We start from the raw sequence: 68,805 nt of genomic DNA on the forward strand, positions 1-68,805 counted from the left end.
GGTATTGTTATACATGGAGAAATTGTTGGGGTTTTGCCCCTTGGTTTGGACAAGGAGGGACTTCTTTCTCAGGAAGAAAATGAAGATGGCAAAGTGAGAGTGTTGGCTGGTTTTGCTGGAGTGACCTTTGCTGTCTTTAGAAGCAACTGAATACTATCTTCATCCATCGGTTAAAGTTGAACTCTGATTATGGATTTACTTCCAGTTATCAGCTAAAACACTGTGAAATGAATGGCTGGAGAAAGTCCAGGCCACATGTCCTATATATCAGTTCACAGTTGTCTCACAAACAATTACCAAGAACTGCAAAGATAACAACTCATGTGACTAGTATTTTTAGGAGAGTAGCCCTGAAGCTAGAAGGCATGTTTCTCTTAAAGGAGACATCCCAGAAATCCATTATTTTATCATCTGGTAATACTGAAAATCAGAAATCCATCTATACCTGGTTTCCCAGGAGAGGCTTAGCTTGTGGCTCTCTCCTGTTTTGCCACCGAGGTGCCCAGATCCCCAACTCAACAGGACTCAACACCCATTTGAGCCTCCAGCTACTAGGGAACACGTAACTTTGCCTTTACATCCCTGTTCCTACTTCTGCCTCATGCATGTATGGTCACTGCAGGTGACCACGTGTTTTTTGCATGTGATAGTGTCTGTCTGACTGATTCTAGGTGTAGGGTTTTTCTTTTTTTTTTTTTGTGAGTTTGTAAGATTTGGGAGCCTTTATTTGTGTCTGTGTGATGGGGAAGGGAGCTGTGGGCAGGCAGGTTAAACTGTCCTTCTCAAAGCAAAGAATCACTGGAAGCGATGGTGGTTGCTGGGTCTGAACTGCTACAAAATCCAACAAACTTCTTTGAAAGAGGAAAAAGAAAAAAGGAGGGGAAAAAGGGAGAAGATAAAAGAAGTCTCTTTGCTGTTACACACACCAGCGAGCTGATGGAGGAGAGTTTCCCTAAAGAGACTCAGTTCCCAGGCCAGTGGAATACCTGGAACTTATTCTGTGGACCTGCACCAGGGACATTTCCCACACAGTGGTTTTCTGGCTAAACCAGCATTTTTTAGGAGGTATTGGCACTGCTGAGCACTTGCATTTTTCATATTTTCATTACATAGCAGGCCACATCTTTCTGGTTTTAGGCAACCTCTTCATCCTTTTGGAGAAGAGAAAGTACAGATCTGAGCAGCGTTTGAGCTCCTGGCGTGATTGTACTGACTGGCCGGGGAACAGCGGCTCGTTGTGATGTTAATTAGTATCTATTGACCCGCTCCCTGTTCCGATGCAGTGGGGCGAGCAAGGGCTCTCAAACATGAGCTTACATAAGGAGCAGCCCAAGCGATGTCTGGCTCCTGCCAATAAACTAATTGCTTTTGTCGGGACTGTATCTCGGCTGGAAGAGGAGCTGAAATCAATTTCTGGCTTCCAGTGAGGATCATGTGTTCCTGATAACCAGGCTCAGTCTCTGCATCTATAATCATCGCTTTTTCTGCACAAAATTCAGCCAAGTTTGGATTCAAAATGCTCTGTTCATAGAGTTTAATCTTTGTTTCAAGTGAGTTACCAGGGTGGATAATTAATTTCGTGTACCCCGGGCGAGTAGAGTGGGCGGGAGCAAGGATCTTAGTCCCGCCATGCAGAATAGTTTTCCTCTGTGGTCTCGCCCCCTCGTTCCCTGTTTACATTCCTGTCAGGGAGAAAAAAAGGTGTGAATTGCATCAATATTTGCTGTGATGAAGATGAGAAATGGGTTTATTTTAATATCCTGGGTCCTGCTTAGACACAGAGAGCGAGAGAACAGCCCTGGTAGTCAGATTATTGCAATACATATCTCTTTGGCTGTGTGATGTGTTTAGCATTTTTTCTTAAAATCCTGTTAAACTGTCTTTTCTTGCTCACGGTAAACGAGGGGAGCGCTGTGTCCTAATTAAGCTGTTTGCCACAAGCAAAGCTCAGCTTCCCAAATTGCTGTGAGAGCAACGCCGGAAGCCAGGCTCCGGTGCGGGGTAAAGGCATTTAAGTTTTCCTTTCTGGACTTGTTAGTGGAGAGAAAATTGCTGTAGTGAGATCAGACATAGAAGAGCGAGCTAGGGAGCAGAGGGTCGTGGTGGGGTGGAATTCCCCGCGATGGAGCCGGTCCCCGCGGGCATGCAGGGGAACAGCTCCTCCCGGGAACGCTCAGCTCCCTCCCAAACCCCGCGGCCTGCCTTCCCCGGGGAGGCGTTCGTTTGAAGGCTTCATTTCACTCGCACACCCTGCCTTAAAGCAGGCAGAGAGTAAACATCTCGTGTAGCCCCAGCCAGGCGGACGAGGTCTGAGCCGTCTGCAGCTCTGGGCAGGACCCTGGGGGAAGGCAGGGCTGCCCGCCCGGGTGGCGGGGAGTCCCCGCAGCCGATAGGCACCGTGCCAGCCCTGCTCGCCGGCCGTCTCCGCGGGCAGGCTCGCCCGGCAGAGCGGCTGCGGCGCTGCCAGGAGCCGGCTGGCCTGCCCGCAGCTCTGCCTCTGCCCCTTTATACGGGGCAGCCGCGGAGGTGGGGCTGAGCTCTTCCCGCTCCGTCAGCAGGGTGCGGGACGGCCAGCGCGCAGGGGAGCGAGTAACGGGATCGGCTTCGAGATGGGGAGGAAGCTGGACCTCTCCAAGCTAACCGACGAAGAAGCAAAACATGTTTGGGAAGTCGTTCAGCGGGACTTTGATCTGCGGAAAAAGGAGGAGGAACGGCTGGAGTGAGTATCGGCTCTCGGCCCCGTGCGGTCCCGGGCCAGCCGCGGGTCCCCGTGCTGCCTGCGGGATGCGGGGATAAAGCAACGTGCCGAGGCTGTGGGCGAGTAGGAACAGCCGGCACCTGCCTGTGCAAGTCAAACGCGGTTGATAGATTACGTTATCAGCGGCAAGGTGACGCGTTCGGGTGGCAAAGGTGCGAACTGGCACCGCGCCATCGGCGGCGATGCGGGTCGGTGACGCCGCGGCAGTTTGTGGGGACAAACACCAGGAAATGCCTTTGTGGGGCTTGGGGCTGGCGGGCCTCCAGAGGGGAGACCTTATTGTGCAGCAGAGGATGGGATTTGGCTCCCCTGCTTTTGCTCCGTGCGATAGGTCTTGTGCTTTTAGGGCAGGAGAGGTGTTCAATGAGTCCTGGGTGGCAACAGGCTCCTGAAGGATCCTGGAAAAATAACTGGGAGGAGTAGTAAAACCTACCGTATGCTATACAGGGGGCTGTGCCATCCCGGGAAAGTTTTAGGGGCTCACAGATTGGGAAAAGATTGCAAATCACAGGAACAGCAAATTCCAAGAACTTTTAAGTTCTTACAAACAGGGCACTTGACCAGAAGTGCTGTTTAAAAAACGTTCTGTCAGATGAGATTAAATTCTGAGCATGAGAAATTGTAGGGGTTTAGGTCTTGTTCATTAGCTATGTCAGGCATTGAACCTAACAAAGTCTTAACACATTTCAAGGAGCTGCAGTGACCCTCTTCAGGGTCTGGCCAAGTTCTTATTATTTTCCCAAGGGAATGATCCATGCTCCCAGGCTGGGTTTGGGCAGTGCTGCCCTCCCACTGAGCCCTTGGATGCTCCCAGCCCTGAATTTTTTGAGCCGGGGCTGATGCTGATACCATGACAATGCCTGGGGACCAGGAGCTCATTAGTTCCCCTGTCAGATCCAAACGGAAAGGTGAGGAATCGTCCTTCTTCATTTGGGATATCTGCATCCCCCAAAAGCTTGCTGTCCCGCGAGCCTCTCCATTTACACCACTAGCCAACGAGAAGCTCTCAGACATATATTTTTCAATGCCCTGATTACTTTTTTTGCCTAAAAAACCTCAGCCTGTGTGGGAGGCAGAGATAATTCAATATCATCATCTACTGCCTTCCTCTGCTGGTAGCTCTGAAATGCAGGAAGCTGATTAGACAGGGGTATTTAAAAAAAAATTATCATCCTGGAAAGGGTGAATGTCTCCCTTGTGATGGATCTGAGCTCTGCCTTGAGGGAGGAGGTGGGGACCCATATTGCTGTGCCCTGCAGCAAAGAATTGGGCGAGGTGAATTCCTTCCCTACTTGACCTTGGCGCCAGACTGGCTTATATGGGTCCTCTCTGATGCCCAGGAACCTTCCAAATGGAGTGTCACGCTATGGGAGATGAAAGATGGGGGAAGATCTCAGGTCTCAGAATGCTTCTACTCAGCTGTCCTCCTAAGTTTCATTTCCTCTGTTTATTTTTATTTTCCTGTTTAATCCTGCCCTGTGGAGGGTTGGCATTAACCACTCTGAATTACAGAAATTTCTCTAATTGCTGAAAAATTTCTGCCATAGACCAGACTATCAGTTTGGGAAAGTCTGCCACATTCCTGCATGCTGGACACGGAGCTACAGGAGCATTTTCTGCCAGTAGCAAGCTGGGACATGATGTGATGCTCTGGGAGACCCTGCATCCATTCACCCTTCTCTCTGTGCTCTGACCAGCCCCATTTGCTTTTCTATTCATTTGCTTTTCTATTCACTGGACTTGTCTCAACCTGCAAGCCTCAAAGAAATGTCTCCCCCTTCCCAACCTTCCCCCCCCACCCTGCCCAGCCTGACCATTTTCTTTCCTTTCTGCTGCTTCTCTGTATTTTGTTTTTGGCAGAAACCACTCACCAACAACGGACAAAAGCTTCTGCTGGCCAGAAACTGCACAGGCATGTGAGGGTAGTGCTTTGCCCAAAAAATTAAACAATGGCCATTTTGTGGGGGCTCTCCCTGATTCTTTCCACGAGCATCCCTTCCCACAACCCTGGTTTTGGAGGATGGCTCCCTGTGTCTCTCCTGGAGCTCAGTGGGACCAACCCTGCTGCAGTTGGCATCTCATTGCCATGGATTTATTTATTCTGCCGTGAGCAGAGAGCAGGGAAGGGGCTGGCTTGTGCTCCTGCCAGCAAGAGGAGACAAGAGGCATGCAGTTCCTGCGGCTTTTAAACTGGTTTGGCTGAGACTTGTCCTTCCTTTGGCAGGTCTGGTGGGTGAGGGAGGAGAGGTGTAGGGATCCAACCGGTCTCTGGGAACCAGAAAAAGCAGTTCCAGCAAAAGACTGGATCCTGCTGGCAACTGCCTTAGCATGGAAAAAGAGCACTGAGTCCAACCCAAGGGTTCTCTATTTGTGGGTTTGCTTTTCGTAGCCACATTTAACTTTATTGCTGGACATTTGCACCTGCAAGGATGGTGAATGGCTGATTATAAAAACCCACGTGCCCAGTTCAGTCTTTATGCTGTTTTTTACATCTCTCAGTTAATGCAAGTTGGTGTCACTGCTGTGTGACAGCGAACACAGCCTGGTGCGCTGGCAGTAAGCTGGCCAGAAAAGTCTTCCTTGGAAAACAAAAGAAGAGCTGCTCCCTAATGTGCAAACTGATTTGGTTAAACAGAGATTAGCTTGACTGACATGCCTGTCATTCCCAGTGCCGGTCACACCACTGCTCCCGTGGCCAGCGAGGCTCCTGCTGTGGTCACCCCGGCGTCAGTCCGGCAGCCGGCACGGGGAGCATCACCAGAGCCTCGTGGTCCACGCTGTGATCATGAAACATCCTCCAGGTCTGATGGTTTGAGGTTTTTGGGCAAAGCTGATTTCTCCTCTGGAAAATACAGCTTCCTGGTCCTGCCCAGAGAGAAAACAACCTTCTAGAACCTTCCCTACAAGACAAACATTTTCCTCTCAGCCATGGCCCCAAAGGCAAACATACCTGAGGTGATGCGTGGTGCGGGGAGCAAACAGAAAGCCTTTGGGCAGCACAGTGGGCCCCCAGCAGCTTGGCAGGCATTTCTGGCCTGGGCTGTTGCTGGGGGTTCAGCCTCATGCAGACACTCTCTTGCATGGGGACCTGCTTTAGCAGCCAGGTTCGGATAACAAAGGAAGCCTGCAGTGATGGATTGCCAGGAGAAGGTGCTCTTGGAAAATGCTCCTCTGAACAGTAAGAGCCTCATTGCACATCACTTAATAAAATTCTCTGCTGAATTTAGCACTGAAGAACTATATCAAAACCCCTTTTAATCCTTTTTAATCCCAGAATTCTTTTTTTTTTTTTTTTAACTGAGAATTCCAGAAAGATTTTAATTCCCTGCTGGACTCCAGACCCAAAGATTGTGTCAAGTTGGGATGCAGCCAGAGTGTTCGAGAAGATCCACTCTCCTGAGATTTCTGGGATTTACGATCCACACCCCGTGAAACAAACAGGACAGGTTTTGGCACAACCAAATCTAACATTAAACTTAACAGTGGCAAATCCTAATGTATCTGATGATACCTGCCCTGAACCTGGAGCCCACTTCTTTGTTCAGCTTATTTAACTCGTGATGTTGTTTATTAGCTTTGCCCTACAGCTGTTTCCACAAGCTGCAGGACTCGGAACGTTCCCTGGAAAATCATTTCTGAAATGATTGAGGCGTAACAGGGTTTGCCATGTGAGACTTTGCAGTGAGATGATAACAAAAACTATTCCTGTGTTTTGGGGTGTTTTCTGCAGGGAGCTGAAATGCAAGATTGACCAGGAGAGCAGCAAGAGAGAGTTCTTGACAAATCAGTCCCACCTCAATGAAACTCACTGTGTCCACTGCCTCCAGCCCTTCAAATTCCTGCTGAACAGCAAGAGGCAGTGCCTGGACTGCCACTTCTACACCTGCAAGAACTGCAGCCGCTACAACAAGAAGGAGCAAGGCTGGGTCTGCGATCCCTGCCGCCTCTCCAGGTGCTGCTCCTCCTGAAATCATGGAATGGTTTGGGTTGGAAGGGACTTTAAAGACCAACTAGTTCTGCCCCCCTGCCATGGGCAGGGACACCTTCCACCCTCCCACGTTGCTCCAAGCCCCGTCCAACCTGGCCTTGGACACTGCCAGGGATGGGGCAACCACAGCTTCTCTAGGCAACCTGTGAGGGCCTCACCACCCTCATAGGGAAGAGTTTCTTCCTACTATCCCACCTAACCCTGCCATCTGGCAGTGGGAAGCCATTCCCTCTTGTCCAGACCCTTGTCCAAAATCCCTCTCCAGCATTTTTGGGAGCACCTTTAGGTACTGGAAGATGCTCTAAGGTCTCTCCAGCACCTTCTCTCCTCCAAGCTGAACAGCCCCAGCTCTCTCAGCCTGTCTCCATAGGAGAGATGTCCCAGCCTGTATTTGTGCTTGGGATTGCCCCAGTCCAGGTGCAAGGACTGTGCACTTGGCCTTGTTGATCTTGCTGAGGTCCACACCAGGCTGTGCAGGTCACTCTGGATGGCATCCCTTCCCTCCAGCGTGTCCACTGCACCACACCCTTGGACTGAGGGCACACTCAATCCCACTGTCCATGTCACCAATATACATGTTAAACAGTGCCACTCCCAATATCAACCCCTGAGGAATGCCACTCGTCACCGGCCTGCTGTGATGGAGGCTGTGAGGGACGAGGCGACCCTCGGGGACGGGGCTCAACAAGAGTTGCCCAAATTCAGCATCCTTTTATGCTGGTTAGAAAACACTCTGTGTTGTTGCTAAGAGGCGGTTCCTGGGGGAGGGTCTGCTCACTGTGGGCGTGGCTGGACCGGCTCACGTACGTTCATCCTCTCTTTGGGCAGGATCGTGAAGGTCGGGTCCCTGGAGTGGTACTACGAACACGTGCGGTCCCGTTTCAAGAGGTTTGGAAGTGCCAAAGTGCTGCAGTCCCTCTATGGCAGGCTGCAGCCGGGGCAGGGGCTCAACTCTGCGTTTCTAGGTGAGGAGGGGCACTGGGGTTTGCCCCGCCCTGCTGCTCGTGGGGCGTCTGTGCTGCACCACATCGGGATGCACCAAGGGAGGAGCATCAGTGGTGACGCTGCTCTGAGCGCCAAGGGGTATCGGGGCTGTTCAAAACATCCTGGGGAGGAAGCAGAGCTTCAGACTTGCGCGTTCACAAGAGCAGATGTTGTTCAGTCTTAGGTGTTTACCAGAGACTTAAGAAACAGGAACACTAAGGCTGGAAAAGACCTTTAGATCATCCCAACCATTAACCCGGCACTGACAAGCCTGCCACTAAACCATGTCCCCAAAGATAGTGATTCCACCACTTCCCTGGACAGCCTGTTCCAGTGTTTGACTACCCTTTCAACGAAAAAGAGTTCCTAATACCTCATGTTTATTTTTAAAAGTCCCATGTCCTGCAGTTTGCAGCTCTTGTTTTTCTTTATTTTTGCTCTTTTCATCACAGAGTTTGTGAAATTAACACTAGTTTAACTGCAGGATAAAGCCACCACCCATGATCTAATGATTTTTACAGCCTATCTGATGATCCCCTGGCAGTGACAAAACTTATAAAAATGAATGAGTTACCTGTCATCAGTATTTCTGATATTGGTTCAACAGTGCATAAATGGATGATGAAGTTAATACAGAATTATTTACTGACCAGTTGCCATACATGCAGCTCCTGCACTCCTTTGCTTATTGCCTTTGTAAGCCAGTGTGGATTTTGTTCCCATCTTGAGAAGCCACAGAAAAGTTTGCACAAATACCATTTACATACTCTATTCAATCAGTCTTTTATCCAGACCACTCTCAGCAGAAATAGCAGAAAAAGCGTGGAGGGTCATGGCATGGAATATAAAATTGATGGACTGAGAGACAATTCATGCAGCATTTGATAAAAAAAATGCATCAGACCACAAAGGAAGGACAATCTGAGAGAAAATCAGAGCAAGCATGAGATTAACAGTGTTTTAGGCCACTTTAAATTGAGATTATGATGCCTTTTTGAAAAATAAATTATTTTGTTGTTTATTACTTCATGAACACCAGTGAACTGGAAGTAAGTGGGGTAATCAGCTCTTTGACTTTTAAAAGTCAAGCCCTGTCTCCAAGTGCCTGTTTTGTTCTCTCTAAGTCATGTTTTTCATGATTGTTTCTTGTGATGGCTAGAGAATGAGAAGTCCAGTTATCCATGGCTCTGAGGCTTGTTCTCTACCCTGAGAAAACGTGATTATTTATTTTTATTTTATCTTTTCATTTAGGTCTTCATGACAGAGTTTACAGCCTGCCAGACATTAACAGTAAGTAAAGAAGAGAACTGCAGCATGGGGGTGGCAGCTCAAGCAAGGTTTCCAGTGTCTTTCTTTTTCTCTTCACACTCCCTGGCTATGGGCACACTGGAGAGATTTGGCGTGGCCAGACCAGAGAGAACATTCTTCCATTGCATTGGACTGAAGTGGTCAGCTCTTGCACTGTGGTACATCTGGGATGTCCAAGGCTAGACTAGGATACAACAGGACTTTTGGTTACATACCAAACTCAAAGTTTGCAGGCACTCCCCATCTCAGTGTACGCCTACGTCGTACGCTTAAAGCTGCCCACATTCTTAAGGAATCCACGGAATTTGGGATTTCATGTTGTGTTCCTTAGGAGCCCTGGCAGGAAAGATTCACTGCGTCTTGCCATTTGATGTAGGAAACCTTGACTTTGGACTTGGTCTGGCATTTGGGCTGTTCACAATGTGCTGCTGGGCTTGGCAGTGACCTGGGTATGGAGATGGGCATCCAGAAAGCCATGGGTCACTGATAAATAGCGGAGCTGGCTGATGGGAATCAGAAACAGCAGGTACACTGGTGTGACCACCACAGTGGGGACTTACCTGCTGCTGTTGTCTCCCCTCCAGGTGAGTGCCAGCTGCTCACCAGCTGTGATGCTGGGGATGACAGTGATGATGAAGACAACGTCCTTCGTGGAGCTGAAGCAGAGCGCTACAGCAGAGTAAGTGTTTCATTCTGGAGCTCTACTGCCTCACTCTGTGTCCTTGGCCTGCCTGGGTGGTGTGGTGGTGGTGGCACTGGTGGTGGTTTTCTGTGCCACTTTCAAAACTGGACCTTTGTTTCTGTTTTCCTTCCCCGAGACAAGATCTTTCCCCAGTTTGTGTAAAAGTAACCATGTCAGTAACATCACAAATACTTGTGCTCTGGAAAAAAAGACCCACTCCTAACACTAAGGATGTCCCCAATTAGTATAAAATTCCTAGCTCCTCTATAATGAGACTCATCTGTTTTTTTTTTTTACTGATGACCTCCCAAATATCCAGAGAAATCTGCCTGCAGCATCCTTTCTCTGAAGATAGGGAGATGCTTCAGGACTGAAAAGAATCACCTGGCTCTCTCTCTCAGCTGTAACCTGGCTCAGCTTTCCCATAGTGCCTTTATAAAGCAGGACAGAGCTTCTCACTCTGCTTATGGCCTGAGCTAGAGGCAGTGGAGGTCAGGAACCCACTTTTCCTTGCCTTCACTGTAAGTGTTTTCTGTACCTGGCTCCCTTCAAGCAGGACAGTGCCAGACCCAAATTCTCGCTGCAAAAATCAGAGCAAGCTCAGGCAAACTAAGGAGACAAGGGCCCTCCCTCCCCCTTTCCTCAAGGTCAACTGTGGTTTATGCTGAATTTTTCCTTTCTTGCACTTTCTACGCTAAGATGTGCAAGACAAAGCGCCTGCTGTCTGTCCACCCCTTTGACTTTGAACTGGACTCGGATTACTCTGCTCAGTCTCGCCGTCAGTCTGTGCAGCTCTCTCCGGCAGCCAGCAGCCCAGATGCTTTCCAGGTACTGGGAGGGTCCTGGGGGGTTCCTTTCCTTTCTTCCTCCTGCTCCTTGCTACCTCTGCTACCTCCTCCTTCAGCTGGTGTTGGGAGGCAATGGTGCCAATCTCAGTTCCCCATCTCCCGCTTCCTATCTGTTCCTCCGTGTGAAGTCCTTTGCCTCAGGCTAAGTCAGGAGTAGGGCATCTGATCCCAGCGAGGATGAGTGGTAAGATGAGACAGCAAGAGGTTTTCAGGCCTTTTTCCTGCAGATTTCCTTTCTCTCTGCAGACAACAGTTTTCTTTTGTTGTCCCAAGGCTATGGGACACCCTAGTTTCCAGCGAGCCCTTGAAGGTTCAGTGCTCAAGGGAATAAATGAGATCTGTAACAAAGGCTTAGAAAACATAAATCTGCACAATTCCACATAAATTGATTTGAACTTGGCAAAAATGAGTAGATTCCTCCTTTCTTTATCTGAATCCATCTTTATGAAGCAGAATGTTGAGATCACCCAAATTGGATTCACTGACTGCAGATCATTTGAGGTCGTAGTTGTTTGAATAAGAGGAAGAGGATGCTGTTTGAAAAGATCAGAGGGTTTTGCAGCCTGCCTAAAGGGACTCTGTGCTTGTAAAAATTAACAGTGCTTGCAAAAATTACCAGTGCCCCCTGGCCGTGATGGGAAGTATTGCTCAGGGTTCAGCAGCCAGGCAAAGTCTTTAAATTGAATTGTTAGGAATTCTTATATTTTATACAAATATAATTGACATTATAAAAGATCAATCCATGCATGTCATGAAGGATAAAGAGAGGAGATGTTACTGAAGGTCAGGAGAGACAAGGAGTCATAGAATGATAGAACAGTTTGTATTTGAGGGACCTTAAAGCTCATCTAGTTCTACCCCCCTGCCATGGCCAGGAACATCTTCCACTAGACCAGGTCCCTCCAAACCCTGTCCAAACTGGCCTTGAACATTTCCAGGGGTGAGGCAGCCAGAGGTTCTCTGAGCGATCTGTGCCAGGGCCTCACCGCCCTCACAGGGAAGAGTTTTTTCCCAATATCCCACCTAACCCTGCCCTCTGGCAGTGGGAAGCCATTCCCCCTTTTCCTGTCCCTCCAGGCCCTTGTCCAAAGTCCCTCTCCAGCTCTCCTGGAGCCCCTTTAGGCACTGGAAGATGCTCTAAGGTCTCCCTGGAGCCTTCTCTTTCCCAGCTCTCCCAGCCGGGCTCCAGACCTTGGAGCATCCTCTGGGCTCACTCCAGCAGCTCCATGTCCTTCTGGTGTTGGGAACCCCAGAGCTCTGCAGGTGGGGTCTCTCAAGAGGAGTCTTCCCAGGCAGCTGCTCAGCAGCATCCTCATCTCTCAGTCCTTCACAGACTTCCCCAACTCAGCCGAAGGTGCCTCCCAGGAATCCAGGATCACAGATGCAGATCTAGTCTTCCATCATGTCCTGCAGGAGCAGGGACCGGGCATGAGCCCTCCGGAGCAGCACTTCAGCACACAGGTTCGGCTCACCCTCAATTCACGGAGAAGGAGCCTGGAAAGAAATCCAAAACCTGGTAGGTGTCCCTGTCCAGATTCCTCTTGAATCCTTTTGGAACAAGTGGCTGCAAGAGTTGGACCAAATGAAAATGTCTTTGTTGTTTTTTGGTGTTTTTTTGTTTGTTTGTTTGTTTTGTTTTTTTTTTTCTGAACAACCTCGAAGACTCTTTTTGTCTTGAGGGTCAAGACAAAATATCCATCTGCAAAAGTGATTTTTCTCATGAAACAGTGTGCTCATGTTAGTTAGTTGTAAAGAGCTGGTCTTGCTCCCAAGAAAGCCAAGGGGTTGTTCTTAGCATGTCGATCCCTTTCACACCTACTGATCTTTTCCAGAGTGGAGACTAGATACAATCAAATGGACACTACTAGAAACAATAGGATGTGTTTCCTGCTGCAGGCAGAGGTAGAGGAGTTCAACCTCTTGGCAAAAGATCTTGTGGGTGCAGAAAGTTTTGAGTTTTAAGGAGACTTGGACTAGAACTGGAGGCAGGAACTGGGGATTACTAATTAACATCATTTTAGTTGGGCAGGGTGCATGTGTAGGCCAAATGATCTGTGGTTTTGCGAGTCTATAAATACCCTGTAAGAGGCAGAATTTGCCTTTTACTACTTCTGTTTTCCCTGCAGTGACAGCAGAGCCAGGAGGGTTGGATACTGGCTTGTACCCATGCAGATGTAGAATGTGCCCTTTTGTGTATTCTCCAGCAGCTGGGCTGTGTTTTCAGGGCATTAAGGAACACTGGGTAGACCCTACCCTGTGCTGTTTAAATTCCTACTCCAAGCCCTGCTGGAAAAACATAGTAGCAGTCTCCTCTGGCTTGTTAATTCCACTTTCTGTCATTGTTTTTGTCTCTTCTGAAATTCTCCTTTGCGAAGGAGCCCCTCCACTCCTTTTAAATGCTCTGCCCTAAAGTGGTACCTCTCTAGCCTGAGCCTAAACATCTTCCAGCAGCTCACGAAGGGCAGTGTCCCAACCTGGGCTCCCACGAAATTGGGAAGGCAATAGTGATTTTTGGTGAGGGGCCTGGCTGTTCAGGGCATGGGAGCAGTGATGATGCTCCTTGTGCCCAACACTGTCTCAGCAGGCTGTAGGGCCCTGCTGAGCCTGGAACTGTGCAGCCACAGCGTGTGGAGCTGCAGCCTGGTCCAGTGCAGCCATCTGGAATCTTGGTATCCCTTGCAGAAACATCTCCTGACAAAGAATAGAAAGTGTGATCTGGAGAAGTGCCTCCATATTTGCTTGTCTTAGGAGGAGGGGGGGTGGGCAATGTCCAGGAAGGAGCTCAAGGGTGTGAATCTCTTGTACTTTTGTGCTGAAGCCTTCTCTGTCCAAAGGCGGCCCCTGGAACGAGCCGTCCCAGTCCCGGTACTCCGCAGACATGGACACCTCCGATGAGGATGTGAAGGGAGCCCAGTTCCCTGCCTACCCACCCCACCACGTGAAACGCCGGAACAGAGCCTCCTCCCAGGAGAACATCAGCCACTCTGGCAATCAGGTACCAAACAGCTTTTGAACCTCTTGGGAGACCAGGTCTTGTGGCCGAGTCCCTCTTGTTTCCCCTGAGGTGCAGGGTGGTTCACAGGAGAAGAGAAGCAGCAAACTGGGGTGCAACCACAGCAGTCTCCTGGACAGGACGGACATGGAGCATGAGCAGAAAAGCTGGTGTGCCCTAAATATCCTCACAACTCCTGCCCCTTCTGTGCAGGGTGGCTTGGTGCCCTTTTTCCCAACCTGTGGGTCCAGAGGAGCAGACCTCTGTTGGCTTGAGATACCTCCTCCTGTTCAGCTCAGGAAGCGTAGCCACTTGACACTGCCAGAACAATACAGAGGGGCTGTGGGATGACCTAGAAACTGGCTCATTGAGGTGTCACATCACAATTTTGTTGCACCAGCAAGATGAATGCCCAGGACATTTCCTGCCTTCTGTGCTGTGATGGACTTGCCAAGGTGGCTGTGAAATGGAAGCAGGACTGAGACCTGGGAAGGTGCATTCAAGCCTCCTTCCTTCACTGAGGGAGAACAGACATTTCACTGCCATTTTAGGATGATGTAGAAGTATGCTGGAACTTTGTGCTTCCTCTCCCAGGTCCTCCTTCCAGCCCTTTCAATTTTTTGGTCACAGCAAAGAGAAAATCGGGCACTGGTTGGTGCTTCCCTCTGCCCATGCTGCCAGCCCAGTAACAAACCTGCCTTCATTGCTGTTCATTTTCCAGTTTGTCCTTATTAATATGCGAGTTGCCTGTGTTCTTCTGTGTCCCCAAGAAGGCTTTCTTCAATTGAATGTGCCAGTGCTTTATGATCAGACAGAGGTTTGGAGGGGGTTATTTAATAAGCACCAAGATCCTTCTCTTCCTTCGCAGTGTGTTCCTGCCCCGGCAGGACTGGGTCAGGACAACCTGCCATGTCCCTCTCCTGAATGATCACAACGGGGGGAACAGCCTAAAGAAGGTGTCAAACAGGCTGTGAGCTTGTGTTTTAATTGCCAAGCAAGGACCTGCTGTTCCTGATGCTGCCTTTGCCAATGGGTGGTGGTGAGCGTTCCTCAGATCTCACGAGCAGCAAAATGCAGGGTGGTGTTTGGCTGCAGATGCACGGGGAAAGCCAGCTGGCACTCTCACAGCTGGTAATGTTGTGTGTCCTGGACCCCTTTTTTGGGTATCCACTGGGGGGATCTGTGATCCCAACTATCCCTCAGCACCACACTTAACGTGCCTGTGTAGGGAAATCTTCCCTTGCTTTTTTACTTCTCTGGGTACGTGCTTTAATTAGCAAATGCCATTCCTTTTTCAGTCAGCAGTAAATAGGAGAACCCTGGACTGGGTGTCCTTAATGAGGCCACGCTACGTTAGGCATGAAATGTGCACCAGGCTTTGCAGGGGGGAAATGGGGCCGAATTCCTACCACTGCCTCAGATGACTTCCTCCAGGAGCTGGGCAAGCTCTTCCTTCTGGCCTGTTGTGGTTTGCTCTGTCACACCAGTAGGAAGGCTGGTGTGGAGCCTTCTCACCCTAATGGTTAGGAAACTTCTTCTCACTCCCAATTTAACCCCATTTGCTCTTATGTTAGTGTTGTTCATTAGCTTAAACAGCTCCTCATCCTCCCTGCCCTTTGTGCTGCTGATGTGTTTACAGCTAGCAACCATCCTCCCACCCAGCCTGCTCCTCTCCCAGCAGGAAGAGACCCGGCTCTGTGCTGGACCATTAACTTCACGATGATGCTCACATGTCACTTTGGGCCAAGGAGAGGCCAGGTACAAGCCCAAAGAAGACAGAAGGCACGAACCCCCAGGTTTGGGTGTTCGATTTTGGGTGTTAGACAGCTCTGTTCCATTGGCAGAGCTGGAAGAGGTTGGGAAAAGGTGTCCGTCCCCTTGTCCTGACATTGGAGCGGTGAAGCGTTGGCTGTGGAGTTGCTTACAGGCACTTCCAGGGTATGTCATGTACCCATCCTCAGAGCTTCTGGGGTAACCCAGGTCCTGATGGGACATCCCTGGGAGCAGGGAGGATGGCTGAGTATAGCTGGTCCCCCTCGTGCTGCAGCTCGCAGGGGCTGTGCCCTTTGCAGGTGTACAGTCCACAGTCATGTTTGTTAACCCTGTGTTGCATCCCATAGCCTGGCTTTAAATGCTGCCTTTTCCTGCTAGACACCTTGTTGGCATCTGAAGGTTTCAAAAGCTGGAGAGCTCAGCTCTGTGACCATACAGAATGAAAACTCTCTTTTTCTAAAACTACCTTAAGGGCAAGTTTGTTAAAAATATGGTTGATCTGAAAAGCACTTTTGCATTAATTCTGGAGAGGATATACTGTTCGGTCCCAAACACAAGAAACTTAACTTTTCCAGTAACAAAGGGCAGAATCTGTTCCCTAGACCTGTGACTTCCAGGAACTGAAGGTCCTAGAACAAAACTTAGAAAAAAAACCCCAAAACCTATTTAGAAAAGCTCTTAAACCTGACGAGACATGAAAAGAATCCCTGAGTTGGTAACGGTGCAGGTCTTTGCCTTTAGGTTTTTAGAAGTCAGAAGACAGGACCAATTCACAAAGAATAGCTGCAATTTACCAAGTTTCTCCCCAAAAGCCATCCTGCTGTACCTCAAGGTTCTGGATTTCCAGAGCTTTGATGCTGTCTGGCTCCTCTTTACACAGAGCTTCTGTTAGAGGTCTTGGGTATTTGAGAGACTGGAGGCAGCACCTCTGCAAGAGTAACCTGTCCTCTCTCTCCAGCAGCAAGGGATTGTTTCCCCTGCCTGATGTTTCAGGTTTCTGTTTCTCTCTAGTTTCAGGTTATTAAGCAGAAATTTCCTGATGCCCACCTTATGGGCTGTGGTTTAAGTTTATTCACATTAAATGTCTTAATACAGAGCAGTTTGCCAGCCTTTGTCATGCAGAGAGCGGTGCAGGATGATGCAGTCCGTGAGGGGGACCAGTCCTAATGGGTTCCCACCCTGCATTAAAGCCAGCTTTGATTGGGAAGGAGAATGAAGGCACTTAAGTTCCTGCCCTGGTAGATATCCATCAACATCAACAGCAGTCCCTGCATTATGCTCTGATCTCTCCCAACCTCTGCCTCATGGAGACAGGGCAGTGCTGGTGCTCAGTTCCTCACCATCTCTGAGGCTGATGGCCCATCACAGGCTTCTCATTGTCACCGGGAGCAGGCCCTCAGCAGTCCTGAGAAACCACTTAGCAAAGGATTGAATTGTTTCCTGCCCGTGGGTTTAATGCTGCTCGGAGACGCTTTCAGTTCGGGGTGGTAATGACAGCGCTCTGCTCTCCACAGTGCCAGGCTTTTTGTATTCATCTTCCCTTAAGCAGAATCTATCACTCCAAGCTGTTGTGAAGATCTAATTAATAAAAACACTAGCAAGCACAAAAACTAAGAGAGAGGTAGGAAGTGTTATAGAAACAAAGCCAAGCCCTCGCATCTCTTTGTTCCCACATTTATTTACTGCATTTGCTGCTTGTTTCCCTTTGAATGGGCAGCAGCCACTCAGAACAGCAGTGATGCACTGGTAGTGTCATAAAATGGGAAATATTTCTCATCATTTGTGTTTTATTTGTTTGGATCAAAGGAGAGGCACCTTTTTTTCTCCAAAGAAAACAGAACTTCGATTTCCAAAGGGAAAGAAAAGCACTTCCTTTAATGTTTTCAGTGATCATAGATTGTAGAATTGTTTTGGTTTAAATAGATCTTAAAAATGTCTCAGTCCATCCCCCTGCCATGGGCAGGAACACCTTCCACTAGACCAGGTTGCTCCAAGCCCTGTCCAACCTGGCCTTGAACACTTCCAGGGATGGGGCAGCCACAGCTTCTCTGGGCAACCTGTGCCAGGGCCTCATCACCCTCACAGGGAAGAATTTCTTCCTAATATCTAATCCAAATCTACCCTCATCACAAAGGTTTGTCGTGGTTCTTGAGCAGAGAATGTAACTTCTCTTTGATTTTCAGGACTTCATCTGTCTTTTTCTTCTCTGCTCTTCTCTCCATGTCCCTTTTAATAGTCAGAAGAGTAAGGGAGAAGAGACCATCTGGGTAAACTGATGCACTGGGAAGTCAGAAAATTTCAAAGCGATGGGGAAAACTTTCAGGTTTAGTTTTTCTACCTGGAATTTTTCATGGGAAATTTTTGCCCTCTTCCTTTCCAGCACTGTGTTGGCAGGTGGCTGATGGGGTAGTAACAGCTTGAAAAACGTGCTAGTAGGAGGTAAAAACAGATGTTGACTTGAATTTGGGGCAGTTTGGGAATGATGGAGAGATAGGTGGCTTTATCACAGCCTGATGCTTTTGTTGGTGATGGGGTTTTATAGTCACTGCATCAAAGCTTTGCTGATAATTGTGATGTGCTGGGTACTCACCATTGCTTTGAGTTTTCCGGATTTGAGGAAAGGTTGCTCTCCTGGAATTATTACTGGCATTTTTTAAGACATTATTTAAAAGATATTATTTTTTAAGGCATTGTTTTTTAATGTCTTTTAACTCTGTCCACGGTGGCAGTGTCTTGCTGCTTGCTTTCCTCTGCTGGTTACACTGTTTTCTCACTGTCCTGGCAGTGGTGGCTGGTCTGTTCTCTATTCCTTTTCTCTCTCCTTCTCTCTCTTTCTCTTCTTTCCTTTAGATTCATGAGCTCAACACTCGCATGTCTGCAATCGAGCGCATTCTGAACCGCTTGGAGGAAAAAATCCTGGTGCACTCTCACAAGGTAACCGGGCAAAGCCAAGGTGCTCTGCGAGGAGAGAGCTTGGGTTGTGCTGGGCCCCTCCCCTGGTCATTGGAGAGGCTCCTCTGGAGTAGCCAGCACTGCAGGGAGAAAGCTGGATAGACAAAATCATAGAAATATTTAGGTTGGAAAACACCTCTAAGATCGCTGAGTCCAACCATTAACCTACCACTGCCAAGTCCACCACTGAACCATGTCTCTAAGTGCTACAGTGACTTGGATTGTGTGAGTTTAATCCTCTGTTTTGGCCTCAGAGGCTGTTCTCTATTTCCAGGTGATGGAGTGCCTCACAAAACACTGCATGGCAGGACAAATTTAACCCATTTAGGCCCCCTTGCAAGCCAGGGCCATCCTTGCTCCTTCTGCACGAGGAAAATTGGGTTTCAGGCTGATGCTTTATGAAATGCTGATTTCAGGAGTTTTGTTAAGTGGGTGTCTGTACATCCACAGAGCTGTGACAGCTCATTTGAAATCACGGGCCACTTGATTAGTCCCTATGAGGAAATCACCTGGTTATTGTGTCTATGAGATCTGAGTCAAGGAGGATTTCTGCATCCTTTCTGAGCTGCCCTCGTCTTACCATGCCATAAAACTTGGAAGAAAACATCTAAATTAAGTTAAAGCTGAGCAACAATGTAGAATCTGTGAATACTCAGGCCACTTAACATTGATTTTTGGGTTTCTAATTTGAGACTAAGCGCTCTTTTTCCTTTGTGTGAACCCATCACCGCTCTGGTGGCTGACAGCTCAGTAGAATGGACGGTGATAATTACAGGGAGGTCCCCTCTAGGCATGGATGAAATGATGCAATTTCTCCTTTTTTTTTCCAAAATTCTTAACAGGGGATGGCCAAGTTTGTGATCATTCAGTGTTTCTGTTAGTAAGCCTGACCAAGGGAACAAGAGATGCACACAGTGGCAGGTTCCCATGCTTTATTCCCATATCTAGGGCAAAGGAAAGCAGAGGCAATGGGTCTAGACTGCTGTGGGACAGGTTGGAGTTAAGTATTAAGCAAAGCTTTCCAGTAGAAAGGACAGCAGAGCCCTGGAATAGGTTGCCTGGGAGAAAGATTGCCTGCTGCAGATGCTGTTGTTCGAGGTTGTTAAAAACAGCTTAGACAAAAACCCACCAGGTATGACGCAGGTAATTGTATTCCCATCTTAATGCGAGGGACAGTGAGTTCAGGAACTTCTGGAGATCTCTTCCAGTGCCTGGGAGTTTAATAGGATTCTTCTCCAGGTACTATGAATTGCACCCAATAACGGGGCCAGGTGGAAATAAGCCATCTGTCCTACAGGAAAATTTGCTTCATGGTTTCTCGTCGCAAATAAGATTATCTAGAGGCTCCAAAAGCTACCTCGGGGAGTAGCAACTCCCACGGCTGCTTCCCTCACGCTGGTGGGCCATGTCTTTGGGTCACTGTAATCTCTGCCCTCAGAACTACCAGCCACACCATGGTTCCTAACAAAAATATGGTGATTTTTGCCCCAAATCCCCCATGTGTACCTTTTTAAGGGTGAGGGAAAGGCAGTTTTCCACAGGGCAAAACAAAGATGCTTTGTGTGGGGGGAAAATGGGAATGAAGGATCTTTGGATCAAGGGTTTGTATTCCTCAGTGTGGAGCTGGGCTCTGCTGCTCCCCTGGGCAGTGTGACTGCTCCTCTGGAATGCGGGTGTGGAGAGGGGGCTCGAAGTTCTTGTTGCAAAGTCCATCTGTCCCCTCCTCCATCTCCTCTCCTTGATGAGTGTGTCTGCACCCAGGCAGTGCCCTGTTGAGACTGTCACACAACTCCATTCTTCTGCTCCTTCAGTCTCCAGCCCCAGAGTCCCAAACTGATCCCGATGTGGAGGAGGAGGAGTTGAAGAGGAAGCTGGAGGAGTTAGCCAGCAACATCAGCGACAAAGAAGTCTCTTCTGAAGAAGAGGAGCGTGAAGAAAAGAAGAGAGCAAAGAAACTAGAGATGAATTCCTCCAGTGAAGACATGGCCAGAGATGCTCAAAAGGTAATCTGTGTCCTCCCACCCATATCATTCCAGGCTGCATCCGTGATTGCTTCTGCTCTCGGATGTTTATGGTTTTACACCATGATAATGGAACTCTTCTTTTGTCCCACACCTCCACTTTGATGCCTTCCAGGGCCATGGTGTGTGTGACTCAGCTGTCTGCTTGAACAGAGTGTCAAGGGATCAGGAAGTCCCAGGGTATTGGATCTGGACCTTTCTCCTTGTAGGCTCTCCCAGTCTCATCCAAGAGTCAAAAGTAAAGCCTCTTACAGGCTACTGCCTGTCACGAAGAGGTGCACAACCTCTATGTCTACTTAGAGTTGTCCCAGGACCTGGATGTCATTATGGAGTAGAGTCCTTGGGTGGGAAAAGAGATTGGTAATGATTTAGCACCAGCAGCCTTTGTCAGGAACCTGCTACAGACTGAAATGTCTTCAACACCTATCAGTGCCCCTGAGTCCCTAAATCTCTGATCCCTCTTCCACTCTGCTAGACCAGTATTTACAGCGCTGTGCTGGCTCCTATCCCCTACTATGTGGTGAGTGACCTTTGGGTGAGGAGGAGGGATCACAGCATCTATGCAGTGTGTCTCCAGTTGTGCAGAGCCTCCCAAGATGATCCCTTAGCACAAATGGAGAGGTCAGCATTCCCTGTTGGGTCTGTAGTGGCTGGTTGTTCATCCCCTCCCTTCTGCCTTGCCTGTGGAAGGGGTACACGTGCGTTGTTCTGACACATCGGTCAGTGGCGAGCACAGCAAAGGAGGCGAGTTGGCACTATGCTGCTCCTCTCCTCTCCTGTAAAGCTCCTTTCATCTGGGGTTGCAATGATTTTTACGGTGCCACAAGACCTCCTTTCAGTGTGCATTTGTTCCTCAGCCTCACAAGGCAAAACCTGGTGGTTTTGGGTACCATTTGCTGTGCCACTGGCTCAGCTGTGTGCTGCATCCTTACCAGACAGCATCCTTCACTGCCTCCTTTTTTCTGACAGCTTCTTTAAGATGATTGTTGCTGCTCTTCATGGATTGAAGGACGTACATCATCTTAATAATCATTTGCATTTAAGTGCAGATAAATGGTAACTTAAATCCTGTGTGAGCTGCTGACATGCAGCAGACAGAGGCTCAAACCCTGAACAGGGAGTTGCTTGTATGGTATCAGTGTAAGATTCGTGATTCTCATAAAATGAAGCCTGGATCCTTCAGATTTTCTACTTTCTTTGCACCCAAACCCAGCTATGAAGTAGGGAGGAGTACTGAGTTAGAAATGTCTGCAGTGATGCAGCTGGACCAGCCTTGATTAAAGGCTGTGTCAGCGTGGATGTCTTTTAGCATCTTCCCTTATACCAGATCCAGGTTTGGTTTTTGAGGGTTTTTTGTTGAAGTCTCCTCCAGCCAGGAGGAAATCTTCTAACTGGAGAACACTGTGATGAAAGCACACAATCCTAATGGAAAATGTGGAAAAAAAACTCCATTGTACCGTGAAGGCACCATAAAATTGTAAAAATATCATCTGGGCTGAGTTCCCTGGTTCTCTGCAGGACAGCTTGCCCGGAAATAAGGTGCAGTTGTAAACACAGCTGTTTTGTCACCAGCGCATATATCACCCCCATCTCCTTGGTTTCTAGGGAATTATCAGTTGAGACAGAGATGATGAGTTTCTTCAGTCCATTTTTACATGTGCTTAGCACCTCATCAAGCCAACGGCACACTGGAGCATTACTGCCATCAGTGCTCCTTGGGTAGGGAAGAGAGGACTTTAGTCCCAAGTTCTGGCAGTGTGGCCATACAACCATTTTATGGGGTTTGGTTTATTTTTATTCTTTTGCCACAAACTCAAGGAGTTATTTGCATCCCTGCTCGGGCCCGCTGAAGTGTAAAGCAATAGGCTGCAATTAGATCTCAACTGCTGAGTAACCAAGAGGCCTTCAGGTGGCCGGGTGCTGTCAGACAGCTCTGGTGGCACCGTTTCCAGCGAGCAAAACATCCCTCCACAACCTTTTTTTCCGAGCCTTTCGAGATGACTCCTTTTGTCCCAGCCATCCTCCAGAAAGCACGGGCTGAGATAAAAGCTCTGCTTTAGCCACGCATCCGTCTCCACTGGAGAGAGCCCTTCAGGAACAGCGTAAGCCCGTTAATTACCTCTTCTCCATCCTTTTACAGCTCCTGGAGGTCTGACGCCCCTTTCACCCCCCAAGCTGTGCGGTTTTGTACACCACGTTAAAATAACGTCCTTATTTTTTCCCCGCCCCCCCCCCAACCTCCGCTTTGGCTGCGCTGGGCGTTCGCAGAGGTCGTCGGCTCAGGCTTTGAGCGAAATCACGGCCAAAGTGCTGAGAGCCATAAACGCCACGGAGGAAGCGGTGTGGGAGTCGTTGCACGGAGAGAGCCGGTGCGAGGGCGGCTGTGCCCTCCCCGCGGGGCAGCTTCCCAGCCCGGCAGATGGGAGAGAGGTGGCCGAAGCGTATCGTGAGCTTGAGGAAAATGTAAGGTTCACGGGAGCTTTCTGCGAGCAGTGTGGGCACTGGGAGGGGGTGGGAATGAACAGGAATCCCCCCCCCCTCCCCCCCACACACAGATTTTTGGTTATTGGGTAGGTCAGCACTGAGAGATTAAAGACTCCGGTCTTGTCTGATGGTGATACAACAGCAAGAGCAGGTACTCTGTCTTGTGGGTTCCCTTTCCTTGGTTCCTGGTTGCCCTGGGGGAGTGCCAGGGAGAGGAGGTGAGCGAGGTCCCCAGTTTGCTGTAGCAGCATGGCTTTGCTGGGCTCCAGCACTCCCGTGCTCCAGCAAGACTTGCGTCCTATTTCTCTTCAGTTCCTCCCCAGCACTGTTCCATCACCGAGGGTGCCGTGACCTACCTGTCTGCTAAGGCTGGCCTGTGCCTGGGGCTGATGGGCTTGTGCAGGTGACAAGTTTACATCTAGAGCATAATCCCCTGCTAGGTTTGTGTGACATCGTGAAGCACTGACAGCTTTTTGAGCTGCTATAAACCCACATATACTGATTCCCTGGGGGAAATGGATTGCATCCACAGTGCCATGTACCAAGCTCCGAAGAAATGGTTCAGAGAAGAGCTGAATCTCTATCTGGGTGTCTGGGTTTTGCTGCAGGAAATGTCCTGCAATGTGGGAGCAGGGTTTTATAACACATGCTGGGGCTCACCTCTCACTGGGGAAAGCCTGTAAATGAAAGCAGGGAGCTGCAACACCTGGATGCTTTTTGACCAAATACAGCATCCCAGAGGAAGGGGGTTGGATACATGAAGGTTTTGAGGTTCCCTTGCTCCAAGGAGAGGAGATAGGGCTGGGAAGAAGGTAAACTTTGGGCTTAGTGCTGTTGCCGTCAATGCTGGGACAGGAATGGGTAGACAATGGCTCTGGGAGATGTGTGTCATCCTGCCATTCCCTCAGGGATCCTGGCTGAGTCACAGCTGGCTGGCCACTCTCTTCTCTCCAAGGCATGCCACCCACCTTGGAGGGCACTGGGAGAGCCTGATGGGCCAACAATAAATCCCTGTGACTCACAGGTTGAGTGGTACACGGCTTTAGGGTTTGCACTGGGGGGGTGGGACCTCTGGGATGTATGTTGCTGTGAATTGGGTGGATGCTTGGTACTTCAGTGCATGCAGAGGGTTCCTACCAGGCAGTTTTGCATAATGTCCAGTCCAGGTGAAGCAGATAGGGCTGGAGGAGCAGGAATTGCATTAGCAACAGTGACACGTTGGGATCAGTCAGCAGAAGAGTGACCAAAACCCATCTGATCATCTTATGTGATTGCCTACCGACATATTAATGTTTCCTGAACTATTTTGCTTGGACTTGTGTCCTTGTAACAGCCCAGGAGGAGGCAATTGGCAGTGGGTTTATTGGGATAGATCTTTTTATCCTTCCTCTCTATGAAGCAAAGGGAGGACAGTGCAGGCTGACCATGCCCCCAGGCAACCCAGCAGCACAGACACCCTCAAAATGGACTGAGAAGATATGGAAAGCCAGTCTGTCTCCTTCTCAGCTCTCTGCCATCACAGGACATGGCAGCCTGAGCTTGTTAGCAGGTACCTGCCCTCCCTCTGAGCACGTGGCATAAAGACACTACTGCTTCTCAAGCAGGTCACTGAGTTTTGGTCCTTCCTTTGTTCCCATTGAGCCTTTTACCACTTCACCCCATTGGTAATTGCTCTTGAAAAGCCTGGGGAAGAGAGGAAATGAGATGAAAAGCCGTGTCAGAGCTGACTGGAACTGTCTGTGCTGCAAGGCAAGAAGGCAGTCAAAAAAGAATGGCAAGAGCTGTTGCACCTGTGGCTGCTGTCACACCAGGAGAGGAGAACTCCAGGGAGGTTGACTCTGCAATGTAGGTTTTTCACCATGTATTTCAGGTGTACCTGACTGCTGGAAAGACCTACAGGCTTGAGAAGACCCTGAAGGAGCTTGAGGAGGGGGCTCAGCACAGCGGCACTACTGACTCGGAGCTGTCAGAGCTGGAGGACAAAGTGGCCTCGGCCGCCGCTCAAGTGCAGCAGGCAGAGAGCGAGGTGAGGGCTTGGCTCTGAGAGGTGCTTTGCCCAGCCACTGTTGGCAAGCAAAGCCAGTGGTGGATCCTCCAGCCACCATCTGTATGGTTTTTTTTCCTCCCTCTAAAGATATCAGACATCGAAACCCGAATTGCGGCTCTGTCTGCGGCGGGGCTGACGGTGAAGTCGGTGGAAAAGGCAAAGAAGAAGTCAAGTGGGCAGGTGAGCACAGAGGGTGGTGGGTATGAGGTCCCAGCCCTGAGATGTACGTGCTCCCCTGGGTTGTTGCTGCTGCCTGGGTGCTGCGAAGGGCTGCCTGGCTTGCTGAGCTGTGCCCAGCTCTCTTCCTGCTGCCCCGGGGCTCTGCCCTGGGGCAGACCAAGCTGTCTGCCTCCTCTTGCACCCCCAAAGAAACCTCTGCCCTTCCTCTGCCTGCAGGCTGCCTGCCTCCACTCTCCCAGTCCTGCCAGCAGCAGTCCAGGGGAGTCTCTGGATGACATTAAAGTGAGTATGTGTTTGATCAGTGCGGGCTTTGCATGTGGCACAGCTTTAAGCCTGGAGGCAACCAGTGTCTCCAGGGAGCTGCTTTCAAAGCAGTTGCCTCAGTGGGGACCTCTGCCCTTCCATTCCCTTTCCCACAGCAGGCTGCTCCCCTTCCCTTGCAGGCAATGCCCGGACTACAGAGGTTCAGGAGGAGGTTCAACAGTCCCATGGAAATCACAGGTGAGGAGCATGGCTCTGTCTGTGGGAGATGGGGACCTGTGGGCGATGAACGGGCCTTTTGGGGATGCTTGGTCCTCTCTCTGCATCAGGCTATGTGTCTGCAATGGGGGTTCCCTTCCCTGTGCTCACATCCTCCTGGTCAGAGCCCCAGGGGAAACCTGTGATGGATAATGTGGAAAGGAGACAGCAGTTGGCAGGATTGGGGATAGTGACTGGACAGCAGAGGTCAGGCTGAGGTGGGTCAATCCTCCAAGAACCAGGGCTGTCTCTGCAGCCTGGGCTCTGGCCTCCTGAGTTCAGGGAGACGTCTGCGTTACCTGATCTGTGGCACCCCGGGGGCTGTTAGACCTCAAAGCTTTGCCTAAGCCCATCATCTCTTCTGACAGCAATTTCTTCCTTGCTTGGTTATCCTGGGGAATGTATCCTTCCCTGGATGGTATGCCCCACCCCTGGAAGTGTTCCAGGCCAGGTTGGAAAGGGCTTGTAGCGACCTGGTCTGGCGGGAGGAAGGTGTCCCTGCCCACGGCAGGCGGGTGAAACAAGATGGGCTTTCAGGTTCCTTTCAACCCAAACCATTCTATGGCTATAAATCTTGACCCAGTTGCCCACCTGCCTCAGCCACTTGTCTCTGGTGGGGGGCAAGAGGCCCTCCAGGGCCCAGTTATGACAAACAGCAGCTTCAAAGTAGACGGTGACCTGAAACTTGGCACAGCAGCTTGGGTGGCAGGGGGGCAATCACTGGAAATGTTTCATCCTGACCGATACCAGCGAGACTGATTAGGAAATTACTTTTCTGTTTCTCTCTTATCACACCTCACTAGCTTAAAGATAGAAAGAGTGGCTCTCCTTCCAGATAATGGAAGATGAAGGGAGGGAAGGGGGAGAAAGATCATTTAATGCAGAGGTGGAATAGCATTTCCCCCATTCACACAGACGATTAACAGTGCTGATTCCTAGGCTGAGGCTAGTAGGTGGAAAGGTTCCTTGTCCTCGTGCTGAGGAGTCATCTGCTCTCCTTCCTGCAGAGGACAGGCAGATAAAGGCAGCCCGTGGGACACGTCAGCCCTGTGAGGAGATAGAGGGATGTGCAACTGGGACAGACGTCACCAGGCGAACCTAATCCCCTCTGCCTGGCCTGGGTGATGGGGTGACTTGTTCTTCTGACTGCCCTCCCTGCAGGTCAATGACTTGAAAAGTTAGGCCTAAAAGGGTGCAGCTGGTGGAAGTTGGTCACGGAGAGGAGGTGACTTAGTAGATCAAGAGAGTGTCGTAGGCTTGAGTGGTGTGAGAGCTCCTTCACAGGCAGGCAGAGCTTTCCAGAGCAGAGGTCCTGCCTGCTGGTTGGCTGACCCAGCTCACACAGTCTCTGGAAACCTGAGTAGCAGCAGATCTTGTCTTCTTGTTATCAAAGGGCTTCCCGTCACCCTCCTGGAGAGAGAAGTGCCATGATGCATCCAAACCCATAGTCAGCAGGGGATTGGCAAATCCCAAGTGACTCGGCGGGTAACTGAAACCTCTGGTGAGGTGGATGAAGAGCTGCTGCCCATCTCTCTTTTTTCACTACAGGCTTTGATGATTCCTTTGACCGCAACTCTGTTTACCGTGGCTCCCTGACGCAGAGGAACCCCAACGGGAAGAACAGGAGAGTGGAGAGGCTCTTTGCGGTACGGACCCAGCCACCCAGGAGGGCTGCTGGCCTGGATTCCATGTGGGACCCTCCTCCCTGAGCTTTCACAGAGGGACCTGTCCCTCCCCACACTCTCCTCAAGCTGGGGGAGCTCCCAGCTCACAGCATTGGTCTCACCGTGCTGACTGGTGGGCAGGCACACCTGGGCATCACCCCCTGAGGCCTGGGATGCCACGAGCCCCAGGGTGGGGGGGGGGGGGGGGGGACCAAGAAAGATGTACATCTTCAAATTCCTGCTGCCTGCATGGCCTGTGGGATGGGGCAGGTCCTCGCTCCATGCAGTGGCAGCTAGAGGGGACAAGGAGCTCGCTGTCCTTGTCACCTGGGGTGGCTCAGGGCACGGGCACAGTGGTGAGCTGAGGTTTCTCCTTCTTGTGCCTTGCAGAAGCCCGTGATGACCCACCTGTCCTGAGGAGAGGGGCACCTTCCTGCTTCTGCATTTCAGTGATGATATAAGACCTCAGCACAAAGCCTCTCACCGCCTTCCCCGCAACACTTTCTCCTCCTTCTCCTATGCCCTTCTCTCCCTGAAACCCTGGACAGAAACAAAGCCAAAGGACATGGACAGGAGGTCTCGCTGGGAGCTGCTGGGGAGAAGAGCAAGGCACTGGGGTGCATTCACGTGGCCAGGGGCTCTCCTGGGAGGATGCAGGCATGAGACCTTGGGTTTGGGCAGCTCTTGGGAACTGGGTCAACCCAGGTGACCAGAGGAGGGAGCTGAATGTCAGCGTGGCATCCAGCACAGGGACCAGGAGCAGTGACACAGCCCTCACTTGGGAAAAGCTGTCAGTGCCTGTCTCTGCTCTTTTCCAGGCTGGTGGTGAGCAGGGACAGGAGCTGACAGTGGGGTGTAGGATGCCCCTGGGATACCCCAGGTAGAGCAGGGAATCCCAGTGCTGGGATTTGCATAGCAGTGCTGGTCCCAGCTCCCTGCCATGCCCCTGGAAGCATTGCTGCCCTTCCCTGAGCAGCAAAGGGGGTCGAGAGCAGGTTTCTTCCCTCTCAGTAAGCACTTGGCCAACAGATCTTTGCACCAAACCATGCAAACGCCCACTGAGGCTTCTCACTGCTGTGCCTGAAGCAGGTTTGACCATCTGGGGATGTGAGTGAGGTGAGGCTTGCAGGAGGTGTCGGCAAGGAAGATGGAAGAAATGATGGAGAGCTTGTTGGGTACTGGTTTGCTTTTCCAGCTCTCGAAGATACCTCCCCTCCATGTGAGGTTACATCAGCAAGATATGTAGAAGAACTCCAGCAAGCAGAGTGTAGGTGTTTCTCTGCTCCACAGAGGGGTCAGCCCATGGCAAGATGCACTTTGTGGATGAGCATGTCCCCTGTCCCTGATGATGGCATTGTAGAATCTGTTAGGACCGTCCCATCCTTTGGAGGAGCTGTGATGACCTTCAGGGGCTGCAGTGGCCCTGGGCTCCTGCCAGGTGACAGTGGCATTGGTAACATCCTCCCCCAGATGCCCCAAAATGTTTGTTTTCCTCCAGGATTTAATTCCCCACATGCATCAACCCCTGTGGATCAGTCTTTGGCCCCTTATCCATGCCCAGGGTATTGGGATGGGAAGAGAGTAGGTTTCTCTTATAGGTCACTTTGGAAGATTTTTTTTTTTTGCTTGGTACCTGCTGGTCCCTGTCCTGTACAGCCCCCACCTCCCTCCCTTCCTCTCTCCTTCCACCGTAGGTGATGTGGGGAGGATCACTCGCAGCCAGAGTGGGGGTGTCAGACCAACGCTGACAGTTTCCCATCAGCGGCCACTCAGGCTGGACCCTTTAGGCAATTCCTGTGCAACTGAGCTAAAACCACTTTAATTGTGAGCTGTAGGATGAATTCTCATGCAAGTAACTCATACACTGGCTTTGTCTAGAAACTGCTAACTGCCTAGAAATTGGCCCTGTGGTCATCCTGGAGTGGTCTTCTAAGTCCACAGTCTGGGCTTCCCAGATGGAAACAAAACCAGTTTCTTAATTTAAAATGAAATCCTTCTGGCCTGAAGCTCAAAAGGGTAAGTGCAAATCTCTGCTGTGGCAGAAACTGTCCCAGACACTGTGGCATTACTGGGTACATTTCTTGCTGCTCCACTGGCCTCGGTGCTGGCGTGTCAGGGCCTTGCTGGCAGAAGGGAGCTCCAGCAAGACCTGGGAGGTTTGCACCCACCCTTCTGGTGTCAGGGTTCAGCCTTTGCCCCAACTCCATCTCTTTCTGTGTCTGGTTTCAGCCGTAACTCAAGTCCTTCCACGCTTGACTCTGTAAAGAAATCCTCACGGTGAGCTTCAGCAGTGCAAACTAAGGCATTGTTCAGGCTGTAGTCATCCACATTGTTCTCTGCTGGTTTTCTGACCCGTCTTTCTGTCTAGAGATTTTATATATGTATACTAAATCATGCAATAAAGCAAATTTTGTGTCCAGAACCATCCACCCATTTTCCTGTGTGTGTTCTTTTAGCTCACCCAAGCGAAGGTTCCTCTCTCTTTCCATAGAATCACAGATTGGTTTGGGTTGGAAGGGATCTTAAAGCTCATCTCGTTCTACCCTCTGCCATGGGCAGGGACACCTTCCACTAGACCAGGTTGCTCCAACCTCTGTCCAACCTCGTCTTGGACACTTCCAGGGATGGGGCAGCCACAGCTTCTCTGGGCAACCCGTGACAGGGTCTCACCACCCTCACAGGGAAGAATTCCTTCCCAATATGCCATTTAACCTCACCCTCTGGCAGTGGGAAGCCATTCCCCCTTTTCCTGTCCCTCCAGGCCCTTGTCCAAAGTCCCTCTCCAGCTCTCCTGGAGTCCCTTTAGGCACTGGAAGGTGCTGTAAGATCTCGCCAGAGCCTTCTCTTCTCCTGGCTGAGCACCCCCAGCTCTCCCAGCCTGTCTCCAGAGCAGAGGGGCTCCAGCCCTTGGGGCATTTTTGTGGCCTCCTCTGGACTCACTTCAGCAGATCCATGTCCCTCCTTTCCTTTAACCAATCTGTGCAGTCCTTGCTTTCAAACTAGCTGGGTGAAGCAGACAGGAGCTGAATCAGCAGCGCTGAAGCAGAATGGAGGCAGATGGTCCTGATCAGGATGGCAATATGACTAGTCAGATACTGGTCACAGAGCCACAGGTGTGAAGACTGTGGGTCAGTGGTACCCAGTGGTGAAGCCAGGTGGGCAAAGGGGATGCACGGTGTGGGGGTAAGGAGGGGCTGATCCTGAAATAAGTGCACTGCTCCAACTTGCATGGATAGCCTGAATCAAATCTGGCAGCTGAAGCCACAAGAAACACAAGCCCACACTGAGGGGTTGCTTTAAATCTGTATTAAATAATAGCAGCAAACTTAGGGTAGACCTGCTGAGCCCAGGGTGTGGATTTCCGTGGCTGAAACCCAGGGGTTTATCTCCCTTTAGCCCTTTCCCTGCCTTTGCTGCACCTCTGTGGCAATCACCCTGTGTCCCTTGCTGCTCCTGTCACCTGTCCCCAACACTGCTGTGCTCAGGCACTGGAGCTGACAACCATACGAGACAGAGATCTGTCCCAGGGCAATGGGGGGTGGCAGACAGAGACCTGCCCCCTGCCCTCACCCCACTAGTGATGGTGTCTTCACCATCCTGCCAACACAATTATGTTCCTGTTTCAGGATGTCTCTGATCACAGTCTTGCCTGGGGATACCAACTAAACCCTCTGTGCTCGGGACACGAGCTGGCTCCTTCAGTGTCACATCCAGCAGAACAAACGTAATCAAAAATCTTTTAAACTCATTTAAAAAGGGGGAGGTGGAGGGTCAGAAGGAAAAGCAGGGAATTTGAAGCCCCCATGTCATGAGGATAAACCCATTTCTGACAACCCGTGTGTCCCAGCAAGTTGCTCTCCCCTCTTCTCCTTATTTAATGTTCTAATTTCCTTAAAGCAGCTTTTTTTTTTTGGGGGGGGGGGGGGGGGGGGGAGGGAGAAAGTGATGGAGAAAGGTACCCAGTGTGAATCCTGTGGTGGAGTTACACTGATAACTCAGCTTTCAGGGCAGCATCAACCACAGACCCTCCCCCTCTGGAGTGGGCTCTGGGTGGGTGATGTTCGAAATAACCCCGGGTCGAGGACAGGGATTAACATATTCCCAAACTATCTTCCTCAGTCAGCGGAAGATAAAATGCTGGTCCCTTCTGAGTCATGAGAATCCCCGTGCTGATTTGATGAGAGGGGACAGCGGGGAGGGGAGATGCCCCGGCTCGGTCCCCGCCAGGACTCGCCTCTGACATCAGCACGAAACCGGCCATAAAAACAGCGACCGGAGGGGACTCCCGCTCAGACAGCAGCCACTTGGCTCAGCGGGACGGCAGCCGGGCACCTCGCCTCGCCACGCCACGGTAAGTGCAGCCTCGGCGGCGGGAGCCACGCTTTTCTCTCCCTCTCGTGATGCTTTTGAGAGCTGCTTTGCCTCCCCGTGTGTCTGTCCTTGCGTCTGTCCCCGGACGGCCGGGCTGGGGGGGAGTTCCAAAAATTTGGTGGTCGCAGCAAACCTGAGCTCCCAGGAGCCCGGTTTGCCTCCTGCTCAGCACGCTGAAAACTTTTCCTCTGCAAAAGTCCCTGGAAATAAAGCTGCCGCCTCACCCTCGCCGTGTCCTGCCTCACCCACCTCTCCCGCTTCTGCACCCCTCGCCCTGGCAGAAATCAAGCCCATCGCTCAGCCGTGCACGCTCCTGCTCATCACCTCAGTGCCCTGGAGCAGGTTACAGGGTGTTCCCAGGTTTCCACTTGGGCAGCCGGGTCCAGGGGTGGGTGCCCAGGGGGCAGAGGTGGCCGCGTTCCCTCCATCCATCACTCAGCTGCAAACCTCGTTTGAGGCTCTGCAAGCCTTTGGTGCAGCCAGCCCTGCACTTCGGTGGTGGCTCCTCTCCCCGTCAGCCAGGCTTTTTTGGGTCCCATGGTGCTGCGGGGGTCCCAGAGGAGAAACGATGAACTGCGTCAGGCCCGACCCGAGGCATTAGGCTAGGACCAAAGCCTGTTTTAATGAGCATCAGGTTTGCACAACTCACGTTCGGAGGCGATACTTTCCCCAGAGGTATCAGCCCCAGGAAAACCCCCGGGTTCTGATCCAGCGCTCCCGAGCCCTTTGCATCGCTGCGTGCCCAGGGATGCTGTGATAGGGACACACATCAACAGCCAAAAATCCCTTCCCTCCTGCAGCCGCATCGGAGGCCGCCGTGTTTTGTGGCGTGAAGTGCCGGGGACCAGGAGAGTTCGGATCTGAGCCACTGCGGCCGCAAAGTGCTGGGGATGAAGCTGGGGGCCACCTGCCTCCTGTGCCTGCTGCTCGCCTGCCTGACCCTGCCCGTCGCCCACGGCCGCATCCTCGAGCGCTCCATGGAAATCAGGAGTAAGGAGAACATGAGTAAGGGACTCCCCCACGGTCGACCCCCTGCTTCCAGCCCCCTCTGCATCTCCAGACTCAGCAACATTTTTGGGATTTAGGAGGGGGTGTAACGATGCAGAAGCAAAAGTTTGCTTTGAAACAGCCTTTGCAAGAGCTTTTATCCCTCTTTTCCCCCTTTCCTGCTCCCCGTGCGTTCTTATCCCCCTACCCATGGGTGAAACGCCCTGTCCTCTCCCCCATCACCTCCTGATGATTCCTCGGCTTTTCCCTTGCAGACCCGGACATCGACCCCTCCTGGTACACGGGACGCGGGATCAGGCCGGTGGGGAGGTTTGGGAGGCGGCAAACCCTGGGCGAGGGCACCCACCCCATGGGGGGCCGGCAGCGAGCCTGTGCAGCCCCCCACCCTCCCCGGGAGGAGCGAAACCCTTGAACTGAAGCTGACAATAAAACCCCTTCTCCTCTCATGCCCGTGTCCCAGCCTCTCTGTTCCAAAACGCAGCACGGGGGGGACGTGGGGGGTGTGACCCCAAAATTTGCTGGTCTAGTCATGGCTCAGCATTGAGGGTCTAGTGCGGTTTAGGGAGGGAAGGGTTAATTTTGGGAAGGGGAGGGAGCAAATGGGGTGCGGGAGTGGCAATTAGCACCTAATGTCTCCCAGCTGCCCTAACAAAGGGGATTTAGGGAAGGGGAGGGAGCAAATCTTCCTTTCTGCCGAGGAGGAGCTCTTGTCCTGCTCCGGGATGGCTCAGCTCTGAGGAAGTACCGCAGGTGGGTGCCCTGGCTGGTGTGGGGTTCTGGGGTGGTTGGTCCTCAGGGGCAAGATAACCTCCCCTGCATGTGGAAAATCTTTAAGAGTGTTTGCTGCCTGGCATTGCTGTCAGGCCGTGCCCCAAAAACTCGGAGGTTACTGCCCTGCAGACAGGGCGAGTGCTGCTGCTTTTGGACAGAGCACAAGTGGTTTTTTCTCCTTTTCCAGCCGAGGTGAGTTCCCATATCTAACTTTTAATATGCAAAGGGGAAGCCCTGCAAGGCACGGGGTACTGGGACACTGCTCGTTTGGCCCCGTTCTGGCTCTTATGCTGGCAATAAATCTGTGATTTCTCCCAAGGAGGGGCTGTGACCCGCTATGGGTCACATGGGGTGAGGCAGCACTGGCTCTGGTCCTGCCACCTCTAAGCTTCCCCACCTGCAGGTTGACATTGCCTGCAGGCAGGACAGGAGAAAAAACAACAAACCCTTAGGGCAATATTCTTTTTACTTGCAGCCTGAGTGTAAAGCCCCTGGAATGCACCTGCTTTGCTCTGGAAAGTTAAATCCTCCCTTTTCAGATGGGAAGGGAGATGGAGGAGGTGATGTGCAGCTGGGGTGGGGGCATGTCACCAGTCACGGTTGGTGGTATTTTTGCTGGCAGGTCGTGCTCTTCTCTGGAAGTGGAAGCTTGGTGGAAGAAAACCCTGTGCTTTATCTCTCGGATGAAGGCAGTGCTAGAGGGTTGAAGAGGCCCTGTGTACCTGGCACGGTTGCCCCACATGTTGCCCCTCCCTTTGAGGGGCAAGATGGTCAGGCTGATTTAATTCTGAGTCCCCACTCTGTCACTGTCCTCAGAACCAGCAGCACCTCCTCTTTGTTGTGCCCCGCTGCAGGTCAACTGTTGATCCCCCCTGTGGGGATGGGGCAGGTGCCTTCTCTTTTTCCCGCCGCAGGAGCTCTTGGACTAGGAGGAAACACAAGGCAAGAAAGGGCTCTTTTCTCCTGTTGGTGGTGTGGGATGCAACGGCCACCCCTTCCCACCCCAGGGAACCATCCCAGAGTTCCCCTAAGCTGAGGACACCATTACACCTAGATTGGATACTAAAGCAAAATAAAGTTGTGGCTTTGGAAGAAGGCCTGAAAGCCATCTCTGTTGGAGTATCCTGGGATGGATCTGTCCATCCTTCTGCCTTAAGGGGTAGCACAGGCTGGATTGGCTGGGAAGAAGATCTCAGTGGCAGGCAGGAGCAATGCAGGGGGTCAGCTCTGCAGGGGCTTGGGGACGTGGTTCATCTGCTTCTGTTCTCATCTAGAGCCATCACATCACTCACCTATAGCCATGAAGACATCATTTACTTGATGGTTGGATTTTGCAGATGTCTCCATGAACAGGAGGCCTTTTGTCCGTGCAAACTCTGCCCCCTCCTAAGTGGAGACAAGCAGAGTTATTACCCCAGCCTCTTCCAGGGCTGCTTTTTTGGTTATGGTGGCGTTTCATGGTGGGTCAGTAATTGTGTGGTGTCTGAAAACCTTTTGAACTCTCGGCTTTCCTTGGACATATCCCAGTGCTTGCTGGTGAGGGGGTGATGAGGGAACCACAGGCACTCACCTCAGTGGTGACCTCTCGCTCAGCGGCAAGGTCTGTTTTGTTGCCCACCAAAGCAATGACAATTTCATCGGGAAGGAATTTCTTTTCCAGCTCCTCCTGCCACAGCTTTGCTTTCTTGAGCGTTTCCTGGAGAGATGGAGACAAACCCACTCAGTGGTCTGGTTTTGATTTAGTCCCTTCGTTTTAGCAAAGCTGGATGGGTGGCACCAAACCACAGGTGGAAGAGGTGTGGTGGGTAGGTTGTGATTGCCCTCTCTCTGAGAAACAGCTCACCAGCTCTAAAACACCTTTAGGGATAAATCAACCATGGATGGGATGCACCCTTTAGGCATGGCAGCAGAAATCATCCCAGGGTGGTGGCATGGTCCTGCATGGGCAGGGACAGCCCCTGGCAAGTCCCAGGGGGAATGTTCACCTTCTCAGGTGGTGCTCAGGTACCACTTTCTGCTCTGCCAAGGACAAACACCATCATTTGGACATCTCTGCCCCACCACTGTGCTGCAGCATGGCATGGAATAATTCTAGCATGGATGGGATGAGCATCCCCTGCCTTACCTCCTTAGCAATGTCATAAACGAGGAGAGCAGCGTGGGCGTTCCGGTAGTAGAGGTGGCAGACGCTTTGGTACTTCTCCTGGCCTGCCGTGTCCCAGATCTCAAACCTGACGGTGGCTTCCTCCAGGTTGAGTGTGTGTGTGAAGAAGGAGCCTGCAAGCAAGATGCAGAGTGCACGTTCACTTTGCAGTAAGAGGAGATAGCTCAGGGCTGCTGCTGTGAGGTCAAACCCATCCCGAGGGTTGGTAACAATGTTCTAATGCACAAAGTTGGGGTGGGTTTCTCATGATCACTGGCACTGCTGATGGGGTAATGTGCTACAAGGCCAGGGGCCCTTCCTGACAGCAGACTTAGGTGGACACCAGGTTTGATGTCAGACAGTTCTGAGCTTTGTGGAACAGATTCCAGACAGAGAGACATCACCACCTTGCTGGTGGGTCAGACTTGTGAGAGCTGTGAATAGGAATATCCACTGAAAGAGTGAGCCTCCATCCCTGTTCCCAGGGAGCAGAGGGCTGCCTGTAGACCAGCCAGAGCCAAGGCAGAGGGATGGGGAGAAGTTCCATGGCACTTTGGTCTCCTCCACCAGCTCTGCAGGTACAGGTGGGGCTGCAGCCTCTGTGCCAGCTGTGCCTTCTTAGGGCAAAAGCCAGGCACGTCATGTAAAATGAACATCTGTAATGTCTAGATGCTGTAGGACCTAGGCAGGGGAGATTGAAACTAGATTATCTTTAAGGTCCCCTCCAATGCAAACCATTCTGTGAGACCCTCCTGAGGTGTCTTAATAGCTGGGAGGGCAGCACAGGCCAAGCGTGCAAAGAGCAGAAGGGCTGTACAGTTTGAATTCCAGGTTTCACTCATTTTGGTGCTCATCTGCCTCTAAAAAGCAGCACTAAGCTGTACTTGTATGATATATTTTGTGGCTTTGCTTATAACCTGGTGCTGAGAAAATGGTTTGCAGAGATGTGAAGGGGAAGGTCTGGCTCTTGGGCAGGTCTGTATCATGTTCAAAAGTGGATCCGTGCTACTATGAGATGCACCAACCAGTTCTTCTCCATCCCACCCTGCTTCAAGCAAGTGGATCAGGCCTGGTCTCTTGTCCAGAGCCATCGAGCAATTGAAGCCACTCACTCACAGCCCACGGTTGGCAGGATCTCCCTGAAGTCGTTTTTCACATATCGGTAGGCCAGGCTTGACTTCCCCACCGACATGCTGCCCAGCAGAACCACCTTGTACGTGTAGGTGGGACGACTCCCCTCCACGGAGGTGCCTGGCATCGTTTCCTGTGCCATGCCCTGCAAGGAAACCAGCTCTGTTCAGTGTACACCTGCAGCTGATCCCAGCCTGATCCTGCATCAGGTCCTGACTGCTGCCAGAGGGACAGGTGGGGGTTTAACCTCGAAATAGGCTGGAATAAAATCATTGATAAAACCTGAATCAAATCTAACACGTCAAAGCATCTGCCACTGACAGTTATGACCAGAAGGTGGGGATCTTTAGGAAGGAACAATCGATGCAAAAAGCCTTCTTGGATGTAGACAAGGAGATTGAATTTGGTGTGTCTCCTTTAAGAGGACATGCTGGGGGCAGTTAATGGCAGAGGGACATCACTCACGGCTGTGCCTTGCTCTCAAGCACACCTTCCTCCCCAAAGTCCTGCTGAAGAGTTCAGGCTGATGTTCTACATTTATTGTGGGTGCTGGTTAGAAGTTATACCAGGAAAGCCAGGTCCTGGCATGGAGGTGATGCTGCTGCCAGCTTGCCAAGGGCACTGCCCAGGGAATGGATGGGCATCAGAATGGGATCTGATGGGCTTTTTGTGGCACCACTGCTTTGAGTCAGCAAGTTGCTTGAAAAAGCAGGAGCAAGAGGACCTGGCTCAAGCACCCCCGAGGACAGCAGCACACAGAGCAGATGGCACGTGCTCCTGCACTGTGGTAGAGAACGCCCAGACAGACCAAGCCCATGAAGTCTCACACTTTATGACTGTGTCAGCACAGAGCATGACTCTGCATTGCTCTGGATGGAGCTACACTGTGTCCAGGGATGGCAGGGAAATACAGACCAGAATAACAGCGATTATCTCAAACCTGATTCCGAGAAAGCTGCTGCAGAGTTTTGGCCAGACCCTGGGAAGAGGATGGTGAGTCTGAGCCCTCCTGGGTGGCACGTGTCCCCTTCTCCCAGCTTTGAGGTCAAGGAAGCACCAGTGCCCTGCTCTTGGTGAGAACTGCCAGCACAGGGCAGCAAATAAGACTGTCTTGGTTTATCTTGGTTCCTCCTTACAGAGCTCCTCCTCCAGAAATACTCATGTGAACAGTTATAAATGAGAGAAGGAAGTTCATGCAGAGCCTGAAGATGAAGGCTTGTGGGGTGTTGAACTCAACAGGATGCTGAGGTGAACACTGCTGGAATGGGGTGCTTCCCTCCATGTGGAAGAAAGCCCTGGTCAGCCAGAGAGCAAGACCAGGACCTGCAAGACTTATAATGAAGATTTAGTGAAATTTCTACCTGGGGCTCAGGAATCTGGCATGTGAAACCTTGCTGTTGACCAAGAATTACCTGTATGAAGACACCTGACAGCAGCACTAGCAAAGTAGTTTCTGGCCTGGGAAGGTCTCTGCAACTCCCTTCCCTGACAAAAGCCCCTTGTTCCTGAGAGCTGCTTGTCCCACGTGTCTCCTTTATTTTGCCTGTCCTTCCCCTGCAGGCTCCAGACCTTTAATTCTTCATTAAAGGCTGTCCTTAAGAGCGTTCCTCGGTTGGCTGAACTCAGGTCTGTATCTTTAGATCCAAATAGCTTTCCTGCTCAGTTAGATGGGCTTTAATTCCCTTAAAAAACCCCACAGGTAACACCATTTTCCCCAGCTCATAGAACTCCTGTGATGAAGAGCAGGATTGTAGTTTGTGTGGGACAGCTGGTCAGGGGTGGGTAATATTATTTAAGCTGGAAAAAGATAAACCTTGCAACACAGCTTAAATGTGCTCCTTGTGGTATTGGTCACATACACTTGCCTCTTTGTAGGCTGGAAATAAGACTGCCATCCATTCTGGGCAGTTACTGTCGGTGATAAGCCATAAAACTCTCTAAGGAAGCAAGAAGCTGCTTGAAAACCACCCAAGATTATCCATGTTAAACTCAGATTCTCGTCATTTCCCTCTGCTGCTCTCTGTTCAACGCCAAAAGGTTGAGTTGATGCTGGAACAAAACTCAGCTGAGATTTATTGCAATGAGTTTTGTCAAAGCTCATTTTGAACAATTTCTTTCCCAGAGGGTATCTCCCTTTCCACCCAAGGAGAATAGCAAGGAAGCAAAACAAGTGGCTTTATTCTTTCTGGTTCAACGGAGAACAGGGGAAAATGGTGGTGGTTTTGTTCATTGTTTGTTTGTTTGGGTTTTTTTCTTAGTTTTGTTTTTTTTTTCCTTTTTTTTGGTTTTGTTTTGGGTTTTTTGTTTGTTTGGTTTTTGGTGTTTTAGGTTTTTGTTTTGTTTGTTTTTGTTGGAGTGTACAGAGTAAAAACCTGCACTTGCTGGCTAAGGGACTACAGGAAGAGCATTCAGACATCTCTTGTGGTTCATAGTCACCTCCTGTGGCTGCTTTCTGCCTTGGGGAAGAGACTGTCAGTAAGACTTGGCTTAGGGTTAAAGTCAGCTCCACAAATTCCAGGATGCTGTCCTGGCAGGGTCACCAGTCCCTGCTCCAGGTGTGGATGTCACAGCAAACATCATCCCTGTCCTTTCAGCCAGTGTCTGTGCTGCTGAGGAAACACAGGCTTGCTGTTCATCCGTGGAAACCTCGCTGGCTTCCCTGAGCAGATCCAGGAGAAATACTGACAAAAACTTTCCTGTGGATTTCTGTGAGTTCAATCCCAGCAGAGTGTAGGTGCATGCTAGAAAGTTTCTGTCAGCATAACTAGAATAAGTTTGGTTGATCTTATTACGAACTCGAAGCTCTGAAGAAGTCACTAATGCTTTGGTGTAAAATGGCTTTAACAAATTTTTCCACACAGGCCTTCAGAGGCTGAGGTGTAACCTGAACTGGGACTGCTTAGATGCTGGATTTTGTGGCTTTTTATTTTGATCCTGCTAAAGAATTAACTCAGCAATTTGGGGAGCAGCTTGGGGAACAGCTGAGGTGTTGCAAGTCCTGTCCTTGTGCCTAGAGGCCCTGCTGAGGGGCAGGGAAAGCTGAACCTGCTCAGATTGGGTAGAGTCAGAGTTAAACCAATTTATCTTCAATCGACTGTAAAAATCCTGCTGGTGGATTTAGCCTCCAGATACAGCTTAACATTTTGTGACAGCTGTGTCTAGCAGCAGATATTCGGGGCAGGATTGCTTGATCTTACACTTACCTTGAAGGTAAGTAGCCAAATGGCCACGGCACAGATCATTTCTCACTTCCTAACAGAGGATTAAACATTGCTGCGCCCAGGAAATCGTGTTCTCAGCCAGACACCCCCATTCCCCTGTCTCGGTGTCTCCTCTCTCCTTCCCCTGGGCCAGCTCTGACTGGCATGAATCAGCTCTGTCCCTATGGAGCCCACTGTAAATCAACCTAAAGGTGATCTGTTTGCCAGAGCAGCAATATGGCACTTGGACCATCCACTTCCAAGAAGGGACCTGACAAATATGTTTATGAGGGTGACTCAGTGGATTAGCATCAGCAGGAAAGTGGATTTTTTTTCTAAGGAGTACCTTTTCAAACTCGTTGTTTATCAGCAGAAAGAATAGTAATAAAGAGAAACATGAGGGGATAGGGTAGATATTTGTGCTAGAATGTGACAGCAAGGGCTTGGCTTTTGCCGTTTAGTAAATTAGTATCTCTGGAGCATTTTTAACCTGGGGTGGAGGGATCCTGGTGTATTTATTGTGAGGAGATAAGCCTTTCTTTTCCAAAGGAAAGCAGTGGGGAAAAAAAAAAAAGGAAAAGTAATGCACACTTTTTTGAGGATGAAGTTACTGAAAAGTCTCATTTAAGACTCTTTAACTTCCTGGGAAATTAATGTCGTTTAAGTGTAATGATGTCTAATTGATGCTTAAGCTTTTCTAAACCACGAGCTCTAAGAAGGTCCTAAAACAATTAAAGACATTTGCAGGGTTTCTGCAGGGATGCAGCAGTGAACCAAAACCACAGTTAATGAGCTCCTTGATAAAAATACAGGACTTCAGTGCTTATCTGTGTCAGTCTGCAGTATCCAACCCTGCAATTTTTGGACACAATACTTCAGGTTCTTTCGCATTTAGATACTTAATTTTTTCCCCCACACAAGACATTTGTGATGCACCTACCTCCCCAGCTAACTTCTAGTATTCAGCTTAAAGCAATTCTCTGCTTTTGGGAGCCCTCTCCTACCTGCTAAAGCTCTGGCAGCGCTGGTGTGGGAGCGTGGACACTCGGAAAATTCACTTAAGCCAAGGTTACCAGGGGATACAGAAATCCCAACTGCAAAAACTTAAGGTGTAAACACCATTAGATTTACATAGTGCCAATTTCTCAGGGCAATCAGCTCTCCTCAGAGCTAAGGGGAAGAGAAAAAGGATCATTAACTGTGCTGGGAAATGGTGACAGCAAGAAATGGAGCTTGCCCTGGGCTGTGGGACACACCGAGCACTCTGCTAAGACCTTTGCTGTAGCTCTTGGCTGCTTGAGAAGATGAGGGGTAGGGCAGAGGGCTTCCTAAGTCTTCCTAAAACCTCTTCTCTTGGGCAGAGACTCACTGAGGATTGTGCCACCCTTTGTACTGGCTGCACCTTTGTGCCTTGGGTGCAGGGCTGCTTCCCAGTGGGAGGATGAGAGTCCTGGTGCTGGAAAGGCACCTTGGACATGGTGGGTTGGGTCTGGGGCCTGCCTCGTGGAGAATCCCTCAGTGAAGGATGCCTTTACCTTCCCGAAGCCTTGCTCTCCTCCCAGAGGTCCAGTCTGTGGTGTCAGGTGTGGTGGGATGGTGGCCCCATCCGTCTGTTCGAGCCTCTCGGTGCCCGGGGCAGGTGAAAACGAAACCACCTGGGAGTGGTGTCAAAGGTGAGAGGAGAGGGGAGATGAGCGAACCTTAGACCTGACGCCAGGTCTAAAGTCTGGGAGCCAGGCAAGACGGGACCACGAGGCTGCCGTCACAGGGAGTGGAGCCGGTGGCCATGCCCACTGCATTCCTTCCCTCCCCCTTTCCCATGCTGGAGTCTGGCAGTGGATGGGTGGATGGACACACACAGAGATGAATGGGGGAGTGGGTTTTTCCCCATGTCACGGGGTCCAAGGCCAGCCTAGTTACCAGGGGAATGGGGAGGAAAAGCACCTTGGACTCCACCACAGGGGTTTGAGGACCAGGGAGGACTGGGTGTGGAGCCGGCTGGAGACGTGACGTACCAGGGATCTGTCCTTCCCCGGGTTTTTATAGAACAGCAATTTCTGCTGACACACGTTAGACCTGGCTTTGGTCCTGTGCCAGGTATGGGCTCAGGTAATTTAGGTTTGGGATTGCAAAGGAGAATTGTTTTCAGGAGCGTGGTTGATTTACTTTTGGTGTGAGAGGACACACCCGCTTGTCTTGCAGAAGAGCTTGGGAGATACAAAGTGAGCAAAACCTGAGGATTTTACTGCCTGTTAATTAAAATAATAGCTACTTACCCCAGGCAGCTAGGGCTTAGTGTTTTGAAAAACGCTGCTCTTTTAAAATCTGTAATATCTTAAGAGAGAAATCACAACATGTTAATGCATTGGGATAACGGGTCTGGAGTGAAAATGGCAAGACATGATAATTAAATATCTAAATGAGGATAGTTCTGTATTTCTGTCACTTGTCATCATAGTCAGTGTCTTTCCTTCAAGTAAGATATCTGGGAGTGAAACAGAATTCACAAAATCTAGTCCTAATAGGGACTAATAGTTATAGGGAGCAGGGTGAAAAGCAGAAGTCCTACAAGAAAACTTAAAAACAATCACAGCCTAGTTTTGAAATGAGAAGCGTGTCTTGTGACTTCCAAGGCCTGAGCACTGTGACTCAACTGCTTCCCATTTCTACGGTGAAAAGCCATGTACAGATGCCTGAGAGTTGCACAGATTTCATGCAGGAGCAGTGCCCCCACCATGTGGAATCACCATGAGGGGTTTTGGTCTGCGAGCCAAATTGGAGCATTTCCCTTCATTTGGGAATGTGTGCATGGATTTAAACTGTCACAGCAAAATTTGAGGTGGATATACTCAAGCCTGAGAGCAGATTTTACCCTCTTGCCAGAGGGAAGGAAAGTGTTTACCTTCCCAGGTCCTTCCCATCAGCTCTGCAGAAGCTAGAACAGGATCTGGGGATCCTTTGAGGATGATTCCTAAAAACCCTATGAAAACCCAAACTGTCTGAGGCTAATATAATTTCTTTAGCCCCAAATCAGTTTAACGTGCCCCCTTCCCTTTCCCGTAGCTTATTTCCCAAATGAGCTGACCTAAAGCCTTATTTTTTTTCCAGGGCTTTACATCACTCAGTTCTCTGGTGTGAATCTTTGACCTTGTGCCCAATTGTCCTGGCAGAGACAGGGTAGAAAGGTGTTTCAGGAATTTGGAAGGGCTGGGGGCATGGAGCCCTGAGGCTGGGATTGCTGCAGCAAGAATCTTTACCACTGGTTTGGACCTACAAGCTATGGTGTCATCATGCACCTAAATTAAGCATCTGATTTTTAGTAGAAAAAAAAAAAAAAAAGCTGGAAGGCTCTGAAGCCTTATGAAAGGACTGCTTTGTTGGTGCTAAGAGAAACTTGATTACCAGTTTGTGCTGCTGCAATGAGCACCCGTCTCGTGCTCTGTTATTTTCATACCAGTCTCCTCTGCCTGAGCAGATGACACATCTCAGATGCCTTTCGCAGAATATTCTGAGTTGGAAGGGACCCACAGGGATCATCAAGTCCAGCTCTTATGTGAATGGCCCACACAGGGATCAAAACCACGACCTTGGTGTTATTGGCACCACGATCTAATCAGCTGAGCTGACCTCAGGGTCTTTGTGAAGGGCTTTTAGAAAAGAAGATAGTGGGAATGAGATGCCCCAACAAAGTGCTGTGGCCTGGCTGATGTAAATGTCTTGAAGTCCTCCAGAGCCCAGGGGAGCATGTCCCTTGTGTGGGCTGTGTCATCTTCCCCTGGAAAGCTCTTCTCCAGTTCCTGGTGAGTCAGACTCCACTAGAGGGCACAGCTCATCTACCATTTAAGACAAGTCTCATTTCTGCACTGGGCATCCAGACAGACACCAGTGAGTGAAGGTGAGAGGAGATACAGACTGAGGTCTCCTGCCACAAGTGTTTTGGGTGGTCTCCAAACAACCAGGACCTGAACCTTTGCAATAAACACTGTTGTAGTGTCAGAAAGACAGAACTTTTTTGTGTCTGTCTGCTTGCCTGCTACTTCAGCATGTGAATATCTTGCTGTCCTGAATGCTCAGCGTCAGACTCCCTTCACTGTAGAGCAGTTTACAAATAGAGACTGTGTCTGCATCAAAACTGGACGGATAGAGCACCTGCAGTGTCCTGCACAAAGCTGGGTGTGCACCTTGCTCAGCTGTGCTTCTGCAGTGAAGGGTTCCCCACCTGAAATAAATTTTACTGGTAAAACCTGGACACTGGTTGTTTTTCTGAGGTCCAGGGATTGCATTTCATGTTATGCTTGCCTGATGTAATTATGTCATGAGAATTTGCAGGACAGGTCTGGCTGCAGGAGAGGTATGGATCAAATACTCCAGCACCATTTGAGCACCTGTAACCTTCTTGTAGGTATTCCTCTACTGCTCCACCTCAGCCTTTATCCTTGATTTTTAACTGTGAAGGAAAGGTATATCAGTAGTGTACAGGAATGCCAGAGCAGGCCAAAATAAAACTCCTAGATTAAACACACAAGAATAATTCCAGTAATTGTGTATTTCTGCCTCTGCCTGCTGTATAACTTGGGGAAGAATGCCTCTCCTTCTCCCTTTCTCTGAGTAGAAGGATGCAGAAGGACACAGATCTTTATGGAGCAGTTTGGGAGTTCCTAGAGGGTTCTTTTCCAGTGGTTGGGTAGCAGTTGGTTCTTCCTGACTGTGCCTGCTGTGAGGAAGCATCCACATGAGCACTGTAAATCATCCCTTCCTTAAGGAAGAGCAGTTGGTAGAAAAGACAGCAGGGTCTGGTAATAAGGGCACTACCCCAAGCTGAAAACAGAGACTGAAACCCCAGCTTTGTCGCTTGTCTTCCTGTGGGAAGACTTATTTTTTTTTCCCCTGACTTGTTTCTCCCACTCTCCTAGGCTCATTTTCACAGTTTACATGTGCTCCCTGGTGTGCCCTGTGCAGGCAGCCCAGTGCTGGAGGTCTGGTTTCCATCAAGGCTCCCACGCTGCTGGAGCAATGCTTAGACCCTGTATTGCTCAGAAATTAGCCTCAGATTTAACATTTTTGGTCCTCTGAGATCCCTGAATATCATGAAATTGTTTCTGATGGGTCAGTTTTTATCTGAAACACTCCCACTTCTTATTTAGCCTGTTCCAAGAGTACGCTGTGGTCTTGGCAGCCCTGCTCAGCTGAGCACTGTGTGTGCTGCGTGCTTGGGTACCCCCAGGCTCTTGTTTTCTGCTCACATTGCAGCGCTGCTGCACCGTCTCACACAGGGACAGGTGGCTGTGACCTCACCCCTGAATTTGTTTGAAACCTGAGCGTGTTTCAGCTGCCTGGATCACACCCTGAGTGCTGATGCCCGCCTTGCCTCTTGCTCTCTGAAGACCATGTCCAAAAGCACAAGCAGCTTTTCAGGTTGTTGTTTTTTTTTTCCCTCTTTCTGCTGCAGGGGGATGTGGAGTAGGAAAAAAAAAAAAAAAGTTACTTACCTTGGAAGGGCTTTGTGAAAGTTTTCTGGCTTAAACCACAGAGCTGGGGTTTGCTAGAGCTGCTTTAAAGTTCCACCTGCACAGATTGAAGGCACTGCAGCACAGTTAAAGCAGGATGAGCTCACTAGATACCACTCTCATAGCTCACTAGGTGGAAATCCTCGTTTGTTTTTTTGAGAAGCAAATTATCTGTAGTGCATGTGTATGAGCAGGTATTTTGGAAAGTGTGGGGTGAGTACTTGACAGCCTCTGAATCCTGCTGTTGTCGTGTGCTGTGGTCTGGTGGCTTTAGGGCTCTGGGCTGTGCTGAAAGCTAACAGTGGACACAGGCCACTGCTGATCTGATGTGAAGCCCCTGCTGCTGCAATCTGCTCTCTCTGTAGGTTCTGATGGGCTGCCTCTGTATTGCCAGGCGTTCTGAGAGTGTCAGCTGTGGTCCTGATGCTGTTGCAAAGCCAACACTGTGTCTGTTGTGAGCTCTGGCTGGACAGAAGTGGGGTTATGGCCAGATTTAGACAGCTGGCCATGGGCATGTAGAGAGCAGAATCAATGGTCATAGAAATGTGGCTTTTGTTGTGACCTTGCCTAAATGATTTTGGCTTCTGGACCAGCCATAGGACAGACAACTTGTCTCTGCACCATCAACTTCAAAAGGAACCAGTCCCCTATGTGTGAGTATATATAGCAGGCCTTGCTTTTGGGATGCAACTATTTTGGTGTAGCTGGGGTTGCTATAACTGAGTTCTGACCAGAGTCTGCCTGTGGTCTGACTGGCTGCTGCAGAGCAGCTCTTCTCACTGTGAGCCTTTGAGTCTCGCTTTGATCCTTTGTGTGTTGGTCTGAGGAGCCCGTGGCCAGCTTCGAGAGAGGTGGGCACGCTGCCTCTTGCTAAGCAAGCCAGCCTGGCACTCGTCAGCAGCCTCAGAAATAAGCTGGGGCTCTTCTGTGTTTAAAAGCCTGTTTGTTTCAAGAAGGAACATCTGAAACCATGGTAAACGAAATAAATTCAAAATAATTAGTCCATCCAGAGGCCACAACAAGTGGTGGTCTCAAAACTGTTTGCCACACTGTGCTGTAAAATGTGCAATCCCTTGTTTGCGTGATGGTTCTCACAGAAAACATGGGTAAGGAGTTAAATCACAGAGGCCTGGCTTGGAAAGGAAATGCTGTTTCTAAGTGTCCTGATCTTTGCTGTTTCTCCTTTTCTGCATGTACAGCACTGTCATCAGCTGGTGCAAGATGAACCTCCTGAAGACCCAGGGTAGCCCAATAGTGATCAGATAGGCGAGGTTTGTCACCACTGCAGGGGAGCATTCAAAGATCATTTTGTTAGTTTTGAGAGGAGGAAGGGTTATGCCTTCCCTAATGAAAAAAAGATTGGGGTCCTCACTGCTTCACAGATAGAGATTTAAGAAATATATTAAGGATTGGTGGAGTTGAAATGATGAAAAATCATTTACACTGTGGCTTGAAACTATAAGCCTGCCCTGAACTGCTTCAGGCTTCTAAAATGCTAGTCTTCCTATATTAATTATTAACATCACTAAAACACTCCAGAGATTGTCCTGGAAACATTAAACAAGCCTAATATTAATAGCTCCCAGATGATAAGTGATGGTGAACATTAGCATGTGTTAAAGACTGAGGAGGGAAAATAACTACGGACTACAGTAAACATTTGAAGTATAGTGGCATTAAATTACATAAAGAACACAAGTGTGAACCACAAGAAAGGTTTCCCAACAGCATTGCCTGCTACTGTTTGAAGAGACAGGTGAGATTGTTTACACCTTTGAAATTACACTTGACAGGTCACAATTAAATAGCCTCGAGGAACAGGGATGTGCTGAGGCTCCTGCCGTATGTCTAATAAGTAAAGCGCAGCTTTTGTGAAAGGTAAATGTGACTTCCTCGAGTAAAAATGTCTGCACTGAACATTTTGTTCAAACTTCATGTTCTCTTTTACTCAGCAGACCTTGGCCAGGAGGATCCCCCTCCACGAGTCCAGCCCACCTTGCCAGAGGAGCTGTGATGAGGAGACCTTTGGCTCTGGGTTGGGTACCTGACTTCAAAGGGAGAGAGGGCTCCTGAGGGGTCTGGAAAAGAAGGAAATGGTTCTGTGAAATAAGAGACATCGTTATCTGACAAGGTGAAGCTTTTGCAGCATTTTACATGATTAAAGCACTTAAGCACTCTCTTCCAGGTGCGGGGTCTGGTGTCTACCAGGAGCTCCATGTGCTGCTTCTTTTGCCAGTGGGGATATCACGTTTGGAATGGACTTTAACCTCTCTGGAAAATTTTGTGGCAACTGGCCAGCTGGCTTAAGCTATTAGTCTGGGACTGGTGCATGCTCACAGAGTGATCACTCATGTTCCCTTAGGAAACCAGGCTAAAAATGGATGTAGGCAATACCTTTCCGAGGAAAGGGCTATAGAGAAGCTCCCTGACAGCCAAAAGTTGCTCCCAGCTCAGTAATCTCCCTCAGAAGCATTTCATCTCTCTGTGTTTGTGACACAGTTGCAATAAATGCAACTGAGAACAGTTTGCCTGTACTTGGAAAGAGGAATAGTTAAGCAATGTTGCATAGCACAAACTTGGAAAGTTTGTGTGGGTGTGAATATAAGTTTAGTTTTCCTGAAGTCCCCACCCAGCTTTAGGATGTGTAGCCCAGACAACTTCACAGGGCGTTTTATGATGAGTTTTGCCTCTCCATGCTTTGCAACTAGGCTGGTGGCCACAGCATCATCCTGCTTTTTTCAGGTCACGTCTAAATGTTTGGCTGGTGTTCAGTTGGTTTTTAGTCTCAGGCACTGGCTGTTACAGGCATGGTCTGTAAAGGCACAAGAATAGAAATTATTTCATCAGTATGAGCCTGAGTAACCTCGTTTAGGGCCAGATGCTGCTGGAAGAGTTGTAAAGCTTAGGCAGAGGTGAAATGAGTCATCTGTTGCCAATAAACTTGGATGGAACAGAGATGCCTTGGGGAGGGGGGGGTGGGGTGTGGAACCATTATCTGCTGTTACCTAGAGCAACCCCTTCTATAATTGAAAAATATATTAAAAATTATTTTGGGAATTTCTAATTAGTTGAGTTGAACCACTAATGCGCTCCGGATGTTTCGGAAACTTAAACGAGGAACTTCCCCAAAAGAGGCCACACAGAGAAGTGTCTTTTCTTTCTTTCCCCTCTACCACCACAGCTCCAAGGTCAGAGAGGATGAAAACCTCTGTAGAAATTGAAGTTGGGCAACAAAGGTGGTGCCTGCCAATCCCTGGCGAGATGCCTCCTTCTAACAGTGCCCAGCCCTACGTGGCTTAAGGCTGGAAACCCTGCAACAAGTCGTTATATCAAGTAGCTGTCCTTAGGGAAGGGCACAGCTAGGAAAGGCAGAAGGCAAAAGGAAGGAAAAGCAGAAGCTTGTGGCTGAGGCCATTCTACTCTTGACTCTGGCATCTGTTTCCAGCCCACTCCTTGACAAGCCATTCAGCTGGCTATGGAAATTAGGTAGTTTCTAGATGCAAGCACATATTTTGCTTTCTGTCCAGTTTGGGGTATTCAGTGCTTTATCTATCTATTTGTTTGTTTATTTGTTGTTTTTACAGCAGCTGAAATGAAGGAGTTCTGCAGCAACTTATTGTGTTGGGGGGGAAAAAAAAAAAATCTTCTTTTAATTGTTGCTACATTTGGAGGGAAAACTAAACACTGGAGACTTTGACAACACTTACCTGGCTGCTTTGGCTCTGTAGATGGAGAACAGAGGAGTTAATTCCTTCACATTCCTACAGGGAAGGATCAGGAGAGTTTTAGTGCTGTCTATAATTAATCCTGTGGAAAAGCCTACAGGAATATGGCAGTGCATGGTACCTGCTGCAGGGCTGGGATGGGCTGCAGGAACTGACGGTGCACAGTCAGGCAGAGAGAGCACTGGGCAGATGAGTCAGTCCCACATGCCATTCATCAGTCACTGTGCACGGAAAACCAGGAATGCTGTGGATGCCAGAAAAATGTGTTATCATTTAAAATCAGATGCACCAACTCTGACACATGTAACATCTGAAATGTTTTGTCTCCGTTTCCTCTAATGTTTTGTTACCAGCGTCATCTTCCACTTACCAGTTTAGGCAAACTTCTTTATTTCAGGAAACTATAATGACCTGCCTTCCTGCCCTACTAGCGATTATCACAGCTGGAATCTGAGATCCTTTTGCACCAGCATGGTTTATTTTAGGTAAGCCAGGAATTGTTAGCTGACACTGCCTGTTTGCTGCTGCTCTGTGTAGGTGGGTGACCAGAGAGGTGACAGGAGATGGGGTAGCAATTCACAGCTTCAGGTCATAATGCAGAACCACGAGACATCACACAGGTGCTACTCTGTCTGATGGCAAGTGGTTGGAACTGTTCCCTGAGAAGATACCTGGCGATTTTTCATTTTGCTGTTAAATAGGTAAGTGGAAAACACACCTCTTTGCTGCCAAGTATGAAAGTGGGATAGAAGCAGGGCACTGTTTTCTGTGCTCAAGAAAAGGGACAGTTTGCCTCTGACTTGTGTTCTGGATGAGTCTGGATAGATTTCCACTGGGACACTAAACAGCACCTCCTTCCCCCTCTTCCACATCAGCTGAGAGATTTTTAACTGTGATGTGGTTTCCCAAAAGCTCTTCCAAAAGCATGTTCATATGGCATTTTACAGAACAGTATGACTAATTAGCGCAAGCACTTGGTCTTTTACAAACAACTGGCTGTTTTCAGACCATGTGTTGTGGCTATGTTTTACTCCAGTCCAAAACAACTGGAGTTTAGGAAAATATGGAGGGCCTGATTGGAAAATGTGGCTCAGCTTAACTTTGCAACATTTGGGATGGGAGTGGATGAGGCCACACACAGCATGGAGCAGAAAAAATATGGGGAAAATTAAACAAGCAGGCAGCATCAAGGCCTTGGAGCAAGGCCACGTGATTCCTCACTCTCATGTCTATGCCCTGTCAGTGGGGTGAGGACACCAGCACAACGACAGCAGGAATGCTTTGATATATTAATCCCAAACTGCAGAGCCAGTTCCTCAGCTGCTTCAGCTGATGTAATGCATTGTTTTCGGCAAAGCCATCCCAATTTTGTCTGGCTGAAGGACTAACTAGTTCAGATTATTTTTTTGACAGAAACAGAGGCTGTATGCCCAAATTAAATTGCATATTTATCTCTTGCCTGCCTTCTGCCCAAGCCCTGTGAAGAAAAGGCAGGGATGCAGGCACTGTACTAGCCAAGCATCCCCCAGTCTGGAATAGGTTTTATCCCTATAGCAACTTGAGATAGGGAACAAGGAGTGTTTTTAGATTAGGTGGAAAAGACTAGGATATATTTTCTTCTGAAGATAGCCTGGAGCTTTCTAAAAATTCAGGGGTTTTTACATATCAAGAGGGGAAGCCACAGGAGGCGAAACAGCCAGATTTTGCAGCTCAGCGGTGCTGTGGCAGGCCAGGAATAGCGGATAGGAGCACAGATAGCAAACAGCAGACCATGACCATCCATCTCTGGGAGCCAGGCACCACAACTGGTTGCTGTTCAACAGCCTGGGATGGGTTTGGCTCCCCACAACCACAGCTGCTGTGGAGTTGGCTTCCCTTTGCTTTGCACTGAAACACTCTGAGCCATGGCGTGTCTGTTGCTAATTAGATTAGGTCTGCAGAGGCTGCATTGAGTGAGTTCCCATTTTCGCCCAAGATGAGCTGTTTTCAGCGAGCTCAGTGATCGTTTGCACATTGCAGGTAAGTTCCCAGCCTGGCACAGTAATGCAGAGCTTGCCCCTGTCGGTCTGGGTGAAGGCTGGTTTATGTCCTCCAAACAGAAGCATCAATGGGACCAGAACAACCTCTCTGGGGTCGTTGGGTGTCAGCTGTGATGGATATTCACGTGGCAGATTTACTGGCAGGGTGAAAAGCCTGCAGTGTTTGGACTAGTGCTTGTTAAGGCAGACGGACTCTTGGTATAGTGCTAACCACAGACTTAACATACTTCACCCTCGCTATCCGAAAACAGCTTTTGGATGCATGTCCAGAAATTTAGCAAGGAAGCCCTGATTTCCAGACTACAGTTATATATGGCCTGTTCAGCTGTATGCTTTTATGCTAACTTGGCTCCAAGTTTTACACAGCATCATCCCCATCCCACTTATCTCCAACAGAGTTTATAGGCTAGACAAGCCAACCCCTTTTCATCTCAGTAAAGTCCTCCTGCTGCTTATCTTAGGAGCTTTTCTCTCCACAGCTATTCAAGTTTGGTTCCTTTTTAGCATGGAAAAACAGACTTGCAGACACCATTTTAGGTAAGGTCTTACAGATGGTTGTGCAATGACTCTTTCCTGAAGTGCTCCAATGTTAAATGCAATTTTTTTGGTGTTTGTATTGTGATGGTGGCACACAACCAGTCTGTGACCAGTTTATGACCCCTGAACTTCCTCTTTTTTGCTTATTAACACCTGATGAGATAATGAATTTAGCTCTTGTCATGGTATTGGCTGTGTGCTTGATTTCACACCACTTGTTTCTCAAGTCCTTAACCACTTGTAGAACTTTATCCTCCTTTTTTGGTGACACTTCATAACACTGTGTCATCAGCTTATTTCATTAGTGCTGCCCTATTTGTGTCAGGGTGCTGATGAAAATACTAAATGAAATCAACCCCAAGAGTAACCTTTAAAAAACTCCCTCTGAAGGAAGATTCTTCCTCAGCCTTGAAAGAGATCCAATATCGAGACCTTGAGATTTCCAAAGTGGCATCTTCAGTGACCTGCAAAAAATTTATGGGTGAAAAACTCTGTCATGGTATGCTAAGGTGACTAGTGGAGGCCAGTAAGTCATTGAGGGGTTTTGGTAAGGTGAAGGCAACAAATAAGCCCTCTTCAGAAATATACCCACACATTTAGTATAGCATGTAAGTTGCTGTTGGTAAAAGTGATCAAGATAATTGTCTGCTGCTGTTGTGAGATTTTTTTTTTTTTTTTCCAGTCCTCCTAAAGCTTGGCTTGGAAGCTCTCAACTTCATAGACTGTATTCTCCTTGGTCAACCCAAGCTCGTGGATCTCTTTTCTGGACCACCCGGGAAGACACTTGTCAGTTCTGGCTTTGCTATGTGAGTACAAGCCCCAGGCTAGACATGACAAAGCTAATTAAGGTTCCCAGAGGGTCAGAGCTCTGCTGATGCAAATAGCGACTCTGCTGACTTGAAAAGACGAACCAACAGTAATGAATTTCATCTGGATGAAATCTGCATGGACACTACCACTCTCCTGGGCCCTGTCTTAACGCTGTTCAAACGTGGCAGCACCTGAGAGCTTTTCCCAGGAGGTCTGATTTGCTGGAGAGGATCATCTTGGGCTCCTTAGGAGGTCTCATAAAGTAAAAGACCTTTAGTTGCACCAATAGTTTTTTTTTTTTCTGCAGAATTTCAGTGCCAACACATACTTGTCTGCGATGTAAGTTTTTTCCACTAATAAATCCACAGGCCTTGCTGGATAACGCTGCTGTTTGCAAAATACTACAATGCTAATGGAGCTCTGCTCCTGTCACATATCTTGACAAAACAAAATATTTGCCTCCTAAGTATATATTTTCCAAGGTCTTCAAGATTTCCACTCTCCTTGGACTAATGGGTATCTTGTTAAAGCTGTCAGGCTTCATTTCTGGTTTGGCAGATGCTGTGACCTTACAGTGGAACATTTTGTTTTAACACCATCAGTTAACAGTGTTAACACCATCCTCGCCACTGAATTCCCCTATCCCAGGGCTTGCTGCTAATAGAGATGTAATCACATTTTCCTGCACAGAATATAAAAACACCCATTTTATTATGTAAAAGAGGTCTGTCGAGTACACCACCACCAGTTTTAACAGCTGATTGCTTGTTCTGATTCTCAAGAGTGAGGTTTTTCAAGACAGCTCTGTTTAAGAGTGGAAAATTGTATCTTTTGGGTGTGCTCTGCACAAAACAGCCTCCTTGCACACAGGACACTGGAGAATGAGGTACGTACTGTGCACTTGAAATAGAGCCCTTTAAAACTGGCACGGGATACTCAGTGTTGTCTGAGTATCATTAATCACCCTCACGACTCTCAGACAAAATGAGCTTCGAACTCATGTTGCTTGTTAAAATAAGAAATGTACGTTCAGTATTTCATTTTCACTCACTGCGCTTCGTAGTGCAGCCAAAACTAATGTTTTTTGAATCATTATTTCATATTTATCTGAACAAATTCTGTATGTATAGTATTTTTATAACAAGATGGCTTATTTTGTCTATATTAAAAGAAAAAATTACTGTGTGTATCTGGAATGTGAGAAAAAAAGGATTTCTTACACTGCAGTGCATGTTCAATGTGTGATTTGAAATCTGACTGCAGTCACACAATAGCTTGTTCTTTTCCAATTCCTCTGCTTTATTCTTATCTTCACCCTCCTTCCTCCCTTTCCCCTCCTTTCCTCCATTTTCCAGTGTTTCTTTCCCTCTATTTCTTCCTCCCTTTTTCTTCCCCCATTTTCTTTCACCGTTTCTTTCCCCCCTTTATCCTCCTCCCTTTCTTCTCCCCCTTCTTCCCTTACTTTCCCCCTGGATTTCTTTTTCCCCTCTGTTTCTTTCTTTCCCCCTCCTTTCTCCAACCCATTTCTTTCCTCCTTTCCCTGTATTTCTCTTTCCCTCTCTTCCCCTCTCTCCACCCCTTTGCCTCATATTTCTCTTTCTTTCTTTCTTTCTTTCTTTCTTTCTTTCTTTCTTTCTTTCTTTCTTTCTTTCTTTCTTTCTTTCTTTCTTTCTCTCTTTCTTTCTCTCTTTCTTTCTCTCTTTCTTTCTCTCTTTCTTTCTCTCTTTCTTTCTCTCTTTCTTTCTCTCTTTCTTTCTCTCTTTCTTTCTCTCTTTCTCTCTTTCTTTCTTTCTCTCTTTCTTTCTTTCTCCCTTTCTTTCTTTCTCCCTTTCTTTCTTTCTCCCTTTCTTTCTTTCTCCCTCCCTCCCTCCCTCTCTCTGCTTCCTCTCTCCCCTTCCCTTTGTCCCCTCAAGTGGTAGGTTTTTGGACAGAAACCTGCCTGGCCCAAGGCTCAGTTGGCCGTACAGCTGAGCCTCTGCAGGGCTTTCAGCCAGGCAGGCAAAGAGCACCGATGCAAATCTTACTGCACCCCTGAACGGGAAATTCCTTTCATGGATACGGTGATGCAGCTGCACAGGTGGCTGAAATCCCTGGGTAACAGGGACCTAAAAATAAGGCGCTGCCCCGCCTCTCTGGCTGGAATTCCTCAAAGGGCAGGGGCAAATGCAAGGATAGGGGCTCAAGGAAGAAGTTATGCAGAGCCTGAAAGGGTGATAGTGCTAAGCCAGGCCCTGGGGAGGTGAAGAAGGGAAGCCTGAGGGATATCTAGGAAAACCAGACCCAGCAAGGCTTTGCCTCCAGGGTGAGAGCTTAGTTTATGGCCCTGGTGTTGCCTTGCAGAGCAGGTCCCTTTTTATCCACTTGTGTGTGGTCAGAGTAAACTTGATGCCGAATGTGAGGATGTGATGCACGTTTTAATGCCCAAGCAAGGTGAGGTACTCATCCATCCACTTCTGCTGACAAAAAAATCATTTCTTTCTTGTAAGATAAACAGTCCCAGGTGCAAGGAGCAGCATCGATGCAATACCTCTACCCAGTTAATTTGAGGATGACCCAAATCTCAGGTGCTGAATGTGAAAACTGCCAATATACACTGAGCAGGCAGGTGTTGGCTTTTACCTTTATCAAGTTTAAATCAATGGTAAAATTAAGCCATAAAGATTAAATGCAGCTTTCTGGTCAGAGGAGAGTGGGTGGGTTTTATAGCCTTTTTTTTTTTTTTTTTTTTTTGTGTGTGTGTGTGTGTAATAAAGTAAGCTTGAGAGACTTTTAATTTGTATTTGAGAATTAGTGTGAAAATTGAGGTGTAAGAGCTGTGACAGGAATTCCAGAAAATACATTTTCCTTGTCAATGCAAATTAATTAAGCACTGATGTACTTGACACTAACACTAATCGTGTCCATTTACACATAATAGGAAAATTCATTGTTGAAGAGATCCCCCAGGGCTATGAGGCTGTGTGAGGGTTCAGGGCATGAGGAGACACTTTTCTATCCTGTTTCCCCCATATTTGTGGCAGAGGAACACCCCAGCTTTACCGCTGGTGAGGTTTTGATGCCCGTTTCCATGACTTCTGGTAAATTTACTGTGTCCAGTCTGGGCTCCTCAGTACAGGAGAGACATGGAGTGGGTTCAGTGGAGGGCAGTGAGGATGATTGGGGGATTGGAACATCTCTCTCATTTGAGGAAAGGCTGAGGGAGCTGAGCCTTTTCAGCCTTGAGAAGATCCATGTCTGTCAGTATCTGCAGGGAGGGTGTCAGAGTATGGTCCAGGTAATGCTCTCTGATGCCCAGCAAGAGGCAGGAATTGATGCTCAGGAAGTTCCACCTGAACATGAAGAAGAACTTGTTTCTTGTGCAAGTGACCGCACACTAGAACAAATTGCCCAGAGAGGGTGTGGAGTCTCCCTCACTGGAGATATTCCAGAATCGTCCGGACACAATCCCGTACCATGTGCATCGGGCTGACCCTGCCTGAGCAGGGAGGCTGGACCAGATGGGGCCTGCCGTGGTCCCTTCCAACCTGACCCGTTCCGTGATCCTGTGATGATGTGACCTTCCCACAGCTTGGCGGGGAGTCCGGAGACCCACCCCAGCGGGGAGAGGGTCCCCAGTGGGGCTGTGGGTGCAGGAAGGGGCATGAGGGCAGCGGGAAGGGTCTCCCCGCACCTCGATTTCGGCGGGAGGGGGGCGGTGAGGGGCGGGAGGGCAGCGGGCAGGGACCCCCTGAACCCCTTTTTTTATGGGGGGCTGTGAAGGCAGCGGGCAGGGACGCTCCGAACTCCGTTTTTTGGGGGGTGGGCGGTGAGGGCAGCGGGCAGAGAGGCTCCGCACCCCGGTTTCGGGGGGGCTGGTTGAGGCGGCCCTGTCCTGCCCCTCAGGGCGGGGGTCGGCGGCGCATGCGCGGGCCGGGGGGCGGTGACGGGCGCGCCGGCGGAGGCGGCGGAGGGAGCGGGAGGGTCGGCCGGGGCTGGCGGGGAGCGGGACCGGGAGAGGGACCGGGAGCGGGACCGGGAGCGGGACCGAGCCGGCTGCGGTGCCGCCGGGTCCGCCATGGGGACGCAGGGTGCCGGCAGAAAGCGGCTGCCCAACCGGGAGCGCCTGACGGCGGAGGATGATGCGCTCAACCAGATCGCCCGCGAGGTGAGCGGCGGGAGGCGGCATCCCCCCTTCTCCCTTCTCCATCCTCCTCCCTCCCCTCTCTTTCCCCCCGGGCTCCCCCGAGCGCCGCGCAGGCGCCCCCGGCCACGGGCACCACGGCGGCTCAAGGGCGAGGGGAAAACCCTTCTTCAGCTCCATCTGTGTGACCATTGCTGGGCACCGCTCCGGCTCTCGGTGCGGGGAAGGGCGTGCGGTGCCGGAGCCACCCCCCCTCCAGCGCCTCCGGGAGGGGACATCCATCGTCTGCTGCTGAGGAGCACTGAGAGTGGTGTTAAACCGCTGAAAATAGGCCGCTCGGGTGTGTTATGGATACTTACAAATCATGGAGTCGCAGAATGGTTTGGGTTGGGAGAGACCTTAAAGATAATCTAGTTCCAAACCGTTGCCGTGGGCAAGGACACCTTCCACTAGAGCAGGTTGCTCCGAGCCCCATTCAGCCTGGCCGTGAACACTTCCAGGGATGGAAGTGAAAAAATAAAATCGGAATACTGCAGGCTGATGCTGGGTGTAGGCATAATTAAACCCTCTAACTTGAAAACTGACGTATATTTAAGCTGCTGGCTACTAGACACTGCATTGTGCTCAACTTTAACTGGTTAAACCAGCTGATGGGTGGCTGCTTGCTACCTCCTTGTTCTTCTTGGGTGCAGTTGCATTGGTTCAGTGGTAACCAGAATGATGTGAATTCCTTTTTTATCTTTACTGAATCTGACACGGGTTGTTCTGCATCCTTGGTCCCACAGTCTTCCCATAGGAGAGATGGGCAACCCCAACCTGAGAGTGAGATAAGCAGCTCTGGGGTTTTTCTCTCGTACAGAACCTACAAGAAAGACGGAGAGAGACTATTAACAAGAGCATGTAGTGACAGGACAAGGGAAAATGTCTTCACACGGACAGAGAGTAAGTTTAGATTGGATATTCGGAAGAAATTCTTGACTCTGAGAGTGGTGAGGCACTTGCACAGGTTGCCCAGAGAAGTGGAAGCTGCATCCTTGGGAGTGGGTAGTGATCTGAGCAACCTGCTTTAGTGGAAGGTGTCCCTGCCCATAGTAGGGGATTGGAACTAGAGGAGCTTTAAGGCCCATTTCAACCCCACCCATTCTATGATTCACTGTGTGGAAGCTGCTCCAGGGCTGGCTACTTCCCCTAGTATGGGTTATGTGAGTCTCCTTGCCTGGTGTTGGTCTGACCCCAAGATGGGTTGCGAGATAAATCACTCTCCTAGAAGAGATTTTAAGTCTCCTGTGGTTTCCTTTCCTGAATCACAGTTGCAGCAGAATAAAGAATGATGCTAATGTGTAGCTTATTTTTGTTGGCACTGCCTGGTAGGTTGAGTTAGCTGTAGCATCATGCACCATATTATCACTAATGCCTTTACTAGTCTTGTGTACCATTTTGAAGTGGTTTGTAGCCTCACTGGAACACATGCTGATTTTTGTGTGAGTGATTCAGATAACGTGTTTCCAGAAGGCAGACTTTCGTGGCAGTATAATGAGAAGATGAGAAAGTTCCTGGGGATGGAGTTTGAGGTAGGAGGACAAGAATATCTCATTGTCTGGACATAAAATAGCAAGAGTGATTGTGTTGCCTGTTAGAGTTCGTGTCATGATAATATCCTAAGAATTGTTTCAGGGTGAGAGTTTAAATTTCGTAACTATGTCCTGGCTGTGCTGTCATTAGATCAAGGAAAACATCAGTTTGTAACAGGGGGCCTAGGTTATCCTTTGCACGTTTTTCTCTCACTTTCTCTTTTCTTTAACTTAGATCTGATTTTCACTGCATTGTGCAGTGGTTTGAGGCCTCAAATATTGTGGTGTTTTGTGGGTTTTTTTTTTCTTCTCCTGGGGTTTGTTTAAAGGACAACTCCATTTGCTCAAAAAGCCCAACACAAGCATGTCTTTTATCTTTTCCCTTGAGTGCTAAAACTGTGAACTGCCAAGTTCAAGGTTCAGCATTTTCCCATATTATTTTAACTATTTACATTACTCTCTCTGGGTTTTATGCACTTATGATTGTTTTGTTGTTTAACTGCCTGTTTTCCACACAAAAGATCTCAGATGATTGCTTCTGCTTAGATCTTAGAACTCTTAAAAAATGTAGATTAAGCCTTTTGTCTCTTCCTAATAGGGATGCTGATAGTCTTTGTGTTAAGAAGGGTATAAGGGTTACTGACATTTGGTCTCTCCCAGCCTTCCTCACAGATGTTTAGACAGAGCTGGGATGTAGACATGTTGTGTTTGGATGTAGGTTTCCACTCCTCTCTTTCCATTGGTCTTTGTTGTCCAGAAGCCAGGGGTGCTTGCAAGTTATTTGCAGATCCTAGAATCTCATTTTTCCTATGTTAAGATGGGAGCCTAAAGGAGCATCCAAACCAGACCGATCCATAGAGGTGCTTTTACCTTGGGATCCTGCGGAGTGAGCTGAAATATGTATATCTTCTCTCCTTTTAGTTTTTCTCCAGAAAGATTGTGCTGCTTTGACACTTTCCAGTCTTGTGATTGTCGGTGTATCTTGACAAATCCACCGTTCTTGCCCTACCACGTGCTTCTATAAGGAGACAGTAAGGCTTGTGAGGACTCTCTTAAGCTCCTGACATTTGAAGCATGATTTTTTTTTTTGTTTTGAATTTGCAGCTGGGGTGTCTTGCTGTGTGTGTGCAGTCTTGCATAGACTGAGGGAGAGCCTGGTGTGGTGAGCAGGGCAGCCCTTGCCCCACGGGTCGGCCTGGAGGGGAAGTAACTAAGAAAGCGGAAGGAAATTGTAAGAGTGAAGCACATTATAGTGACAAGGGCTTAGTAGCAGTATTAGTCATGTTAGCCACTAGTAGTAAGCTTTAATGTTTGAGGCAATTTCTGAACTAGATCAGCTGCAAGTAGTTCATCACCTTGTCTAGACCTAATTAGATGGGAGGTAGAAGGCACAGTGCTGTACCACTAAATCTGGCTGTGGAGTTCCTGGTAGATGTGGTAATTAAGTGGATGGCAAATATGTAAATATAATTAACAGGAGAACACGGTGTGCTGGGTTTCTAACAGCCACAGACAGCTGCCACTCAGGATTTGCTGTACACACACCTGGCTTGTGTTGCTGAGCTCGGTTTTTTCCTGGGTGTCAGCCCTTGCAGATGACAGCAAAGCTGATCGATGATCAGCTTCTCCGCTTTCAGATTCTCATTGACACCAGTAGATTATTCTGTGTTTAGGTCAATGGAAACTTTTGGGCTGTTTTGTTGCTCGGTGAGTACGTGCCAACAGCGTTTGCAAAATCTAGCAGTTTGATACTCCTCAAGGTCTGTGCCAGCACAGCCAGTGGGAATCGCGTCCGTATGCTGTGCAGTCATCTGTGGGGCTGGTACATGCGTGGCTCGGGAAGGCAGAGTCCTGGGCTGCTTGAACCTTCTAGGAGCTGGCTTCCCGCTTGGATTACCTGGGTTTGATATGATTACTTGAGACACTGTTCCCAGGGGAATACTTTTGTTGCTACCTTCCGCTACAGTAATAATTGTTACTCCAGCAGAAGGAGTTTTGCAAATCCAGCAGGGGACAGCCATCTGTGTAAATGAGGTATTTTTCTCACAGGCAGGTAATATTAGTTACTGGGTTTTGTTTTCTTGAATGAGGAGGAGGTCAATTTCTTGTTTTTAGTAGTAAAGTAATTGACACCTTGTTTTGCCACTGTTTTGCAAACAAGTGTGTTATACTGCTCAGAAAAAAACCAATCCTGCCCTGTGTCATCCTTTTGCTAGAAATCTTTTTCATCCATTATTTTATAGTGTAGAACTCCTTAGCTAGTAATTAATTTGAAATTAGTAATTCAAGCAACGTAATTTATTTTTATTGTAAAAGAAGGTAATGTTATGACAGTTGTGTCTTCATTCTTTGTACACTCTTATGTCGCTTTCAAGAATTGTCACCTATGTACTTGTACATACATAAGTATTATTTTTTAAGTGACTGCAGAGATCAGTTTATGGATCAATATTTTGTTTGTTTCACTGAAGTGTTTAGTTTGGGCATTAGCTTGTATGCCTAGTGATTCAAAAATTGGAATGTTACACTCCTGTGAGGAGCAAAACGTGTTGCTGATTAGAAAAAGCTCAAAATGCAGGTGAAAGCAGCCAACCAGTAAAATACTGATTACAGTAAGAAGGTATTAAGGAAATTCAAAAGCCTAAGTTGGAGTTTTGGGACTAGTGAAGAGATGCTGTGATCACTGAATGTGAAATCTTTTTAATTGAGGGGATATTTTGGGGGAGAGATCTCTGGTTTATACAGAATTTTGGGTGACTTCCATATGTAGAGATGGAAACAATTTGATGAAAGTTGAAGCTAAACCAAGCAGAATGGATATTTATATGGGCAAACACAAGCCACTCAAACTTTATTGAACTGTTATGCAAACCAGAGCATTTAAAGCAGCGTGTTCCCTAAGGATACAGGAGATAAAGCCTGTGTAAGATCTGTGTTCCTCTTTTATAGTGGTGGGCCTGTTTTGAGCAGTATTTGGCATTACAGATGTGTGAAGGTTTTTGTAAGCTGGATGAATATTCCAAGAGAAGCCCTCAGAAACAGTTTGGCTTACGTAGCACCAGTGCTTGACTTATTTTTTACTGCATTACTTTCTGCCTGCCTGAGGGTTAACATATGATGTGAAAAAGCATGTCTGACTGTAAGTCTCCCTTCTAGAACAGAAAGTTATGAAAGCAAGGGATGCACTTGGAGGGCTTGACTCAGCCTGGATGACCTAAATATAGGAAGGAAGGAGGACTTTGTAGGCGATGCTTGCCAGTAGGGCGTGGGGAATTGTTCCAAATTTGAGATGATTTTATGTAGCAAATATGTTCCTCATCAAACACTCCTTTTTCCTAATGTTTTACGCCTGTATATCCAACAAACGGCATTGACATCACTTACAATCTTTTTTCCAAAAGAAATGTGTGAAGGAGCAGCTTTGGATGGTTTGGGAAGAAGATAAAAATCTTAAGATTGTGCCTGTTTCCCACTGCAAAGCACAGTCTGCCTCACAGTATGCCTATCGCAACTCGAAATAATTAGTTGCCTGCCTTTGTGTCCGTGCCTGGCCTGAGTCCTCTTCAGCTGTTCTCTTGCTGTCCGAGGAAACAGCTGTTTAGGAACTGTGATTCCTGTTTCAGTCAAGCAAGAGACTACTGGTAGGATTAACAACATGGGAAGCCCAGCCTCTTTCTTTGCAAGCCCAGATGCTGAGCTTGGCTGCAGGATGAAATACTAATCATTACCTCATCTCGAAGGATGTTTTTCCAGGCCTGTTGCTGAATGAAGTTGGAGCTCAGATGTACTTGCAAGGCTTTCAACACTGTTCAGATTTCCTTTTTTTTTTTTTTTCATCCTTTAGTTGCAAGGAGCATAATCCACATAATATTTGGGGCTTGTGAAGCAAGGTATTTGTCCCTCCTGTCAAGTCAACGGTGAATCTGTCTAGCTAGGCAGAAGCACTCGTAGGCAATCCTTAAAATAGCAGCTCTGAAATATCAGCTGTTGTCTCGCTTGTGTTGAAATACTTTTTGGGGAGAAGCTGCCCACTGGAATGGTGGGGGGGGGGATGGGGCAAGGGAGCTGCAGCAAGCCAAATTTTCCTTTAGAGAAGTCGTAAGGTGGCTTTGAGAGTTTATTTTAAATGCCAGAGATGCTTCTGAGAAGGGAAGGTGCATGGTCATTTCAATATCAGAAGCAGAGAAAGCTCCACAATGTCTTGTGCTCTTGCTCATCCCTCTGAATCCACCAGAGATGTAGCTGGTCTGGCATGCAATAGAAAAATAGCTGCTTTTGGGCTTCCTCACATGGGAAAGATGAGGGACGTGCTTAAGGGCTTCTTGTGGGAAGATATCTGTAACCATCTACTCCCAAGACACTCTCCTTTCCTTTCACCTTATTTCAGTTATGGAATAAGAAATAGGCTGTAGGACTTTTCCAGCTAGTGCTGGAAAAATAGCTGGTATGTGCATTGAAATGAGAACATTGTATTAGGCAAAAATACATTTAAAATGCATCCTTATGGGCAGGCTTGGTTTAGTCTTGCAGTTGGTGTTGGCCAATTCCTTGTGAAAGTATCTCTCACACCATGGGTAGCTGGGATGAGCTGTGGCACAGATCACTGCACCTCAAGGGTACTGTGATCCCCTAGATTCCAGCCTAGCATCTTTGTCCCTAATTTTGCTTTAAATTCTTAAAAGTAAGGTGCTGTAAGGTAAATTCCTTGTGGTGAAGAGCTGCTGTGTGCCACTTCATCCTGTGGGTAGCGTTAACCTCTTACAGGAGAGTGAGACTAGTGACAGTATCCTCTTAAACTGAGTAGTCTGATGTGCTGGAGCTCAGGTGTTTTGAGGATGGAGAACCACCAGTGTTGCTGGTGGGTTGCAAGAAGTGTTAGGCATCTCTCAGAGGCTTAGTAGTAGAAGATTTAACTGTTGAAACTGAAGCTTGATATGGCATAATAAGTACTAAATAAAGCAATGCTTCACTGGTAGGCACGTGTTGGTTTTAGTTATGCAGTGCTTGTGGTGTATAAATGACTTCAAGTAGCTGAATGATCATGTGACATAACTTTCTTGTATCAAAATGTGTAAGTTCTAGTCAGGCTGTTAAAAACTAATTATTTTTGGAGGCTACAGAGGGGCTACAAAAGTCATGTATTCAGAGGCTGGGGAAAAAACACACAAGTAACCACTTTCCTGTTGGCAGGAATGTGCCATAACTCTGCCCACTGTGCTAGTTTGACAGCTGTCCTTACCCAGAGTACTCACTGGTTAGACCACAACACCAAAGACATTTCCTATTAATATTTGGATGGTTTCTAATTCTGCCTTCAAACAAGCTAAATAAGTGGCATGAAGTGTGGAGGGCAGCTTGAAGGGCAAAGATTAGGAAATATTTCCCACTGAGCAGAGCTAGGAGCACTTTTATGGCCTAACCAGTAGAGAGTTTTGAGCGCTGGGAGGGGAGAAGACACAAGCTAACTCTGACTAATGCTGTTTCCAAAACGGAGCGTTGCTTGTTTTGGGATGTGGATGTGTGCCTAAACCAAAAACTGGGCAGAAAAGGGTGTATCCCTGGCTCAATGAAGCAGTGACTAGTATCTTCCCAAGATAATTTTGACTTGCACTTGACTTGACTTGCACTGCAGCAATCTAGCCTGCAATCCTGTGCTCTCTTCCTCCATTCCCTCTATGTTTCATGTTTTCCTGTGTGAAGTATGTGCTGCTTTAGAGTGTGGCATTCTGAAAGGGGGAACGTTGGTCTTCAAATCCCTTGAAAAACGTGTTGGGTTTATCCTGAGACATAAAATTTTGAAAGTTTTAATAAAACTAGCTGTTTCTCAGTTAAGGAAGGATGGATTTTTTGGGGTTTTGAGCATACTTGTACATAAAGGGCACAGCTCTGGTCTAAAACTGTGAGTGACTAGTTCTGACTTGAAAGTTTCACCGAATACACTGAAATAACTTTTGTTAATTTAGGGACTTAAGGAACTGTTTGGTGCCAACAAAAATGAGCGTCTGAGCTAATTGCTCAGAAATTAAAAATTTGTGACCTAGAACTGGCACGTTGATTCCTTTGAGATGCACTTCCAGTCTGAAGTAGCCTGGGTGTGATCTGAAGAGAGGTGGATTTGTTCAGCCGCATCTGCTGTGCCCTCCTGTGTGCCTGCAGCCTGTGAGCCAACAGCTTGGCATGGACCGTGGGTTTATCCACCTAAACGCTACTGCAGCATTTAGGAGTTGAGCTGGAGACAAGGAAAGTGAACTGATCGTGCCAAATCCGAGCTGTGTTCCAGTCTTGGATGTGGCGAGGAAGCCTCTTCATTTCCCGTTGCTTCTGGCTCCTTGCTGGGTTCGTCACCACTCTCTCCTCCTTCCTGCATGCTGGTTTCTTTGCAAGGCGAGAGCTTCTTTTGTCATACAGCTTAATCCTGACATTATACTTGCAAAAACACTGGATGCCTTCTAGTCCTCCAATGCTTTGTGAGCTCCTGTGCTCTGGGACAAAATACTTGGATTTTATTTTGGTATTATGTGCTGCTGTACAAGAAATTGGAGTCTTTGGTAAACCAAAATTACCAGGTGTATCATCATGAACGTGTTCCTATTTTTAATACCTGATAATTAGGTAGGGGCAGTGCTTGTTATCATTGGTGTGTGAAGAATGGCACAAATGATACTTAGGTTTCAGAGCAACAGTTTTCTTTCCTCTGAGCTGTTGGAAGGTTTATGTGAATGAGAGTGGATTATTCGATCTGTATTCAAACTTCTATCAAAGAAACAAGCAAGATGGTATCTCCGACTGACTTCCTCAAAAACAGATCCCTCAGAGCTGGGCTTTTCCTACCATAACGTCATTACTTGCAGTTTTTGGGTGTAATTAGTGTCAGATTAATTTATCTCTCCCAGAATGGAAAGGCTTACTAGAAAAGAGTTCCACAAATACAGTTGATTTGCATGTTTACTGGTTTAGCTGGTTGGGCAGTGGCTTGTGTTAATATTTTGTTAATTGTGTTAATATTGCCTGCAGTGCTGCCTCTGTCCCAGTGGTGACTCTTTGCAAACCATTCCTGCAGTCCAAGAGATGCCCAGAGCGCAGAGCTCTGCACAGACAGGGAATGTAAAGGAGTAATGTTTCTTCCCTCTTGGTTTCTGCTTTTGCGTATCTTGTGACCTTTCCCTTTGCCAGTATCTGGTTTAAATTTAATATTCCTTTTTTTTTTTTTTTCCTTTGCCTTCCTCTTTTGAGTACTTCCTACGTCCCAAAATAACCTTTCCCTAATCCCACGTTTGAATACCATGTTTAGTTGGGTCTGTCTCTTTTGTCTGCCGTTGCCAGCCCCTTCCAGTAGACAGAAACGTAATACTCGGGTATCTGGCACTCTAAAAGCTGGGTCAGGGTTTTAAACTCGTTCCCTCAGGTCAGATGGATTTCAGGCATCCCCACTTGGGTCTTCTAATTATGGAGCGTTTATCAGCTAACATACTAGGATGACAGGAGAGCAAGGAAAGGCTCTTGGTGTGCTTTACAGGCAGAAAAATCCCTGGGCTCTGGTCTCCTATCGGACTCTTGTGGCTTCACATTTTTTCCCTTTTAAAACACATGTTGCTTCAGAGTCAGATAGTTCAGATAGGGCTGTTTTTATTGGTGCTGATGTGCTACAGTCTTCACACAAGCCCATGAAATCGTATTTGCTTCTGCTGACTATGAACACTAACAAACAACCTACTGCTTTGTTGTTGGTTTTTTTTTTTTTTTAAATCTGTGTTTCTTCTTGCTTCTCTCTGATTGTAAACTTCAAGTCCTTTCAATGGACTTGCTAGGAAAATATTAGATTTAACATTATGTGTTTTTAGGAAATAAGTCAGTTAATATTTTGATGATCTACAACCCTGTTGCTTTGCTGTACAACTGTGCATTTCCCATAAACTGTTTTCCTTAAGTTGTCAGTTCTCCCATATGAAATGTGTGTGTACTGGTCTCGGTTTTCTTCCTTTGCTGAATGTACTGCTGGGCTCTAACAGGATTTACATTGACAAATATGTTGATTCAACATCTGTTGAAAATGAAAGTGGGCTTCTGGGACATGTTGTGGGATACCCAAAGGTCATGCTATTCCATTGTCTCTTAAATATGAAATTTAAATCTGCCCCGATGTGAAATGAGTACATTGAAACAGTGATGTGACCTAACCTTTAAATGAACTGTGGAGGAATCCAGGGGCTCTGGGAAATAGTGTGCTTGTGTGTGGATACAAGGGATAATGTCAGTGTTTTATTTATAGAGGGTTATACAGTGGGTTTAGTAATATTTGTCCATTCTTGTTTAATTACCCTGGGAAAAAAAAGTCATCATTTGGTGAACTAGAGCAAGCAAAGAAAGGTTCTCTGTGTGCGCTGATGAAATGCTTTTGTATCACTGATGGAATAAGTATAACCTGTCAGACTTAACAACAAATTTCAGACAAGAGATAACTTGTTGTCTAATCAAGCAGTCTACAAATTTAGCATTAGAAAATAAAGATCAGTGGTTTTGCAGTGAGCTATACTCTTTACAAAAATCCTCAATTTTTGGGGGGAGGCTCAACCTGTTAATACAGAAACAAGCTTCTTAGAATTGCATTACCTAGAGATGCTTCTCTGGGGTCTGCTACCTGTGCTTCTGGCTTAACAAGTCTGCTCTTTCAGTCTTCCCACTATAAGAATAGTCTTGGATAAGAGCTCTGTGAATACAGCTATCAAGTGTAAACCCCTTGTGCATAACGTTTCTAAGATTGCTGGGTGCACCTCGGGAGCTGGTAGGAAACCTTAAGGGAATTGGGTTTTCATTGTAATTTCCTCTAATCAAATGTGGTTCTCCAAGGGCTGAGCTGCTGCTGGCTTATCCTGTTCTCTCCCCGCTTCTTGTTGCTTTGCCGTTTTTCAAACACAGCTGTTCCTGACATTAAACTTAACAAATCGACACAATTTGGGTGTTAAATAGACTGTGAGACTGAGGATAAAAGTCATAATTGTATCTGCTGGGTGATAATCGCTGTCAGGGAAAAACGGAGCAAGCAAAGAAAGGACCTGAGCAGGGGAGAGCTGTCTCTGTCTTCTGCTGTTGGTATATTCCAAGTGGCTTTATTTGATTCCCAGAACTCCAGTAAGTAGCCGAGAAGGTTATTTTTCTGCTGTGCCACTAGTCAAGGTGTGTGTGGCCTGCTAGTGTGTTTCAAACTAAACTAATTTGTTAATGAGGGTTAGGACACAGATTCTCCAGGTAATCTGTTGTGGCTCAGACCCAGTTTGGATGCACTAATCCCGTCCCACCCCCACGCAAAAGCTGTCCAATCGTTTCTTAAACAATGCTGTTTTTTTAGCTCTAATCCGAGCTGATGGGTTGTGCAGCACCATCACACTCTGGGCAAGTTGTCTTGGCATGTCCTGACTTTTTCTGGGAATTCCTCTTCCTGTAAGGGAATGGGTTGTGGAATGATAGCAGCATGAGAGGGTGACTCCTGTCCGCTGGCCAGGTAAGTGTGTCTTGTAGATAGAAATTTTTGAACTGGTTGTAGAAGTGAGATATAGGGCACAGTGTGATTTATTTTTTTTTTTTTTTTAGATTTTTTTGGTTTTAATTTATTTTTTGACAGGTCTCTTGAAATGACTTGAGAAGTATGAATTTTTAAAACGTTTTCTTTGTGAAATTTCCTGTGTGCTTTTTCTGCAAACTGAAGTGTAGGACTTGGCTCCCCTCCTGAAGAGACGTGCTTAGAGCGCCGTTGCTGAATGTTTGAAGTTTGATTTTTGCGCTTGAAGGACAGAAAATCCAGTAGAGCACGGTGTAGTAGAAGCTGTTATCCATACTCTGCAGTGTACAGCTGTACTAACAAGAAAAGGCAGTTTCACCAGGCTTTTTTTTAAGGTGGTGTCTCTGGATATAGACACTTTTCCTTAAATCAGGTTTTTCAAGCAGGTTTTGGCATTTCCTTGGCGGATGTTACAAATGGAGAGTTCCAGCCTGTATTTGAAGTGTCCTGGCTTTTCCATGAGAATATGGGTAGCCTGAGGGAGAGCTGTGGGCTGTTTGTTGTAGCAGAATATCTAAGTTATTCAGAAACACAGTCTCTCTGCAGGAAGGCAGTACAATTTGAAGAATTTCATGCAACTCTTTCTCACCTGGCCCTCCCGAAATGCTTTTTACACAGAGGAGTCATCCACTGCTTAACAGAAGTATTTAGTGGTGAGGGGCATGAAAAATCACAGTTTTTGCAATAGTTCTCTTGCATATGCTGAATTTTTATTTTTACAAGAGTTCTCTCGTATATAGTGAGTTTGAAATGTGGTGTGCTTTGTATATAAAATCAAAATAGTCCTCTCGGGTGACATCTCTTGTGGGGTCCTTCATACAATTTAATTTATGTATTAGACTTCTGATCTTTTCCAGTGCTTGTGGTAACTCCGGGGTCCTTCTTTTAAATTTCATATAAAATCGGTGCAGTTGAAGAGGGTGACAAACCAGTGCCTGGCAGCTTGTGACCCTTACACGGTGTCCAACAAAACATCGTGTTGTAAACATAATAAAACGGTCTATTAACAAATTGCTTTATTAACCCTAATCAGTCTAAAGAGCTAAATTTAATTAAATCTGCTTGTGGATGAGAACCTTCCACTCGGGGAAGGTGCACTAAAGGTCATCTCCTGTT

General features: G+C 48.3%; 4 protein-coding genes across 17 annotated transcripts in view; 3 read left to right on the forward strand and 1 right to left on the reverse strand.

The window, feature by feature from the left end:
* Positions 1-2,499: 2,499 nt before the first annotated feature.
* Positions 2,500-29,627, forward strand: MLPH (melanophilin). Of its 8 annotated transcripts, none has more exons than XM_027890337.1 (17): positions 2,501-2,719; positions 6,489-6,710; positions 7,575-7,711; positions 8,982-9,020; positions 9,623-9,717; positions 10,420-10,548; positions 11,892-12,084; positions 13,403-13,563; positions 18,184-18,267; positions 20,097-20,288; positions 22,575-22,769; positions 24,661-24,816; positions 24,925-25,017; positions 25,234-25,299; positions 25,440-25,518; positions 27,085-27,182; positions 27,591-29,627. In XM_027890337.1, exons 1-17 carry the CDS (start codon positions 2,610-2,612, stop codon positions 27,615-27,617), a joined length of 2,076 nt encoding a protein of 691 aa, XP_027746138.1. In that variant the 5' UTR covers positions 2,501-2,609; the 3' UTR covers positions 27,618-29,627. The 8 variants fall into 8 exon arrangements, with proteins under 8 accessions (XP_027746140.1, XP_027746138.1, XP_027746139.1 ...); XM_027890338.1 differs by having other exon boundaries at positions 25,461-25,518; XM_027890339.1 differs by lacking the exon at positions 18,184-18,267 and having other exon boundaries at positions 2,500-2,719.
* Positions 29,628-31,510: 1,883 nt separating this feature from the next.
* PRLH (prolactin releasing hormone) lies at positions 31,511-33,025 on the forward strand. Of its 2 annotated transcripts, none has more exons than XM_027890349.1 (3): positions 31,511-31,551; positions 32,372-32,576; positions 32,834-33,025. In XM_027890349.1, exons 2-3 carry the CDS (start codon positions 32,462-32,464, stop codon positions 32,989-32,991), a joined length of 273 nt encoding a protein of 90 aa, XP_027746150.1. In that variant the 5' UTR covers positions 31,511-31,551; positions 32,372-32,461; the 3' UTR covers positions 32,992-33,025. The 2 variants fall into 2 exon arrangements, with proteins under 2 accessions (XP_027746150.1, XP_027746151.1); XM_027890350.1 differs by having other exon boundaries at positions 32,372-32,561.
* Positions 33,026-34,162: 1,137 nt separating this feature from the next.
* Positions 34,163-41,483, reverse strand: RAB17 (RAB17, member RAS oncogene family). The gene is made up of 6 exons (XM_027890336.1): positions 41,360-41,483; positions 36,610-36,769; positions 35,476-35,627; positions 34,921-35,046; positions 34,643-34,736; positions 34,163-34,275 (listed from the first exon to the last, which is right to left on the reverse strand). Exons 2-6 carry the CDS (start codon positions 36,764-36,766, stop codon positions 34,163-34,165), a joined length of 642 nt encoding a protein of 213 aa, XP_027746137.1. The 5' UTR covers positions 36,767-36,769; positions 41,360-41,483.
* Positions 41,484-56,464: 14,981 nt separating this feature from the next.
* Positions 56,465-68,805, forward strand: part of LRRFIP1 (LRR binding FLII interacting protein 1) — a 111,438-nt gene continuing 99,097 nt past the window's right edge. For all 6 annotated transcript variants that reach the window (XM_027890326.1, XM_027890319.1, XM_027890320.1 and 3 more), the window contains exon 1: positions 56,465-56,586. In XM_027890326.1, the coding sequence (XP_027746127.1) occupies positions 56,497-56,586 (90 nt within the window). In that variant the 5' untranslated portion in view covers positions 56,465-56,496. The remainder of the gene's footprint in view (positions 56,587-68,805) is intronic.

The sequence above is a fragment of the Empidonax traillii genome, unplaced genomic scaffold (assembly GCF_003031625.1).
Source record: "Empidonax traillii isolate 1590-97213 ecotype Southwest subspecies unplaced genomic scaffold, ASM303162v1 scaffold284:size1552100, whole genome shotgun sequence".
Taxonomy (NCBI): Eukaryota; Metazoa; Chordata; class Aves; order Passeriformes; family Tyrannidae; genus Empidonax; species Empidonax traillii.

Bases quoted from the DNA above. Each gene is read 5' to 3' on its own strand.
- MLPH (XM_027890337.1), top strand. From the start codon at position 2,610: ATGGGGAGGAAGCTGGACCTCTCCAAGCTAACCGACGAAGAAGCAAAA. The intron at 18,268-20,096 runs GTAACCGGGCAA...CTGCTCCTTCAG, and splicing joins TCCTGGTGCACTCTCACAAG to TCTCCAGCCCCAGAGTCCCA. The intron at 25,519-27,084 runs GTGAGGAGCATG...TTTTCACTACAG, and splicing joins CAGTCCCATGGAAATCACAG to GCTTTGATGATTCCTTTGAC.
- PRLH (XM_027890349.1), top strand. From the start codon at position 32,462: ATGAAGCTGGGGGCCACCTGCCTCCTGTGCCTGCTGCTCGCCTGCCTG. The intron at 32,577-32,833 runs GTAAGGGACTCC...TTTCCCTTGCAG, and splicing joins CAGGAGTAAGGAGAACATGA to ACCCGGACATCGACCCCTCC.
- RAB17 (XM_027890336.1), bottom strand. From the start codon at position 36,766: ATGGCACAGGAAACGATGCCAGGCACCTCCGTGGAGGGGAGTCGTCCC. The intron at 35,628-36,609 runs GTGAGTGAGTGG...TCTTGCTTGCAG, and splicing joins GATCCTGCCAACCGTGGGCT to GCTCCTTCTTCACACACACA. The intron at 34,737-34,920 runs GTGAGTGCCTGT...GTCTCCACTTAG, and splicing joins AGCGAGAGGTCACCACTGAG to GAGGGGGCAGAGTTTGCACG.